Source organism: Trichosurus vulpecula, chromosome 2 (genome assembly GCF_011100635.1).
Source record: "Trichosurus vulpecula isolate mTriVul1 chromosome 2, mTriVul1.pri, whole genome shotgun sequence".
Lineage (NCBI taxonomy): Eukaryota > Metazoa > Chordata > Mammalia > Diprotodontia > Phalangeridae > Trichosurus > Trichosurus vulpecula.
In genome coordinates, this window is record NC_050574.1 from 277336748 (window position 1) to 277408836 (window position 72089).

General features: G+C 37.8%; 1 long non-coding RNA gene across 1 annotated transcript; it reads right to left on the reverse strand.

Annotated features, from left to right (window-relative positions):
• Positions 1 to 20611: 20611 nt before the first annotated feature.
• On the reverse strand, positions 20612 to 27009 carry LOC118839646. Its single transcript, XR_005009633.1, has 3 exons — positions 26961 to 27009; positions 26690 to 26723; positions 20612 to 20652 (listed from the first exon to the last, which is right to left on the reverse strand). It is a non-coding gene; the product is annotated as an uncharacterized LOC118839646 (long non-coding RNA).
• Between the last annotated feature and the right edge of the window lie 45080 nt (positions 27010 to 72089).

The window sequence follows — 72089 nt, forward strand, 5'->3', positions numbered from 1 at the left end:
TATTAAAGTAGACTTACAAATATTGCACAGGTTTTATTACTCTCGTTTTACTGAAGGGGCAAGCATTTCTTTCTTTTTTTTTTTGAAAGCATTTCTTTCATCCTTACTGTAAATAACCCCGAGGGGTTAAATGACTTGTCTTACTATTAATCAATGGCAGAGCCAGGACTATAATTTCGAAGCTGGTTCCCAGTCTAATAGTATATCTGCTTCACTGTATCTGGACCCAGAAAAGCTTTCTTCCAGTTCCTCAGCCTGCTGAAACACTTTCCCTCAACTATGAACAGGCCCAAATCTAAGTCATTTTCTTCTAAGTTCAGCATTATGTATGGAGACATCATTGGGTCAACTGAAGTGGGGAGGTGGGGAACTCAGGATATTATTTTGTTAATGTTTATACTAGTCAAGAATAACGAAATACTTATGAAACTTGTATATGACTGGGAAGCTGATCATAATGATCTAGTGCTATGGTTGACTTAGCTAATGGGAAACAAGTGGATTTAGGGTCAGCCTTGGTCAAAAAGACTTGGATTCAGTTTACTTTCCTGACACATCCTAGCAATGAGACCCTGGGTAAGACACTTAATCTCTCAGGGTCCCAGCCAATGCTTTAATACTTTAAAAGTTACAGATAGTTTGCTAATCTACATTATTGTTGAAGGGATTTTCCATAGTAGAGACTCTTCACATTGGTAAAATCAGAGATCTAGGTTTCTTTCCCCCCTGCCCCCTATTCTGAGAGATAAAATGAATAATCCAACCAAAGAAAAGAGTGGTCACATAATACTCAACATGAGAAAGTCTGATAAATTTTCAATCTATTTTCTATCTACTTTGTCCACTTCCTTCACCATAGACGACAACACCTGGGTTTTTCCCTTGTTAGAACGTAAACTTCTTCAGAGTAGGGCCTTTCTTTTCATAATTTGTATTAGTATTCTTGGTGCCCATTGCAAAGCAGGTGTTTAATAATGCCTGACTGATAATCTGACTTTCGTTTTCCGAAGTAATTTCTCCAAGTCAAATATCTCCAAGTTACCATCTAAGGTTGCTTCCAGACCTGGTTTATGGAAGTGAATGACCCAGGGCAGTAGCTTAATTTAGCAAAAAAATATATTTTTAAAAAGCACAATTTAGTTCTTCATATAGAATTATCAAAGGTGATTCCAGTAGGACATAAATGCTAACAGGTTTTACCAAGATGTAAAGGCTTCAAATACCAAACCTGAGATTAGATCAGCTGACTGTCTTTTATCCCTAAACTAGCCTAGCTAAGTTTGGAGACAATGACAACCAAGGGGTTGGGCAATAAATGATAGATTTTATTTATTTTTTTCCTAGAAAAATTCATTAACCATCTATTATCATAGAAGAGTTGTTGTCTGTTTAGAATGAACATGCTGCCATAGATCCTTGAAATATAGATAAAGTAATCCTTTGCCTCCCCCACCCTCAATACCCAATTCTGTTTCTTCCATTTCTCCTAGAGAAAAAAAAAAACCAGCCAGTTATTTGAAAAAGATGATTTTTTCCATAAAACAAACAATAAAAATGTTCAAATTGCAACTTCTGATAATTACCTATCTTCACCTAAACCCCTACACACACTCTTTCCTCCAAGCTTTTCCCGTATATATGGAATTTATGATATAACCCTCAGAGCAAAGATGATCATTTTCAGTTATGTACAGTGCCTAGCACATTTTTGACTCTTAATATATAAATTAAAATAATAGTATTAAACATTAGTTTCATTTGTGATGTGTTTTATAGAAGCTGACAATTTTTTGTAATATATTCATAAAGTATGACTAAAATATATCATGATTAAAAACCCTGTTTTAGAAGACTGACTCATACAATAATGACCAGATTAACAAGAAGAAATCTGAATTAAACCCAAGTTCATGGATTTCCTTTCCTCCTTCACAGTGGTGTCATCAGATCTTCCAAAAAGATGATCAAATGTTGCCCATTTGATATAGTATAAGCAAAAGTATACCACCACTGTTCTCCAAAGGGGAAAATGTAATTATCAAATCAGTAAAATTCTCAACAAAAAGGAAAACACTTGCACAGCATATATAGCCTCATTGACATTTAGTTCGTTTTTAACATTTGGCTTTCATTGGTCTCCTAATTGAATTTTTTAAAAAATCAAGATAGAGCAACCCAAATCAACTTCTTTGGCAGATTGGAATCCTGTTTACTTTCCAACGCTGAACTCAGCAGGTTAAGTAATTGGGCGACAGAAAAGTTCCTCCATTTCTATTTCCAGCTGGTGATACACAAAAGGCAGGAAGTTATCTCATTAATGGGGCACCAGCTTTATGCAAATTATAGTAACAAAAAGGCTTCCCTTCATACTTTTTTTCATAAATTACCTAATAAAGTGGGAATAAATGGCCATATTCAAGAGTCTTTGTTGTATTTTTAGCACAAGACTCTTTCTGTGACTGCAAATATGACTAAATGTGCCTTGTTCAAAAGGGGTGTTTATGAAATAAGGCCACTCAAAAGCTTTTATTCCTTAACAGCCTTCAGTTACTTTTATGGCACAAAATTAACATAATTAGTCACAGAGAATAGATGACATAAGCAGCGTGCCAGGCACAAAAGGGGAAACCAGTATCTAAGGAAGGTATTTGGAGAGATCAAAAATTTTCAAAGTGTTCAATACTAGAAGGTCCTTTTTATTTGTGCACAGCCTTAAGATACTTTTTTTTTAACTCCGTGAAATTCACATAATGAGATGCAGTAGACAGATGACATTAGCGATGTGCCATTAGAAAGAGGTCAGTTTCCTCTGAAAGATAGTCCCTGTTCCTGCTCGTCATTAATTTGCAGCTTCAAAGCAGCGAGCATATGATAGTCTGGCATGTTAAGTAACTTGCAGTTATCTTTAAATAACCATTTTTTCCAGTTATTAGAAGCTAAAGTTTTTAAACTTCTGACTGAAAGCAAAATTAAAGCACGCAGCAGTGTGAAAAGGGCTGTAGGAAGATTAGGGGAAGGAAATCAAATAGGTTTTATAAATGAAGTTGCTGTGGTTTTTCCCTGGGGGGAGGCAGCTTTCACTTCAGTGCTAGAATTGGGAGCTAGTAATAGGCCTCAAAGACTTGAGCATTAGCTGGTAAATGAAAGAAGAGGGACTTTTGGGTTTCTAGATCCTTGCTCTTGCATACATTAGGACGCTAGAGAGGAGAGCTGTGCCGTTATTTATAACCCCGCTGACCAGAAAACAAGGGCATTTCTGAAGCCTCAGAACCTTGTGAGGTAAGTGAGGAAAGAGGCTTTAACACACTAGGGCTTCCTGGGATTTAGGGTTCTGATAAATGAAAAGACCTGAGAAATCACCCAGATTGCCTTGTTTTCAGTGGAGGAGCAGGGATATTTTCCCAGCTAGTTCATAGGTCAATTCCAAGCGAGGATACAGAAATGCAGACAGAAAAGTCTCTATTTGTCTGAGATCAGAGCAATTATTAACAGGCTCTTCTGTTTTAGATACCCTTAGTCTCCATTGTTCACTTCCAATTAATGGAGAAATTATATGGTAAACAAGGAGCTCCAAGCACTCCAATTTAAATATTCAATTCTTGCCACTCAAAAGTAAGGAAATCTAATCATCAGAGAACAGGTGACCAGGCCCTTCAACAGCTGTTATGAAGACACTTTTTTTGGGGGCGGGGGGGAATACAGGATGCCCCTGCAGGAGAAGAGGCAGAAGGCATTTCTAAACACTCCTGGACACACGGTCATGAACTCGGGTTAGTATATAATATAAAATTTTATTTGCTGGCAAAGAAATAAATTGTTTTAAAGGCAAAGGAAGCATGGAAACACAATTGGTCTGACCAATGACAGTGGGCTAATATCAGCAGTGAAAACCATGTATTTGGTATCATACTTTAATACAATAATGAATACTGTGAACATGTTTCAAAACACACAAACTGAATGTAAGCACCTTAAAGTCAGAGATTCTATCTTTCTCTGACCCAAAGCCTGGCACATAGTTGGCACTTAATAAATGTTTGTTGAACTGAATCAATTTAAATGTGTTGCAATTATGTGGAGCTTTCAAAACTGAATGCAGCTGTAACTTTACTTAAGGATACATGTGAAACATAATATTAGAGTAAGGAGGGTAAACCCATAGAAAAAGAGTATAAAAGACAGGCACAAAGCACAGGAAAATTGCCTATAGACTGATTTTTGGGGATAAGACATTATTCTGTGCACATTACCCTATTTATTTGCCTTTAGCCCATTTATTTATTCTATCTACATGCCCTGTTGCATTGAAAGATCAAATAAAAGTGAGAATAAAATTTATTATGTCCTGGAGAGAATATCAATTTTCCCATCCTAGAAATTTGCAAAGGTAAAGCAGATTAAGTAAAGATAGTTAAGATCTTGAATGGAAGTCAAAATCAGGGGGAAAGATGAACTTCAAATTTTGATCACATCATAATTTCTGGAAAAGCATTTTACATCTCATTACCTTTCTTTGATGAGTGTCTAATTTCTATCTGTTGCTAATTAGTGTGCTTTAATTCCTCATGTAGTAGAGAATGTTTCCTGGATATCTTGCCCAATAGTCTATCCACTCCTTGAGAACAGGGGCCATATCTTATTTATTACCATCCCTACAAACCACCATGCAGTGCCTTGCCTGTGTTAGATCATCAATATTTATTAAATGTATAAATAAGCAAATAAATGTGATAATCCCCATTGATGAATTTATAATAAAAATTGGTAGTCATAAAATCAAGAGCCAAAGTCTAGTTCATTCTGATCCCACTGATATGCAATATCATATGCCAAGTGATGAACAGTATTTCTTTAAATATTACAATTTCATTTTGATCATAATTTACCAATATTAAGTATGATAATATTCTATAGGAGGGAATGTGGTAGAGAATTCACCTTATAATCAGAAAGACCAGATTTTGAAGTCTTGTTTTTGGCATATACTGACTGTGTGACCCTTAACAAGTCACTGAAACTTGCAATGTGTCCCAGACAAATTTCTGGTTTCAGAGTAGGTGTCAATTAACATGGGTATTTAGAGATTCTTATTGAGATCACATGTTCAATTTTAAAAAGCTGTCCTCATCTGAAATTTCAACAGTGCAGCCAACTCCACACATGGAAACAATCCCCTAATGTAGGTTATCAATATGTCTGTAACTTATCGTTGCCTGAGAACACTAACAAGTTAATTGTTTTGCTGATGGGCAAATGACTAGTTTGGGTCATGTGCAGAGATTGGACCCAGGTCTTCCTGTCTCCGAAACTAGTCCTCTGTTTCCTCTACCTCCTGCTGCCTCTCAACAATAACAATAATAGGAAAAGCAAGGTTTATAAAATGCTTTCTTCATACATGTTATAAGTCCAGGTAATTTTACACAATCATCAGACTGATTAGGTAAGACTTTCTATAGAATTCTATTAAAATTCTTGGAGTTGTAGAGATTGAAAAATAGAGTTCGGACTAAAGGAATCTCGATCTGATTTATTTGCTGTGTTCTACAATACTCTGAGTATATTTCCATGATATTCTTATTAGATTATGTTGTAAGATATTAAGGATGAATGGCATATGAATGTTCCTTAGATAGTATGATACTGACATTTATTGAGGAGCCATTTTTAGATTCAGTTTTTCACATATGACTTTTTATTGGTTTAAAATTTTCAATCTTTTGAAGATCTTAATTTAAGATTGAAATTAATTTAATGCAACATCTTCATTTTATGAATGAGGGAACTGAGGTTGAACTGAAGCCAAAGTTAAGTGATGTGCCCAAGGTTGTATAGTAAGAGAATCAGGATTTGAATCCAGGTCCTCTGATTCTAGAGGCAATTTTTTTGTCCATTGTACCATATTACTTTTCTAAACATATGTAGTATCAATGGAATTTTGTTGTTCAGCCATTTTGCAATTGTGTCTGACTCTTCATGAATCCATTTGGGATTTTCTTGACAAAGATACTGAAGCGGTTTGCCACTTCCTTCTTCAGTTCATTTTACAGGTGAGGGAACTGAGGCAAACAGAGTGACTTGCCTAAGGTCGGTCACACAGCTAATAAAGGTCTAAGGTTGGATTTGAACTTACAAAGGTGAGTCTTCCTGACTCCACATCCAGCACTATCCACTGTGCCACATAGCTGCCCACCATTGGGATTAGTGACACATTAATCTATCTTTAGTCATCCCAAAATCTAAAATTATAACATCTCATAATAACGAAATAAACATAAACACAACTCTACATGGATGGGAGATACTTTAATGGGGGAAAAATAGTGACAAAAATAGTCACAGCCCTTTTTTATAACAGGAAAAAATAGAAGATATATACATTGTATGTACACAGTATAGAATATTTCACCATATTTTGTTATACATTAAACATAAAATAAGGAAAGTGATGTATAATATTGTATTTTTCCTACAAAATAGATATTTATTTTTATTAAAGAAAATCTCTTTTAGTAGGATGAAATATTTATTAATCTAGCTGGTCTAGGTAAACTCTAGTTCAATTTAATAAAAAAAAAAGATGAAATTCTAAAGAATTCAGTGGTTGAACACACTCCAAAAAAGTCTTGTGCCTTATAACAAACCTTTTATTTGAATTGTGCAGCTTTATATATTGTGATTTTAAACACATGTTAATAATATGCAAGCTGATGCTTTGAAAATTCTGTGAGATGTGGTTAATGAAGAGAAACTGCAGCATAAATTGCATCCAAAATATGCAATCCACAGAGAAATAATTTTTCTTGAACTACAATATTTTGCAATAAACATCTTTTAGCTTGTTTAGATTTATTTTCTATTGTTTATAAAGAGCACCATCAGGCCCTCCTGCTTGAAACAACTACATGTAGTAACAGGCAATCTTCTTAGTTTAATAAGATCCTTTGGTTAAAAATAGATTTCCGATCTATCTTGCTCTAAGAGAATGTAAATTCTGATGAAACTGCACACCAGTGTTTCTCATATATTAAACTTTGTCACATACTATAATGCTTTTACTCCCTTTCCCTTAAGTTCTGCCAGAGGAAGCAGTAGCCATCGCCAGTTGATGATGTATTGAGACAAAATGTTCTACAAGGGATTCTGGGAACTGTAGTTAACTGAGAACATTTTTCTTTCAAATGCATTTGTTAAAACAATGCCCCAAAGAGACATGATATTCTGGGGACTGTCAGAGTTTCTGTGATAAACCAGGCACTTTTCTGGGGGTCAGAGCTAGCAGTTTGGCCCTTTCTAAATGGCCCTCTTGGTAGTGTAGCCTGCAGGTTTGAACACACTGAAATGCTCGTGTCCACGCCCATGTATCTCTTTAAATTTTCTTGTAAGTCTGAGGTTAGGAGGACACTAAGATAGGGTTTAAAATGATTTTCATTTAAAGCTGAATTGAGTCATAGAGAAAGGGTGCTGGAAGTCCTAGCAAGTAGGGGGAAATGGGGGATTTATTTTGACCAGTTTGTCCCAGAGAGGATCATTTTGCATTTCTGCCCTTTTTTCTCTTCTAAAAGAACAGGATTATTGGTGTAGTAAATATATTTCCTTTAGGAAAAGAAGGAAAAACCTTTTTTGAACTCTCCTTGATCCTTCCTGAATCACCTTATAAGATCGTAATACCACATCTTCATTTCCACCAAAAAAAAGTGAAATTTTTTTTTTAATTTCAAACACCAAGTCTTATATTAGATGCATTAAGTTAATAGTTAAACACACTGTCAGTTCTACTATTTTGAGGAGTTATTAACTGGATACTATGAAATGGGCCAACAGTCAAACTCCATAAAATGTCATTATTTTTCCAGTTGCATAGAATTTAGCTAAAATAACATTTTTCAATTATTCAAGAATTCAAGTCGCTGAGATCTTATTATGAACCAATTAAGATGATTTCAAGAAAAAGCCTTAGGAGTCATTTAATAGATGTATTAAAGTTTGTGAGAGGGTTATTATGAAGACAATCCCCCTCAGAACTGTACAAGAGGAAATCACAGAAAGACACATTTTGTCTAATGTAAAGAATTAAAACAAACATTCTAACTGGAGTCATTCAAGATTGGAATAGATTGCATCACTTCCCTGTCATAGGCAGTATTTGAGCAGAAAATGGGAAGACTATTTTCAGAGGTAGTATAAGAGAGATTCTTATATGGAGTAGAAGGGAGTAATTGATAACCTCTAGAATTCCTCCAACTCTAAGAATCTATGATTTTATGAACAGGTTTGAATTGTAACTAGAGGGACTTACATGTCAGATTTTAAGGGAAAGCTTCCTGACAGAGAGTATTTATATACTGGAGAAAATTGCCAAGGGAGCATGTGGAATCTAATTTCCTAGAGGCTGTTAGAAGTAGGATGTTCTTAGATGGTTTCGTTTTTTAAAAAAATAAATATACAAGACCTTGCTTAATAAAGAAAAAAAAAAACTTGCTTGAATTCTTTAACTAAAATCTTTATCTAGATACTAGTTCCTTAGTCAATGTCCTGTTTTAATGTTGATATAAGGATTGATAGTATCTTATGGGTATTTGAATTGTTCTCCCAAGCTCTCTGAGTGGTAGTGCTGTATTTGAAATAAATGTACCGTGTCAGCGTAACAAGTGAAAACTTGCTGATTAGGATCATACTTTACCTTAAAATGGTTGGCTATTTATTTTCACAAGCCATGCCCTGTATCTGGCCCCTTAATAAATGCCTGTTGCTTTAGTTTGTTTCTCTTAAAGTCTGGTTGCGGTGCAAGGGAAAAGCCGGCGTGCATGTACTGTTCACTGAGGCAGAAACAGTTCTAATCTCAGGGTTTCTGACCAAGAACAGGGTCACCTGCATTTAAATTTTCTATAAACAAATAGGTGCTGACAAAGCAGTTTGGCTTCCTTACTGCATTTTTCCCCTCAGTAAATTCAGTTTGAGATAAATTGTAAAATAAATAAATGTCAAATAACAATTCCCATGACTAGCATTCTTATTGGGCTTAATGATTAGAGCGGAGACAGGAATATGAGGCCTTGCTGTAGAGTGGTACTAGAATTACAGGGTTGGGAAAGATCTTAGAGACTATCTAGGCCTTGGGTGGAGAGTAGTACCAGAATCTGGGGGTTGGGAAGGATCTTAGAGGTGATCTAGGTCTCCTTGAAGAGTGACACTGAAATATTACTATTGGAAAGGATTTTAGAAGCTATCTAGACCTTGTTATAGAGTAGTATTAGAATTTTAGAGTTGAATGGGATCTTAGAGACCATGTAATCTATTCTGTACCTGGACAAGAATATCTTTTACAGCGTCATTGATAATTGGCCACCAGGCCTCCATGTAAAGGAATAGAATACTCATTACCTCGTGAGGCAGCCCAGTTAGCTTTAAGACTGGCCTGATTTTTAGGAAGTTTTCCTTATATTAAACCAAAATCTATCCCCTTTTAGCTTCCATTCACCCTTCCTTGTTCTTCCTTCTGGAGTGAAGGAGAATGCATTATCTATTCTACATTCAAACACTTGAAGTTCCTTGTTATGTCTCCTATAAGCCTTCTTTTCCCTTAGCTAAACAACCCCTGCCCTTCAACTGATCACCATATGGTACAACTTCAAGTTTTCTTAAGCATTCTAGATGCTGTTACTAAGGTTACTACCTAGAACTGAACACAATACTTACAATGTAAACCAATCCAGGAACAGTTTAGAGTAACTATTTGTTGTTGATGTTGTTTTAGACACTCTATTTCCATCAATGCCACCATCTATTTTGGTTGCTATGTCAAACTGTTGACTGATGTTGAACTTTCAAGCTAAAATCTTTAGAAATTTTTTAGATGTATTGTTCTCATGAGATCTTTCCCCTATCCTATACAGAATTGATTTCTTGATTCCGAATAAAAGATTTTATATCTATTTATCTTATTTGTTTTGGCTTATCATTCTAGTCTTGTGAAATAATTTTGGCTACTACTTAGGTGTTTAGCACTTCCTCTCAGCTCACTATCATTCATTTGTTGTCCTGATTAGCATGCCACATGGCGATGCCTTTATCCAAATTACTGGTAAAAATGTTGAACAGAACAGGGTCAAGGAAAGAGTTCTAAGGGTCTCCATAAGACACTTCTTTCCATGTTGCTATTGCTCCATTAATCACAGTTCTTTAGGTCTGGTCATTCAACTGGCTTGGACCTACCTAACTGTACTTCTAAATACCCCATATCTCAAAAATTATCCAAAAAAAATGTTGAGATTTTGCCAGATGTCTTGCTGAAATTTCGAATGATGTCCCCTGTTATAATTGACTTTACAAAGCTCAGTTTAACTCACAGTTGGTATCAATGATTAATTGCTCTCAAATAGAAATTTTTTTGCTATATATTTGAATCTTCTCATGTTCTACTGTGTTTGACATGCTTTTTTTTTCTTTTTTTTTACTTTTTATTTAAGTCTCAATATTTAAGTTTATGATAGGTTTCTTTTCCTTTTCTCCATTCTGTATTTGAGTTCTGGTGTTTGAGTCTAAAATAAAATTAAGAAAAAAATAGACACTTTTGCCACCTCTTTTTAGCAGTAGATCAGAAGACTAATTCGGGCAAGGGAAGGAGCTAATACAATCATTGTTAAAAGTCTGTTGTGATATGTGTTATTTTTCTTCAAACAAACACAAAATGTTTTCCCAGTATTATCTAGATCTCATCTCATCCAGGGAGTCAGGTAGAGAAGGCCATATGTACATTTTAAAAATCAGAAATATTTGCAATGTCTTTAGATCAAACTAGTTCAGCCTGAGGTCTGAGGTCCATGTATCCAAAAAAAAGAGAAAGAAAAAAAGAAATGATAATAATAATATAATTGTTAGAGTATAAGTCATTTGAGCCCAGGGTCTGTATAATTTTTTATTTATAAATTTCCCTCATAGTACTCTGCATTTCAATATTTTTTAAAATTAAAATGACCAAATTTTTAGGGAATTCATGCTTGAGTGTGTGTGTGTGTGTGTGTGTGTGTGTGTGTGTGTGCAGTGTGTGCACGTGTGTGTGTGCATGTGTGTGTGTGTGCACATGTATATTTTTGGGGGGGGAGTAATTTTGTGTATTAAATATGAAATAGTCAATATTTTTCTAAATATTTCCCTTATCTAGCACAGGCTAATTATTATGTAATTGTCTAAGTTAATATTATAGTCCCTGTTCTAGCTATGTAGAGCCTTTTAGAGAAGAGTTCAACAGGTTGAATAGAAATGAAAAAAAAATCAATTCCATAAAAATTTATTGAAAGTCTGTTTTGTGCAAGGCACTGCTAGAAACTGAGAACTCAAAGACAAAAATGAAATTCTCAACCCTTGAAGAGCTTATATCCCACTTAGAAAATACAGCATTTAAGGCAAGGTATATCCAAGTTCATCATGTGCTTTCAGGGATAGAGAAGCACAAACAACGTGGAGGACCCCACAAAGGGGCTAGATAGCAACTGGCAGTAGAGCTGAGCTCTACATACAGGGAAGTCCAGATTCCCAAGAGATCACTACAAGAAGGAAGACCATTTCAAGTATTGGGAAACATCTTCAACACAAGCATGAAATTGGGACATAAAATATTGTGCATAGAGAACATCATGTGTTTACATTCTGTGGGTGATGCCAGCTTGCATATTTTTCTATATAAAAATATCTAGTTAGCTCTTAGAAGTGGTTTAGAAGGAAAAAATGGGGGAAATCAGATAATGAATTATTAGTAGTTTCTGAATTTCAATAGCCTGTGGCCATACTCTTGCCCACCTTGTCAAATGCTTGCAAACCTTCAACGAAATCTTCACCTTTGTTCTTGGACATGACTTATGAGATGGGCAAGAAGTGTTCAAACTCTACTTCTGTTCAACATTTCATTGATGGCATTTCTCAAGGAAGAATTAAAAATTTAGATCTGGAAATGGCTCTAGGAGTCCCAGAGCCTTCTTAGCTTCAGCATTGGTAGGGTCATTAGCTAGAACATAAAGAACTCCAACTTGGCTCAACGTGAACTTGCTTTCACCAAGTTCTCTATTAAAGAGAAGGAAAATTGTCATTGAAGTCAGCAACATGGTCATAATGGTCACGAGGGAGTCACTGAAATGCTAAAGTAATGAGTCAAGAGCTGCTTGAATCCTTGAACAGTATCCTCCACAAAAGTCTTATTCCAATACTGCATCATTGCATGACAATGACCCTGTGTTCTCAGAGCCCACACCAGGAGAACACTGCTTAAGTAGGTACCAACAAACTAGAAATGCCTTAAGTATGGTCCTTGAGACAGACTATGTCTACTGCTTGAGAATCAGGGTAACTAAATACCAATAGGATCATCACCAGATGTTGTTATTTGTTCTTTACTTCTAAAGAGGAACAAAACCCTAATTTAATGGGATGCTTGTCTATTTTCCTCCTAAAAAACGTGTCAATATGCTTATATACTCCCCTATGGATCCACTTACTATCGTTATAACTTTCCAAAGTAAAATATCTCTCCCTAGTAAACACACACACACACACACACATGTTGTCTTCACTCATTAGAATATAAATTCCCTGAGGGCAGGGACTGTTTTCCCCAGCCCTAGCACAATAGTTAGCACATAGTAAATACTTAATAGTTTTTCTTCATTTCTTCATTTTGCATTGTAGATAATCTAGCAGAGCACCAAGAATATAATTGTGACCTATGTGTCAACATCTATTTCAAAAAAGAAGAGGAAAAAAACTACATGAAGAACTTGACAAAATCCTCCAAACTAAGACTTTTATCTTGGTATTTGGTGTCTTAAAGATGAGAAGGTGAATACAGGAGAAAAGTAAAAAATATGCTGGAAAAGCTGGGGTTTATGAAATGAAAGAAGCCAAAGATTTCTTAGTACTCAGAAGCATCATGCCTGTGTCTCATCAGTACTTTGTTTAAGAGATCTAGAAGACACTGGTTATGACACATGCCTCTTGACTATATATTGACAAGAAAGTAATGATTTTGTAAAAATACTAGAAGTATTTCAAAATCAGCTTTCTATGTAGTCAGATCCACAATTGGATATTTCATTAGCTGAAATTAAAAGAGGGGAAAAAAGACAGTTCGAAATTGCAATAACCCTAATCCAAACTATTTAGACAGTTAACTTTGAAAAAATAAAAGTAAAATGGATAAAAGTAAAGCTATTAATTCTGTTTAGCACTATTTCTTAAATAATGTTGACCTATCACAATGAAGAAACCTATTTAGCCATGAAATGCGTGATCTCTTTGCCAGGTAGAGAAATAACTATTAAGGGCAGTAATGATTTAGAGTAGATGTTTATTGTCAGAATGTTACAAGGTTGAATCATGGAAATTACAGTTAGCATTGCTTAAAAAGAGTAGAAAGCAACGTAGGAGGAAAAGATCAGAACACCAACAAAATTAAATTAGAAGTTAGAAATAAGTCTGAAAAGATAAGCTGGAGGCAGATTGTGAAGGGCTTTAAGATCCAAAATAAAGAATTCTCTTTTATCCAAAGGGATAAAAGCAAGAGGGAGGAGGAACAAAGGAAAGGAAGATACATTTACACAGGGGCTACTTTGTGCCAGGCTTTGTGCTAAGTGCTTTACAAATATTCATCATCTGATCCTTATACCAATCCTGCAAAGTAGATACTGTTATTATCTCCATTTTACAGTTGGGAAAGCTGAGGCAAAGAAAGGTTAAGTGACTTAACTAGGGTCACACAGCTAGTAAGTGTCTGATGTCAGCTTTGAACTCAGATATTCTTGACTTAAATGGGAGCATTGTTGTAGCTTTAATGAAAGCAGCAAGTTAAAAAGAAATTGTGTTAGAGAACGACTGCCATTTTTGGATGTGTAGGTGCTGAAGAGATGTTCACATTAAGGTGGGGAGAAGGAAGAAGCATTTATTAAGCACTTACTGATTATCAAGAAATGTGCTAAGTGCTTTACAAGTATTATCTCATTGATGTTAACATCAACCTGGGAGATAAGTACCATAAGAATTATTCCCATGGGGCAGACAGAGCTTGAGTGACATGCTAAGAGTCACACAGGTAATAAGTGTCTAAGTCTGGATTTAAATTCATTTTCCTAACTCTAAGCCCAGTGCTCAATCCACTGTACCACCTACCCATGGAGAAGATTAGCAGGCAGCTGATGATGTGGGACTGGAGTTCCAGAGAAAAATCAAGGCTGGTTTTTTATATATGTGTGTATATATATCCATATATATATATATATATATATATATATATATATATATATATATATATATATATATATATATATATATACATATATATATATATACATATATACACACACACACACATACATATACATGCATATATATGGATATATACACATATTTAATACATATAAATATGTATGTTTGTATATATACATATATATGGGCATTATTTGCTTATAGAGGAGAGTTAACCCTATATGAACAGGTGAAATCACTTGTGGATGATTCATAGAGTTCAGAAAGAGAAGACATAATCCAAGACTGAGCCTTAGAACATGCCTGTAGTCAGGGAACAGATTTAGCTGTGGATAGTGACATGAAGGGTTCAGAGAGGTGGGAGGATATCTAGATAGAATAATATGACAGGATTCAAAGGATGAGAGCATATTCGAGAGAAAGTTGAAAATGAAAAAAATGTGCAGAGGGGCAAAAGAAAATGAGAAAGGGACATGAGATTTGGAAGTTCCAAGGTCATTACCAACCTTTGAAAGAATAAGTTCAGTAGTGATTTTGGTCAGTAGTCATATTGCAAGGAGATGATAAGTGAAAAGGTAGTGAAGATGTGGAGCCAGTGAGAGAAAACTATAAAGAAAATGAGTGATATGGAAATGGATAAAATGGAACAAATCGGCCAACATTCCATAGCAAAGTATTGCTTTCATTGGTTATAATAGAATCATTATTACCTGATTTAGCTACCACAGTACCTGACATGCTATGTGAGGAAGTGGAAATGGCACTTAAATTTGGGCACGGGAAAAGTGGCTAAAGTATTTACGAAAGGAATCTGTGCAGAAGTAACAATTTTAAAGATATTCAAGGACTGAAATCCAAAATGCTTTAAACAATCGAAGGCCCTCAAAGATTTTAAAGACAACTAATATATTAGTAGTTATTAAGATAAAAACCTACTTTTTCTTCTAAATAAATCCTTTATAAGTTCATATAAGTATATATGTATGTACATATATGTTATAGGTATATAGCTAAATATAGATATAATGAAAACAAGAGAAGAAAGCAGGTAGGCTTTCATAAGCACTTGTTTATAGCAGCACATATCTTCACAATTACAATATTGGTTAAGAAGTATGAAGAATATGAAATTATGCCATGTTTATCCATCATTGAAATGATTTAGCATAATTGACAAAGTATAGCTTTGGGGGTGCTCTCTTTGAACAAAGCATTTCTAATGCATACAAGATCATACAAGAGTCCATAACAGATATAACTACAGAGATGTTCATTGATGATATATCAGAAACAGAAAAAGGTATAAACCTGGGAAACATGCTCACCAAAGGTCCTGGGTGATATCCGCCAAAGCAAGGGTCAAATGGAACAAACATTAAACAAATATGGTGAATTGTCCAGATACTCTTTTATAATGAATGATATTTTGTCAATTGCATTAAACCTTAAAATTCTATAGGGCCTTCTCAATGAGCTCTATAATCGTTATGTTTAAATTATCTAGCAATTTACAGAGGAAAAACCAAGTGGATGAGAAACACCTCTATGGCTAAGATTATGACATGGATATATATCTTGAGTAAGATGACAATGAGCTGCACATAGAGTTTAATGGGAGAAAGCATTAACTTTGAATAGTACTTGGAAAATTTACACAGTGCTTACAGTGATCCCAAGCCTGGAATATACAGCTATTGTTGGTTTGTATATGAGAAAAGGATAAAAAATACATTCCTGAGTGCAAAAAAAAAAGATGGGTTATACATGACACTGAATAAATAGTACCCAAGAACTATTGAAAGATGCTAGCGTAACATCTCCACTTTATCAGATGAATCCTCTGAGGAGGAATTATGCAAAGACAAAGAAAACTATTTCACTGAATGAGAAGGCGTGGAAGGATTGAAATCTTTTCTAGTGAAGTAGAAGTCAGTCATCTGATCTTGAACCCATTAAAGTACTTGTGATGGATATGTACAGTCCTCTCATCTAAGTATATATATATGTGTGTGTGTGTGTGTGTGTGTGTGTGTGTGTGTGTGTATACACACGCACAGATATGCATATATACTCACGCATATTATATATACACATATATCATATATATGCACATGCATGTATTATATATATAGATACTATATAGAGAGTGTATATGTAAGGTATACAAATGCATGTGTATATACATATACATATGTATACATATATATTTGTAAAAGACTATTTCTAGTGCTAATTTGATGCCTCATTGTCATATTTGAAGATGACCTTGGGTTTTTACAGCTAGGTAGCACAAAGGATCGAGTGCTGGGGTCAGAAAAAACTGAGTTCAAATCTAGCCTCAGATACTACCTTAATGACCCTGGGAAAGTTATTTAATCTGTCTGCCTCATGTTCTTCAACTGTCAAATGAAGATAATACTGTCAAGATTGTTGCAAGGATCAAAGGTAGTATTTATAAAGTGCTTAGTACGGTGCCTGGTACATAGAAGATGCCTAATAAATGATTCCTTCCTTTCTTCATTCTCTCCAATAGTACAATGAAAGTTCTGGCAGATCTTATGATACTGGAAAGGCTTTGAGTATGGGTCCAGAGGTGGAATATGTATGTATGTATGTGTATATACATATATGAATTACTTGAAATTAGCCTAGTTAATTTCAGAGAAGTGTATCCCAAGATTGAGTGCTGGATGATATTTTTTTTAAGACAGGTTATCGACTTTCAAGGGGTTTGTTATCTGTCATCAGGGGCAGGAGATACATTACCAATTACTGAAGAACTATAGTTAAGAATAAAGTATATATAGATATATGACATAGGTTAGTGAATGTGTAACATGCTTGGTGTAGGCAAAAGGATTCAGAGTTAAACAGTGTGGGTTCAAATTGAAAGTCTGCTATTTACCGTCTGGGTGACCCCGGACAAATCTCCCTCCCATCTGTGGGCACCAGTTTGCTGTGTAAATTCAGGGGACTAGGAGAGGGCACATAATGAAATATAGATACCTCCTCTCATTAGAAAAATAGAAGACTGTATTTGTGGCATGTTATATAGTCTGTCAGGTGTTAGTTTTACTCAATTCTTTCATTTGCATATAAGGGAAATTCTGTTGAGGGAAAGTAAACTGGACAATGGTTGCTATATTAAAAAAAAGACATTCATAAAATTGAAAGAAAAAAAATGTAGGTCATGTCTAAAAAATTAAGAGCTTTGAAATAGTTGATATTCAAAGACCATTCAAGATCTAAATACCATGTACCTCTGTAGTTTCCAATAGTGATAGAATTCATTGACCACTTGTAATTAAAGAATGCTGGTTGCCCCTCACAAACACAAATTTTTCTACTGTGTGCATTTGTTTATGTGACTGTGTGTATGTATGTTATAAGATTTTTAGGTTATCAGCTTATTATTAGGGCATTATATTTTCCCTTCTGCTCTCGTGTCGACAGACTAAACTGAAGACAGCTCTCATTCTTGGCTAATGGACTAGCATAAAATTCACCTCAAAATACACCTGGCCCCACACAAATAGACAAATAAGATGAGACCTGCAAAGAAACTTTCTCTTTTTTTCTCCTGGATAAATGATGGACTGGGCCTGGCACATAGTAGGGACTGAACAAATGCTTGCTGATTGATTAATTGCCGGGTCCATTTTCTATGGTTTATAACTGAAGGAGATGGCCCAGAAGAAAGAACAGATTTACAATGTGGAGAAAATGAAACATAACAATAAGACATTGCCAGGCATGGGTTCCACTGTAGAATAGATAAGACTACAAAATTCCCTAGAGCTCTCTCCCTCAGAGGCATGACTCTGTAATATTCTTCAGTTGTCAAGGGACAGAGATAGGTTATTTTTAACCAGCACTTCAGGGAATCTTGCTGGTTTTTATAGCTGCTGTTGGACTGCTGCTTTTAGAGTGGTAAGGTTTTTCCCTTGTGGCACGGTTGTAGGTGTGGGATAGAATCACCCACTCACTCTCTCCTATAATAATAAGTTTATTGCAGCATTATACTATAAAATACTGCGCAAAAACTATTCTTGCTTAAGCTCAGTTCTGATCTTGTCATTCCTCTGGTCAAATAAATACCTTTAGTTACTACTCATTGCTTCTAGAATAATGTCCACCTATTTAGTATGCCATTCAAAATTTCATCCTCTTCCCCCAAGCAGCTTAACTTCTCAGTAATTTTATATTTTAATATTTTAAAAATTATTCATTTAACAAATGCCAAATAAAATGAGCATTTCCATATACATATATAGTCTATATTCCAAACAAACTTGTCACTTCTCCACACTTTCTCAAAGTTTTGCATTTGCTCATTCTCTTCTCTATTCCTTCTAACTCCCCTCCTCCCATATTCATCTCTGTGGGTGGAAAGTACGCTAATCAATGAAGACCCAGCTCAGATGCCACCCCCTCCATGAAGGTTTTCCTGACTCCCTCAATCAGAACTGCTTTGTTTATTTGTGTTGTTCATTTGTATCTGACTCTTCACAACCCCATTTGTGGTTTTCTTAGCAAAGATACTGAGTGGTTTGCCACTTCCTCCTCCAGCTCACTTTACAAATGAGCAAACTGAGGCAAACAGGGTTAAGTGACTTGCCCAGGGTCACACTGCTAGGAAGCATCTGAGATTGGATTTGAACTCAAGAAGATTAATCTTCTTGACTGCAGGCCCAACGTTTTATCTACCACGCCACTTTGTTTACACCTGACCCAATATATCGATCACATTCTGCTTTATTTTCTGTAATAGTTTTATTTTTCTGATGCTTTATCTTCCCTACTACATTATAATTTAGTACCCAGGGCAGTCTCTTGCACAAAGAAGAAGCTAAGTAAATGTTTCTTCAATTGCATTGAATTTATTAGAGCCTTTCCAAGCATGACATACAGATAGGCACTTAATAAATGTACAATTTTGACATTACTATTATGTTTCAGAGACATGGGAATTTAACTTTTATAATCATAGTCTTCCAAAAGACAGGAGATAACAATCAACAAGCATTTTTTAAGCACCTACTATGTGCCATGTACTGTGCTAGGCCTTGGAGATACAAATACAGTTAAGCTGAATTTCCTTTTAACTGCAATTCCCAAACAACCAAATTACGTCACGCTAATGAAGAAAGAGATATCTGCGTAAATAAAATGCCAAGTCATCATAAAATCATTTGATGTGGAAAGGTGTCTTGGTATTTATATTGGGATATATATGTATGTATGTATGTATCTATACCTATATCTATATATATATATCTATATCTATATATAGATATAGATATAGATATATATATATATAGATATATATATAGATATATATAGATATATATAGATATATATATATATGTTGGGACCTTCAGCTAAAGAGAGAGAGAGAGAGGAGAGAGAAAGAGAGAGCACACTATTGTAAGAAACTGAGTCATGAAGTGCTGGAATATTATCTTTTTTGCCTTCATGGACACCCTGAAACTATGTAACCACTTCACAGTGTGACAAATTAACTCCTCACTTAGATTTTTAGAAGGCTCCAGAACTGCCTGCTGGAAAACCTCCCCTGGACTACTGATGGTGGTTGTAGCTGTGTTTCAAAGCGTTTCCCTGCTGGGATGTCAACTAAGGAGACTCATATGTCAACAAAGTAAGAAATCAGTCTCTTAGTGGAGGGAGATTTGAACAAAGAAGCTAATCAGAGGTTATAGGTCATAGATTTAGAACTGCAAAGGCTTTTAAAAGTCCAGCCTTCTCATTTGATAAAGAAAGCAAGGCCTAGAGAGTTTAAATTACTTGTGTAAAGCCAGGCTGTCCAAAGTGCAGCCCATAGGCCTCATGCAGCCCTTGATTTATGCGGCCCGCCTACAAGCATAGAAATTTACATAAATGCTTTAGTAGACAAAGCCAAGCTACAGCAGAGCTGTCACTAAAATGGAGAATCAAAATATGTTGTCTATTGTTTCAATAAAACCTAAGGTTGGACAGCCCTGGTGTAAGGTCTCACAAGCAATGACAGAGTCAGAATTTGAACCTGGAACCTCTGACTCCGCATTCATTCCCATATACTAAATTGCCCTGAACATCAATAAACTTGAAATCAACATTGCTTAGAGAAAGGAATCCAATAATGCAGTTGGTACCCATCCACAGATAATAGTGCAATTTACAGTCAATAGCAATCAAAGCGTTACTGTGGCTATTATCAAATATGTATGAAAAAACAAAGAATAAGCCCTATTTAGATTCAATGACTTCTTGTAGAATGAGGGATGTAAGAAGAGTTTTTGCCCCATGTCTCATACTTCTCTGTGTCTCCATGTGTTACACATGGTAGGCCTTCATAAAATTTGTTGGTATTGCTGCTGACAATGATAGATTGATTTTCTGTAACTAAAGAAATATTTTAAGTATCGTTAGAATTATTGGTTATGTCTCTTCTGTCGAATTTTAAAAGATTGGGATGTCACATTAAAATTTGAGAGAGGAAAAACCTCCACCATGAATCCTTTATCTCTTTGATGAATCTGGACCATTGATGCAAAATATTAAGCCATTGAACAAGAAAATGGATTCCATGCAAGAGGTAGTTTTCTTTTAGAGGTAGGAAATTTGCGGGACTAGACTGAGGTTAAAATACAAAGTAACCACAGAAGGAAAAACAGAAGGATTTTATTTTCTCCCAAGGGAAATTGTGAAGAATGAAAGATTTAGAGCTCATCTGAAAGCTAATGAGAGTTAACTATGAAGTAAAAATATCAGAAATTTTGTTGTATATGTAATTTGTTGGCTGGTTGCCTATAAATAGCTGCTAAAATTCTAGGCGATTTTGGATATATGCTCACACTTTGAAATAATTATCATGTTTGTTCTGTAAAGGATATAGGAATAATGACACATAAATTATGTTTCATTTTTTTCTTTTTGCAATTTTTAAAAAAAATCAATGATTAGCCTCCAAATTTTTCCTTATCTTTACATTATTATTACTATTATTAGAAAAAATGCTTACAGTAGCAGGTACATATCTATATCACTTCTGTCTACTCTCTGCCCCTCCCCCTCCAAATGAGGAATAATCAAAATATTCGATTGAATTCAGACTATACAGCCCATTTCCACTCACATTCTCCATGTTTCACCCCATATTTTTGCATCTTATGGTGATGAGCTATGAAGATAACACACTATTCCAAATAGTACCTAATTACAAGTCTAAATTTGAAATCCCATATTTATAACAATATTAACTTGAAATAATTAAAACAGGAGTATAATAACTACTAATTATTTTCTTCCATCGAATCTTTATTTAGATATTGTACAAATAATTCAGAAGCATTTTCAGTTTTATGTACAATAAACGCCAGTAGGTGGTGGTAGCATTTTCTAAAAGCACTACAATATGATTTTTATTATATCTTCCCACCCCTACTGCCCCCTCCAAAAAGTCAGGAGATGGGGGAGGAATCACTTTCAGGTCTTCAAAAATTCCCTAAACTAGTAAAAAAAAAAGTTCAGAAATGAGCTTTCCCAAGTTGTATCCTCTATTTCTACTTTAAAACCTAACCACAATATTTTAATCAGTGGTATCAGATCTTGGAGGGTGGAGGTGAAAGTCCCTTTAATGAATTTGGAAGACTTCAAATTGAATTCCAGGGGACTGACCACTACATTTTTCTTTGTTAACTGATGCTTATTGTTAAATCAGAAAACAATGAAGAGAAAATAAAAGGTGGGATATGCATATCTGGCTAGTGGTTGATTTTAACCAGATTTTCCCCTTCCTCATGGCTCATTTGCATTGTGAATACCCTGAAAGAGCCAGCCTTTTATGGGCTATCACTCTGTGTTTGTTGCTCCTACTTTGGTAATGCTATTCAAAGAGTCTGATTGTGTATTCAAATACAACATACATATTGCCATGTGTCTGAGATTTCCTGTTACTGTAAATGATAAAGATTCTTTCCCACTTAACTTACAATCCTACTATTATGTTTACATATTTGAAAGGGCACCTCTGTGGGACATATATAAGTGAAGGAAGAGACGGAAAAATGAGGGGTAGCTTTTTCCATGTATTGGCAAGGAGTCATAGACAAAAAGATTTAGAAACTGGGATAAGCATAATGGGTGGGTGGGGGGTGGGGTATAGGTAATGAATATAGAGACATTTCAGAAGATTTCCTGGAGTAGGTAGTTTCAGTTTTTATGAGTTAGATCTGGGTTTTAGGGCCTTCTGACAAAAGGATATTTGCTTTTCCTTAATTTAATAAGATTTTAGGGAATCTTCAAAAGTCACCAATAGTTTCAGTGTAGGTCCATAGTGAGCATATCAGTTGCTAAAGAACATTTCAGAAAGGTGCATCTTATCAGAATGCTTGGCCTTAAAATTAGGAGAAGAAATATTTTAGAATTATTTATGAATAATAATGAAATAAATTAACAATAATTATTTAGAATGATTACTTATTTGTATGCAAGGGGACAGAAGTTATTTCTCTCATTTCATTTTGAGGAAAAAACACTTGATCTAACTGAAAAGCTGGGTTCCAATATTACCTTGGATACTTAGTAGCTATGTGACATAGGCAAGTACTTCTCCCAGAGACTCAGTTTTCTCATCTGAAAAATCTCATCTACCTCACATAGTTGTTGTGAAGAAAATACTTAGCACCTGAAGTGATTGATAGCCATTCAAGGTGAAGAGGAATGCCATCATGAAGGAAGGAGAGAACACTCGAGGTGATTCCATATGGCAGGAGTGAGGAAGAAGTAACTTCCTGGAATGCAGAGCAGCCTGTTCAGAAGCATGGAGTTGGAGAATGAAATATCATGTATGAGAAATAGCAACTGAGTCAGTTTGGGCTGCAACTTAGAGCATTTAAAGGCAACCAGTGAAGAATAAGCCTGAAGAGGGAGGCTGGAGTCAGATTGTAAAGAGCTTTATAATGTCCAAGTATTTTATTCAAGAGACATTTAAGGAACTCCTGAAGTTTTTTGAACTATATAGAATGAAATGGTCAGACTGGTTCTTTAAAAATTGCAATGCTGCTGCCAGTTGAGGATAGACTGCTGAGGCTAAGGACTATGTAGGGGCCAGAAGACTAATTAGGAGAATATTGTACCAATCCAGAAGAGAAGTTGTGAGGGCCTGAACCAGGGCTGTTTCCGTGTGAGTGGAGTAAAGAGAATGGGTGTGATAGATTGTCAAGGCTTTGAAACTGACTGGCTGTTGAGATGAGGCAGGATCATAGATGATTCTGAGGTTCTAAAACAGGGAGAGGGGAAAAATGGTAGAGTCCTCAACAGAAACGGGGAAGTTAGGAAATGGATCGCATGAGATGGAGAGAGAGAGGATCACAGATTCTGTTTTTGACATGTTGAGTTTGAGGTGTCTGTTGGACAAGTAGTTGGAAATGCTTAGCAAGGAGATGGAAATGTAGTACTAAATCTCAGAAGAAAGATTAGGCTTGGATGTGTACAATTGGACCTGATGATAATTGAGCCTATCAGAGTTAATAAGAAAGAGGTCCAGGACAGAGTCTTGGGGTAGACTCACAGATAAGGGATAGGAAAAGAATGATGGTTTGACAGAACAAAAGAGACTGAGGATAGGTAGGTGGAGAACCCAGGGAAAAGAGTATCATGAAAACTAAGAGAAGAGTGAGTAGGCAATAATCCCAAATGCTATAGAGAGGGTAAAAAGGATGGAGACTGAGAAAAGTCTATTGGATTTAGAAATTAAAGAGATCACTGTTAACTTTGGCAATGACAGTTCCAGTTGAATGATGAGTTCTGAAGTCAAACTTCAAGGCACCGAAAAACAAGTAAGGAAGAACATGGTAGCAGTAAGAAGAGATAGTTGGGGGTTTTATTGTTGTTGTTTTTTTTCCCCAGGTTAGATGTGAAAGGGAGAAGTATTGGTTGATAGCTGGAGGGGATGGTAAAGGTCATGTCACTTTAAGAATTGGTCCTTGCATTATTGAGTGTTCCTTCTACTGCAGTATGCTGACATCTCCTCATGAGTGTCTCACATGGAGCATGAATTCAAGTTGTCTTTTTGCCTGTCTTCACTGTTATCTCAGAGTTCTGGTTGTGCTGGAACCTGGCATTAAAAGATAGGGGACAGATGGTCAAAAAGTACAAAAAAAAATCAGGAGGGTGCTGCAATTTTAGGGATGACTGAATCTTAAAGATCATTTAGTTTCTCTGTTCCCCTGTATGGGCAGCCAGTGGCAATGTCCTTATGTATAATGCTTCCATCAGGACTTGGTGACTCAAGTGTCCTGGAACACGACTGACACATAAAAACTGTTGGTGCGGTGCTTTGGAGGCTGAAAATGAACCATCCTGGATAAGATTAAGCACCAAAAGGTTTGGAACTGTAATTCCAGCAGCAAAAATATAAGCAACTCAAGCTTCTCAGCTTCATTCACTTTATAGAGGTTCTTCAGAGTTTCTAGTTAACAGTGAGTGAGTCTAGATGTGGGTTTGAAATCGAACACAAGATTTTATTACTACTGTTTTGTTTTTTAATTTTTTGTGGTGGGGGAAGGAAGGGAGAATAGAGAAGAGGAAGAAAAACAATTCTTGATAATTAAAAAAAAGTTAAAAATGGAAAGAAAAAAAAATCTAACAAAAACATTCACATTTTTAAAAATAAAGTATCAGCCTTTCCTTAAAAGTAGAGGGGACAAGGGAGTCCACAGTATTTTCTGCTTGGTATCCTCTCCCATTTTGTTTTAATGATGATCTTTAGAAAGTTAATAATACTTACTTTCAATATATAATTATTATATATAAAGATTTTCACATTTCCTACCAAATAGGCATTACCTCAATATTTCTGCCTCCTGCCTCACTTGCAGTCATTTGAGGTACACAAACTTATATTTAAACAAAAATGTTTTTAAGGATCAAAAAAGACTATCATTAACAATCACCGTATATACCTTGAGTGGCAGATAGGTGGCACAGGAGACTGAGTGACAGGCCTGAAGTCAGGAAGACTCATCTTTCCAAGTTCAAATCTTACCTCAGACACTTACTAACTGTGTGACTTTGGGCAAATCACTTAACCTTGTTTGCCTCAGTTCCTCATCTGTAGAGGGAAATGGCAAACCACTCTTATCTTTGCCAAGAAAACCTGAGGTCACAAAGAGTCGAACATGACTAAAAATATGGTGGCATTGCTTTTCCCCAGCACCATATATATGCTATGGTTCTTATCATAATGACCCTTCCTAAGCTCTTCTTCCTCTTCCACTAGGTCCCACATGCCACCTACTCTAGGGATTTGGTGATGGTGAAAGGGTATCATAAACTGTATAGTCAAGTGAAAGGGACTCTTTGCAAGCTGACCCATACCTTCTACAGCAGGACTGTAAGAAAGTAGGAAGGAAGACTATGTATGGGTTATGTTTTGGAGCTGGGTTCAACAGAAGCTACCGTAGAAGCCAACAACATGTTGGCATGTTGTCAGTCAGGGGAGGTCCCAAGGCTTTCCCAAACTTCAGGTGAACTGCTGTCTTACTACTCTGACCCCCTTTATTTTTATCTTTTTGGGGGGTGATGCATGGAGGAACTTCACTGTTATCACAGGACCTCCATCCCTTACCACCCTAAATAAATGGCAAGAAAATACAGAATCAGATAAGTGAGTGCAAACTTAGCATTCAGCTTAGAGGACTTCATATAGCCAGTGTCAGACAGTGATTCATGGATTCATAGAATCTAAAAACAAAGAGGGAGGGACCTCAGAAAGTAATATTTTTATCCCCATCTTATATGAGGAAACTAAGGCTGAGAGGGGTACAGCCACTTGCCTAGGGTCACAGAGCTAGTGTCTGAAGCAAGATTCCAATTCAGTGTTCCTGATTCCAAGTCCATTACTCTAGCCACCAGTCCACCCAGCTGCCTCATTAAGAGCTAGGGAGAAATAAGGAAAGGCTTCCAGTAGGAGGTGGCATGTGATCTGAGAATAAGGAGCCTGAGAGTCTGAGAAAAGACGGGAAGGAATTCCAGATATGTGGCACAGCCTGTACAAAGCTTATGGGGCCTCAGTTTCTTCATTTGTAATATGACTAGAAAGGACAGCTAGGCAAGATGATATTTAATGTCCTTCGAAGTTCTAAATGTATAATTTTCCTTATAGCTAATGCTGCCCCTCAGATGTCATATAGCACTTTATTTCAAATTGTAGGAGGTATTCCTTTGTAATATTTTATATCCCAGTTATCTGAATTTGATTTCTCTCTTGCACCTATCCCCTTCTTTTCCATTCATAAGGCCACTACTGTAGTACTGGCCCTCACCATCTCTTGCCTAGACTATTGTAACAACCTCCTAGTTGGCCTCCCTATTTCTAGTCTCTCCCCTTAGTGCTGAGATCATATTCCCACATTCAAGCTGTAACCATGTCACTCACCTCCTCAAGAACGTTCCGTGATTCCCTATTCCCCCTAGAACAAAATAAAAACTTCTCAGCTTGGTATTTAAAGCCTTTTTACAGTCTGGTTCTAGCTAATTTTTCAGTTTTATTTCACATTACTCCCCTTGACTTTATGTTCCATCCAAAATGGGCTTCCCTTTACCCAGCATCCCATCTTCCACATTTGTCCTTTACAAGGGCTATCACCCAACCACTCCTGTTTGGAATGTGCACCCCCCCTCCCCTCTTCAGCCTCTTAGTATCTCACCTGCTATGGGAAGCTTTCCTGATTCTATTAGTTGATAGTGTTCTCTCTCCTCAAATTATCCTCTGATTGGCAGCAGCATGATGAGGTATAGATGCCCTTGTATCCAAAGAGTAGGTTCAAGTCTCACCTCTGACATTGCCAGGCTGTGTGACCTTGGGCAAACCCTTTACCTCCGTATGCTCTAGGTCAGGGCTGTCCAAAATAGAGCCCGCAGTGCGATTTTATGTGGCCTACCTGTGGGTTTTAATTTTCACGAGCAAAAAAATTAAATAATAATTTCCATGGAATGTATATTAGATTCTTTAATTCCGTCACTAATAAATAATCTCGTTGATGTTAATTTTCTTTGGTGTTTTTAAGCAGTATTACAGACGGAACATGTCGCACGGAATTTTCAATCCATCTGTGGGATGTGTTCCGTCTGTACCATGCAGACTAGTCAGTATGCACCTACCTTTAGACAGGTGTGTTGTCACTTTGTTTTTTTGTATTTGCTTTCCTGCCTTCACCTGCCCTATTGATGATGCGTGTTTCCCCACTTTGTATTAGCATGCTGTATTTTTTATTCTGGGTGCAGCCCTTGAAAAATTATTTTATTTTAATGCGGCCCTAAGATAACCTAAGGTTGGACAGCCCTGCTCTAGGTAATTTTCTAAGACTATAACTTGCAGGTGCTGACCTGAAGTGGTAGAAGGAATTTGTTCCTACAAGATTTTCCTATGCTAATTCAGAGGTCCAGTTTTGTCCCTTTGTTTGTTCTATCTCCCAGTCTACTGTAAGTCAATGGAAGGCAAGATTTTTTTTTCATTTTTGCACACAGTTAGCTCTTAATAAGTGCTTGTGGAAATAAATTATCTCCCATCTAGGCTCTAGGAGGACTGGGGCTATTTCCTATCTAAGCTTTTTATCTCCCCCCCACCCCCTCCCCAGGTCCTGGAATAATGGTTGCTGTTATTTTAAGATGCAACCTCTGGGGAGATTTTTGAACCTTAACAGATACCATGTTAGTAGGAATTAGGTGAGAGCTAAGTGAAAGTAGTATTTGAGGAGTAGCCTGACTAGAATAGCCAGGAAGGATTAGAGAGAAGTAGATCTAAAGGAAAGAGAAATGTTATCTGTCGCAGAATCATAAAGTACTAGGGGGAACATGGAAAATATCTTAGAAGTCATTGAATCCAACTTTTATTTTACAAAGGAGGGAAATGAGGGCCCATGAGGTTCAGCCATTTAACCAAAGTCAAGCTGACATTTAGTGGCAATGAGACCATTGCTCAGGCTTCCTGACTCAGTCCTCTAACCCTTCAGCTTAATCATCCCTAAACACCCAAAGCCTTTATTTGTAAACCCTTTAAGAAGCTTTGTATTAAGAGTCTAACTGAAATATTTGGAGATTCCTGAACTTCTGGCTTGCCCTTCCCTCCTTCATTTGATTTCTAATGAAGTGGATTGGGTGCCTCAAAGCCAGTCCTAGGTGCCTCTGTCCTGGGTTAAATGACTCAGACCATGCCTCCCAAGTAATGCTCCAGCTCTTAGGAGCAGAAATTGGTGTTCCCAAAGGAAGTGGAGGAAGGCTGGGGGTGGAATCATGAGATTTTGAATAGTCCTTGTACAGGAAACAATAAAGTCATAGAATTGGGCGTATGCGCAGTGAATTGCGTGGGTGAAGGAGAAAAAGAGTTTCTTTCTCTTGCCGGTCAAGGACCAAATGTAAAGCTGCTGCTAACATACCAACTAAGTCATGGGGAGTTTGGAGCCTGGGGGTGTTTCAGCAGTTTTGCCTGCTTTTCATTTTCTGTGACTCTGATACCTCATTCCCTGCTGGCTTAGTTCGCACTCTGAACTGCCTCAGCTTCCTTGGCTGTGTGAGGAACTATTCTGAAGTTGTGGAAAATTGATTTGCTAATCCTCTGAATCCTCTTGAAGACTGCCTTCATCCCATATCAATTCCTTGTCTGTCTCTTCCATTTTTCCTTTCAAAGTTCTTTAACTGAGGGTTCCATGAACTGTTATTTAAAAAAAAAAAACTTCTTTGATAACTGTATTTAAACATAACTGGCTCCTATGTCCTTTGCAAAATTTTGTTTTAATCAGTTCAAGAGGGGATCTTTAAAGTAGAAGTTCTGTGTGTGTACACGTATGTGGAGGCGGGGGGGGGCGGGGCGGAGAGCAGGGGTGTGGAGAGAAACAGAGAGAGCCAGAGACATAGAGAGCCAGACAGAGAGCCAGAGACATAGAGAGCCAGACAGAGAGCCAGAGACATAGAGAGCCAGACAGAGAAACTGTGAGAGACAGAGAGAGAAACTGTGAGAGACAGAGAAACAGAGAGACAAGAGAGACTGAGAGGGAGAGAGACAAGAGGGACAGAGAGGGAGAGAGACAAGAGAGAGAGAGAGGGAGAGAGACAGAGAGGGAGAGAGGGAGAGAGAGACCAACCCCTGGCAGTCTGGTGAAGCCCATTGAACTGTTCACAGGATATTTTAAATGCATAAAATAGAATGCATAGGATTACAAAGGAAATCAGTTACAATGAAATACAATTCTCAGCACTGCCCTGGTCTGGATTGCCATTTCAAAAGAGGACCCAGCCTTACTCCCCATTCAACTCAGCCACTCTTCGGACTGCTCCCTCTCCTCACCAACAACCTTATTCACCTACTGAGGCTTCCATGCCCTGGACCCACATCTCTTGATTTGAGGAGTCCCTGGGCAGGATAAGCATTTCACGAGGTCCTCCAATTGTGCTCACTTCACTCCCAGCTGAACTCACTCTTAGACTCCTCTACCTCCTTACTAGCAACCTTGCCTCACAAGGGTAACCTCTTTCCCCCTCCTGCCTAATGCCCATTTTAGCTGCCCTTCATGTTTCATCTTTTCCCATTAGAAGTGAGCTGTTTGAGAGAAGGGACTGCCTAATTCTATTCTATGTGTATCCTCAGCACTTAGACATAGTAATTCCTTAATAAATATTCTATCAAATAAAAAAAAGTTCACAAACCCCAGGTTAAGAATTCATGCTGAAGACAACCATGAAATCAAGACAAAGAGGTACTGTAACCTATCTTAGAAAGAGAATATATTAAAGGATAATAATGCATATTTTGAAGGACACCCATTAATCTAAAAAGAGATATATGATGCTGAGAAAGCACGCTCACTCTCTTAAGCTGCCAAATTCTCCCTTGGGCGGCTGTTCATTTTTGTTTTTTTTTTTTTTTTTTTTAGTCATGTCTGATTCTTCATGACCCCTTTTGGGGTTTTCCCAGAAAAGATTTTAGAATGGTTTGCCATTTCCTTCTCTAGCTCATTTTACAGATGAGGAAACTGAAACAAACAAGGTTAAGTGACTGGCCCAGGGTCACACAGCTAGTAAGTGTCTGAGGTCAGATTTGAATTCAGGAAGATGAGGCTTCCCTGATTTCAAGCTCAGTGCTCTATCCACTGCACCAGCTAGTTGCCTTCCAAAAGCTTCCTACCTATTGCCTAATCATGGAACTTCCTCAGTCTAATGTGTGACATGATACCAGAACTATGGATCACTTCAAAGAGGCAAAGCATTCTGACATGCCAATTCCTTGGCAATGCACCTAATTTGACCGATTTTTCATACTTGAAGTAGGTGCTTTGACAACATCAAAAACAAAGTTCTTTATTGGGAATCCCATGAACTTTTTATTAAAATACTTTTATAATTGTTTTAACATATTTGGCTTCCTTTGTAATCCTATGTCTTATTCAAATTTTTATTTGTTTAAATCAGCCAAGATTTGCCTTCTTAATTTTCTACTCCTTTCCCTATTCCAGTTAAAAACACAAGAAAAACAAGACATATGACAAACATATATAGTCAATCAAAACAGATTTCCACATTGGCCATGTACAAAAAAAAAAAAAAAAGTCTTATTCTGCATTAGTCCTGCTTGACATACCAAGCTGTTGATTCTCTTTCCAATTCTTACGTCTATTGACCTCATTTCTCTTCCATTTTTTCCCCTCAAATACTCATTCCATTTATTAAAATCATTTTAACTCTTTTGTTTAATTCTTGCTTCATTTATTCTAGAAATCCTAGGTGAGTTTGTAGCCAAGCTGTGTTTTCCCCCAAGGGATTACTCATAGATGTTTTAGACTTAATCAACAATCAATAAACATTTATTAAGTGCCTCTTGTGTGCCAGGCACTGTGCTAAGTGGTAGGGCTACAAAAAGAAGCATAGAACAATCCATGCCCACAAGGAGCTTACAATCTAATGAGGGAGACAACATGCAAACCTATGTAAAAAGCACTCTATATACAGGGTAAATAGGAAATATTTAATAGAGAAAAGGCGTTAGAATTGAGAAGGACGGGGAAAGTTTTTAAGTTCGGTTCTGATTTGTTGAGTTTGAGATATCTACTGGATATCCAGTTTGAGATGTCTGAAAGGCATTTGGAGATGTGAAATTGCAGGTCAGCCAAAAAGTGGAGGCAGAGTAGGTAGATTTGAGAATCAGGTAATTAAATCCATGACAGCTTATGAGATTACCAGGTGATATAGTATGGAGGTAAAAGAAAAGAGGGCCCAGGACAGAATCCTGAGGAACACGTATAGTTAGACAGCATGATCTGGAAGAGGATCCAGCAAAAGAAACAGATAAGAAGTAATCATGTAGGTAGAAGGAAAACCAGGAGAGAATGGTGTCTTGAAAAACTCAGAGGAAAGAGAATTTCATAGAGGACAGAGTGATCAACAGTGTCAAAGGCTGCAGAGGTCAAGGAGAATGAAAGTTAATAAAAGGCCATTGATGTAATAACAGAGGTTATTAATAACTTTGGAGAGAGCAGTTTCAGCAGAATGATAAAGTTGAAATCTGGGTTGCAAGGGGTTAAAAAGAGAAAAAGTGGAGGCACCTATTGTAGACAGCATTTTCAAGGAATTTGATTACAAAAGGCAAAAGAGATATAGGACAATAGTTAGTGGGGATGGAAAGATCAAGTCAGACCTTCTTTCAGCATGGGGAGGAAATAGACATCTTTGAAGGCAGGTGGGGATGAATCAGTAAAGAGAGAGAGATTGAAAAGAAATAAAAGAGTGGGCATGACAGAGGAGGCAATCTGCTGAAAGAGATGGGATGGAATGAGATCAGCTGAACCAGTAGAGGGGTTAGCATTGGTAATAAGGCCACTTTGTTAGGTGAAATAGAAGTGGAGGAAATTGTAACATAAGGCACCTGAGTTAGAGGAGAAGAGGAAGAGAGGAATTTATGAGCATAGAACAGTGCTACAATGTGTGTTCATTCATTGAAAAGCATAGGCATGATTAGATACAAACTATGATTTTTTCCCCAATTACATAGCATCATAGACTTAGATATGGCAGGGATATTAAAAGTAGTCTGTTCTGATCCTCATATTTTACATATTATTATACTGAGGCCTAGAGGCCTAAATTAACCACCTAGGGTTATACAGAGAATAATAAGAAGCAGGATTCAAACCCAGATCCTCCAATTTCAAATTGAGTGCTCAACACAGCCTTTAGAACTAGTTTAAAAATAAAAAGAACCATGTTTAGATCAATGGATCTTAACCTTGTTGTATGTCAATCCCATGGATACTGGTGAAATTTGTGGACCCCTTCTCAGAGTCATCCTTTAAAATGTATTAAAACATAGGATTTGGTGGAGCCAAAATGGCAGAGTTGAAGCACTGAGCTGGGCTCCTCTCCACATGCTTCTCCAACGCAGATCTAGATGAATATGCACCAGACTGAATTCTGATGGGAAAATCTAGAAAAAGGCACAGTATTTCTTTAAGTACACATCAACATAGTGAGACAGATGGAGATCTGCGGACAGTAGGCACAGGGCTCCAGGTAGAAGTATCCTTTGCAGAACACCTAGCATCCAGAGAGAGGCTGCTACCATGGTAATTGGAGGCCTCAGACTATCCCCAGGCTCCATCAGGTCCATACTGAGGCACCACAATTTCAACACATGCCAACTGGCAATTTTGTTGCCCATTATCCAGTTCTAGGTCACAGATCCAGGGCTGAATAAGAAGAAAACCTGTGCATAGGGGCAGAGGTCCCTGGATTGAGTGGTCCTTAGCTGTGTCCTGATAAAGGAGGAAGGTGAGAATCCAGCAGCAGCCACAGGTGGTGTGCTGCAGACCACAGAATCAAGCAGGGTCTCACTTTCAGCATTTAGCTCAGTCTACAAACAAAAAACTGAGGAAGGAATTCTAGACCCAAGGGGGGCCTACAGTTCTGTCACCTTGAGTTAACAGAGCTATCAAGTTGATTGATAGTGGCAGAATCTAGTAGCCATCTACTTTATTATAGACCCAAACAAAAGTCCAGAACTTGAAGAGCTCAGAAGAGGAGCAGGAATCAGACCTTACCCTAGATCAGACCACTTAGAGAGCACTGAAATCTTGCAGGTTTATAGTATATCCCTAAAATCTTGGAATTACAAAATATTAAATACCCTCAAAAAAAAAAAAAAAGCAACAACAGGACTAACTCAGACCTCCCCTCCCGAAATATGCCAGAGCCCAGCCCTAACATCAAATCTGAAGTCAGGAAATAGGCTGGAAAAATGGGAAACAAACAACAAGAACCCCAAACTATGTTAAGCTCTGGGGATATTCACATATCAGTAAACTGAGGTAGAATGTATGATTTGCTCATATTCTTTCAGTAAAGTCAGTAAGTAATAATATCTGGGATTGGAACTCAGAAGCTCTAGATTTCCAGACTGCTGCCCACCCTACCAAAACTTACAGCCTTATGGTTTATAGTCAGTGAGGGCCTGCTGTGAGGCCCACAGACACACACAGAGGTTTTTTGTTTTTTTTTTTTTTCCTGAACAATGTGGAGGGTCTCCATATTGGTCTACAACATAGCCTTGAAGTCTCTGTTGCAGAGAGGCCAGAAGTTCAGGGTAAAGGATAATATTCTTCCTCCAGCTTCCCATCTCTGTTGGCTAGAAAACAACCCAGTTCAATATGACTATAGCAAGAGCTGTTAGGGAAATAGGCAGGCTATGAGATGGGGGTAGGGTAAGGCCAAGGGGAACTGGAACATTATGGGGGCCTAATGATATGTCTGTGATATAAAACAGTCCCTGAAATTTTCCAAATGGGGCATTGTTCATGTTTAAATGATTACAGCAGTGGTTTAGGCCAACTTAAATATTCTCTTCCTTCAGTTTTCATGAATTCATTCAGAGTCTCTCTTGGTCTGGGTAAACTTGCCCAGTTTTGATTCTCAGTGTTATGTAGGTGTCTGGTGGGTCACATGGGAAAATTTAGTGCTTAGAAACCAGTGAAACTAGTAGAATAAAGGGGGCGGGAGGGGGTCCAAGGGAGGAAGAAAGGATTTATCACAAGTGGCCCAAGAGGGCAATGACAAAAGAGCAATTGAGTGAATTTGGGCAAAGACAAATCAGCATAGGAGCTTGGGAATCATTTCCTGACAATGAAATCTATGAAGCTGCAGAATCATCTTTAAGAAGAAGTGATTGAAACCCCTTGCTTGAGCCACTTTGCAATGGCACCTAATAAAGCTTCTGAGAAAGCTGTACAGTTAGTGGGGGATGATGACCTAATAAGTCCAGTCCATTGATTCTGTGATAGTCTTGGCAAGGCCTACTTGTAGAATAACTTCATAATCAAATCTGAGACACCCGGCAAGCACCATATAAATTTATGTCTCTCAATTTTTGTATGACTAGTGAAATAAGTTTCAGTGTAACTCTCTTCCAAGTCAAAAGACTCCTCCTAACTAGCCCCACCGAAGAAAAAAAAAATCAAAATGTATTCACTGAAGGAGCCATTTTAAAAAAATAGAATACAAAAAGAAAAAAAAAAAACGATAGCAGTTTATCAAAGTAGATCCTGTAATAGCTTTGACACATGTTTTGCTAGCTGTTTCATGACCAAAGACAGTGTTAGAAACCCAACTATTATTTTTATCAAAATGGAAGTGAAAGAGAGGGAGAAGGAAAGCCATTTCCAAGCTGACAATTTGCATACCAAGTTTCAATTTATGTGATTTAAAACAGCTGATGTATTAAAAAGCCTCCAAATTAGCCTTTACAAGAGAATAGCCAGTTCTACCTTGGCCATAGCCTTGCTTCTGGCGCCACTTTAATAGCAAATATGTGAACAAAAGTGCTTCAGCCTCCCTGATTTGTGTCCCCTGAAGTTAACTCCTTGATGCTCTGGATTAAGGTTTCCCAACGTGAAATGTAGCTGCAAAATGCTGAAATATCAGTCCCATAGACTGAGTCTTGTATAGCTTCTACAATAGAGTTAAAGTGACAATGCCATCTTTCAAAACACCTATCTCCTTTCTTGTGTCCTTTCATTCAAGTAATCTACTTGGGGAGCTCCCCTTAACTACTTTCCTTAGTATCAGAACAGACACATTGAGTCTCTCTTGTTAACCTCTCACCTGGGACATAATTTTGTTTCTGAAATCATAAGCCCAATGCACTGTAGTGAGATTCTGAGGGGTGAAGGGAAAGGAAATTGGAAGAAGGAACTGAAGATATTTTACTCCTATGAATTAGTACAAATACAGATTTATAGCCTACATATGTGTTTTGTTTTTACTGATGGCTGTAACTAGGGACACCTGTAAGTCAGGGCCAAAGGGGAAGAATTAAAAATAAATGGAAGAAAAACGCAATAATAAGCTGTATTTCAGAGTCAATTTGAAGCCTCTTATATAAGATTTTAAAACTGTCTTTTCCTGGATTTAAAAAAAATCATTTTTGCTTAGGTTATTTAGCATACAATATTACTTACTAAGTTTTAAATATAACATTATTTTGAAAACTATTCTTTCAGGATTTCCAACGGAAATGTTGAGCCAAGTGTAGAATTTGTGGGATCAGTTAGCTTATAAATAATGATCCCTTATGCTGGCATTGGGAAATCCCTGCTCCCACAGCTAGTTCAATAAAGCAATTAATATCAATAAATGCTGAAGAAAGCAAATCTCTATTCACTTTTGTCTGGATTAGTTAACATGAGAAAAATCCCATCCCTCTCCTGGAGTATTTAACCTTCTCATAGGAAGACACTCTAATGAAAGGTAAATAAAGTATACTTTTGACATATGTTTGCCATTACTTCCTGTTACTCATATCACACACTTCCCTTGTTTGAGGACAATTACTTCCCCCCACCTCCTCCTTCTAGACATCTTCAGTGTGGTTATTTTGTTTCTCTCCCAGGCTCCTGTTGCAGACATATTTTGTCATTAGATCTCAGCATTCCAGTGTTGATTCCTACAATTTCATTACAGGGAATTGTGCCTCAAAATTTCACATGTAATGTATCTTTCTGCTGTATGGTGCTTACCAGTGTGGTGTACATTTACTCTGTTTCTTCAGTTTGAGTGCAAAGTATTTTTTGTCTGACAGTGCATATTTCTGTAGCCCTCCTCAGTGATTTACTAAATGAAAAGGATAGCCCATCAGGGGAATGGGTGTGGTGTAATTGACCTCATCTGATAACAATGGATTTGTGCTTTCAGGCTTTTGTAGATCAAAATTTTCGATAAACCAATGTCATAAAACAGTCCTGAACTTTCACTGCATTTGGCTACATTATCTGAGATTTCACACACAAGCAGTAAAAGGCTTAAAAGATTTTTATCCTGTAGCAGCCAAGAAATGTGGTAATAAGGTAAGGGTTGAAATGCGTTGTTGGCATAAGAAATCCACTGCTCATGCTGGATTTATAACACGCCCAGTTTAGTCAGAGTTGGCATCTGCAAGTTCTTTCTGACAGTGTGGTGATAATATACTGCAAAAGTGAGAGCTGCCAATTCTCACACCTGAAGAGTCAAACACACTTCATTTTGCTTACGAAGAATTCTAAATCAAAATTTCAATGTTGTTCGAATACAATGCCCCTTTCCTAGGTCTTTGAAAACTCAGAAGCTCATTCTCTCACTAGAGGAATCTTGGAAGAAGGGGCTATTTAACTCTTAACAAGTCCAACAAAACAGACATTTTTAAAGCCATATACAATGTTAGCTTTCAGATTTAGCATAATTATCTAGGTGCAGATAAAAAGTGTTGTGAATTACCTAAGTAAACATCCGTAGACATGTTATGCTGTGCTAGTTGGGAGTAAAACACATTTCCATATAGGTGACTCCAAAACTTTTTTTTCGAAGATACACTGGGCAATATTGATCCCTGCATATTAGGTTGGCCAATGTTATCACTGAAACGAAAGCAACAAAATGTCACTAACTTTTGAGTGTCATAAGTTTTTCTAGTGATTAATTTTTTAAAGGCATATTACACACACACACACACACACACACACACACACACGTCAGAAGAACCTTTGAGAAATTTGGCCTTCCTAAATATTTACAGGACAGTTGGAGAAAAGGAACTTTTAAGAGTTAGCCTATGTGGAGGAAAGAGAATAGTAAGGAAATCTCTGTGACAAAAATGGGAAAAGTCTCTCCAGCTTGCTCAAAGGTGATCCCTTTAAAATATTTGTGTATTTACGTTAAACAAAGGGTGAATTTTTGCTTCAGGATAAAAATGAATTTCTGAAGTAGAAGAATCACAAACATTTCAACTAAATATCACTACTATATATTTATGAATTTAGCTAATTTTAACCCCTTGAACCAATTAACTTTTAAATCTACCCTTCCTGAAAGTTTATGAAGACTACTTTTTGCACATAGGAAAGAGGGAAATAAAGTTGTAGGGAAAGGGCTAGTTAATATATTATATCTGAAATACAAAATGTTTTTTTAAATTCAAAACAAACTTTTTAACTTTATAAGCAATTGTCTACTGAAAATAGAAAACAGCAGACACATATGCATAAAAATCAGAGACAGATTCTTTTAACAAATGTGAAGACATCAGTAATATACTGTTTGTGCTAATTCCAATGGACTACTTCACTAAATTATCCAAAATCTGGGAAAAATCTACTAAGAGCTTATGGCTTACTGTAAGGAATACAACTTCCAGCCTCTTAAATTACTACTAATTTTCAGGATTTTACAGCTAAGAAATTCAGAAAATAATTTGGAGCAAATGGACAGTAGACAAAAGAAAATAATCATCATAATAATAGCAGATATTTGTATTTTCCTTTGAGTATGAACTACTTAAAATACATTATCTCATACTAAAAGAACTGTGAGGGAGGGACTGTAAGTATTATTGCATTTTACAGCTGATGAAACTAAGGTTGAAATAAATTATTGAAATTAAGTCCAGGCAGGGTCCTACAGTAAGTGTTAGAGGCAAATTTGAACCTAGGTCCCCCAACCCCAAAGGTAGCACACTTTCTACATACCACACTGACTTGCCTTTTCCAAAGGGTCACAAACTTGTCAGTGAGTTAGGGAGATGTATGCCCGAGCATGTGAAGACATCCCCCTGTGGAATGGGTGAATGAGAACTGTTTGTTCCAATGGCCACGAAGATGAGCTGAAGCAGGTCAGAGCTTAGTCAGACATCAAAAACACCAAGGTCATCCACTTCACCCTGGGCCATCAGCCAGTGGTCCTGACTTTTGTCTTGTCATTGGACTCAGCCTCACTTAATCCAATTCACCCAGGAATCGAGACATCACCCTGTTATTGGTCTACTTCAAAAAAGGACAATCAACAATATGTTTTTGGAAGTCTCAGCTGCACTTAAATTATTTTCTTTGATTGGACTTTTTGCACACTATGGAAATGCTCATGCCTTCTAGTGTACAGAAAGTGAAAGCTGCTCCACAGTGTAGGTGGTTATTCTACCTATAAAAATGCCCAAACACTCTCTAGGGAAATCTGACACTATTTGGGGGTGGGGGTGGGGGAAGTATGTTTTTTGTGTTACTGATATGGTTACTAAATAAAAATACAGACTTCCTGGAATAGGATCTTTAGGCTTTGATACCAAAGGAGTAGCATACAATTCATGACAAATTCTGAGAGTTTTGGAGGAAAGAAATAAAGGTTGTGCAAAAGTACAATTACAGAATGTGATTTGGAAGGGACATCAGAAGCTGTCTACTGTAATTTGTATTGAACAGTAATCCCTTGACAAGTGCCCATCTAGCTTCCACTTAAAGTGATATAGAACTTAGAACTACCCAAGGAAGTCCATTCCACCTTTGGACACTTCAATTGTTAAGATTTTTTTTCTTAACATCCCTTGGCAACCTCAATTATTGGTCCTATTTCTGGCCTCTGGATCCAAGCACAACAAATGTATGCCCATGATAGGCCTTTAAATAATTGAAGGCAGCAACTACAACCTATCAGATACAGGTTAGGAAAGTATTTGGAGTGTGGGGTGTAAAATTGAGGGACAAAGTTCTGGGTGATAAAAATAAATTTATAAGCCAGGTCAATCAATAATCCATAAATCAATGGTCAATTATTTTTCTCAGTAACCAAAGACAAAAAAGAAGGGTCTTGGATAATCCTAAATGCCCTCCCCCATCTTCTGACCAGAAAAAGGTAATCCTAATTGATGGGAGCTTAATGAGGAGATGGGCCAGGAGCTTTCAGCCCCTCCCAATTAAGTCAGTTTAGTAATGTGGCTTGAGGCCCAAAAATCTAATGAAAGGACCAAGGACACAAGCTCATCACTCCTCCCCACCTCTCCCTCCTGATCTAACTCAAACTGGGTCCTGTTTAGAATAAACACAGAACTCAGGTTTCCAGTTGAGTGTGTCCCAACCCAACCTAGTTAATAAGCAGATGTCTAGAGAAGACACTTAATATGATGACTTTCTGGGGAGGAGCTTCTTTTTAAGCTAATGTAAGAGATGGCCTTTTGATAGAGAAGGGAATATTACAAATTAATATTCATAATCAAATGTTACAGCATTAAAAATTAATTTTCCTCAGGACACAGTAGGGAAACATTGTATGGAATTACATCATGCATATAGAATCACTTGCCAGCCCAGGAACTCCAAGCACCATTTTGACATCCCAATTCCAAACCTCCATCCTGTCGTTCTGTACACTCAACTCTGGTAGTGAAGAGGTCAGGGAACTATATGCTTTTAGGGGTGCTCAAGACCCCAGAATACCAACACACTGGGTCCTGCTCGAAAGAATTCAACTCAAGCCATCTTGCACCCAAAGAGAAACCAAGTTTATTACAGATTCGCCATATAGGGTAGTCTTAAGAAATTTCACCCTGTGTGATGCTCATTTTCACAAGCGGGCCAGAGCACCTTTATGGAGGCAAGATGAAACTTATATACACAAAGATTGTAGGAGGGATCTAGGGTGGTCCTGGGGTGATGGGAGGAGGAGTTTAGGGAGGGTCTTGAGGAGCAGTCTGATGGGACTGGGATGAGGTCAGACTCCAGGAACCAAGAGAATGGGATTAAGGGTGGGAAGTAACTGAAGGCTACCTGGAGATAACAGACAATGTAGGGCTGGGCTAGTTTAAGGGCAACAGATTTGGGCATAGACACTTTGATAGGATCAAGGGTGGAAACCAGCCAGACAATGGAGTGCTAGGCTAGGTCAAAAAACTCTTAGGTACCACATCTGTCCTGTCAGATTGGCTAAAATGACAAAACAGGACAATGATAAACACTGGAGAGGATGTGGGAAAATTGGAACACTTACATTGCTGGTGGAGTTGTGAACTGATCCAGCTATTCTGGAAAGCAGTTTGGAACTATGCCCAAAGGGCTATAAAAGTGTTCATACCCTTTGACCCATCAATACTACTTCTAGAGTTGTATCCCAAAGAGATCACACAAGAGGGAAAAGGACCCATATGTACAAAAATATTTATAGCGGCTCTTTTTGTAGTAGCAAAGAATTGGAAATCAAGGGGATGCCCATCAACTGGGGAATGGCTGAACAAGTTGTGGTATATAAATGTAATGGAATACTATTGTGCTATAAGAAATGGGGATGATACAGACTTCATCACAACCTGGAAAAACCTACACGATATAATGCTGAGTGAGCGGAGCAGAACTAGGACAATGTTATACACAACCACAGATATATGGATTCTGTGATGACTAACCTTGATAGACTTTGCTCTTCTCAGCAATACAAGGTTCAAAGACAACTCCAAAGGACTCATGAGAAAGAGAGCTATCTACATCCAGAGAAAGAACTATGGAGACTGAATGCAGATTGAGGCAAACTGTTTGCTCTCCCTTTTTTTTTGCTTTTGGTTGTTTTTCTTTTCTTTTTTTTTTTTTTGTTGTTTGTTTCTTCTTTCTCATGTTTCATTCCATTGGTCATAATTCTTTTTTTCAACTTGACTAATGCGTAAATAAGTTCAATGAGAAGTTATATGTAGAAGATATATCAGCTTCCATGTCATCTTGGGGAGGGTGGAGAAGAAAATCTGGAAATCAAAATCATGTGGAACTGAGTGTTGTAAACTAAAAATAAAAAAATTTTAATTTAAAAAAATTCTGTATATCAAAGTGCCATAAAACAGGAAAGCACAATTATGCAATAAATATAATTAAAGGGAAAAAAAAAAACAACAAAAAAAGAGTAACCTAGCCTAGAGATTTGGGCCTAGCAATAATGAAAGGCTTATGGACTCAGGCAAATGCCTCATCCAGTAGGAAGATTCAAGGGGGCTTCCACAATCTAAACCTCATCAGTAGGAGAGTTGACAGATGCTAACCCAAAGTCTGCTCCAACATTCCTGCATCCTTAGTAACTTCCAGCTCTGTTAGCCTTGGAACTTCCTAGCCTCACAGGTATTTCTTGACTAACCATCCAATGTCCTAATGCTATTCAAGGACTTGTGGCTTTATTCTGAGGCAGACGAAGGAAGTTGGTACTTTTTATAAGTTCAATATCTAGAGTTAATTGATAATGCTAAGCAGAGCTTGTTAGATTTTCTTTGGAATCTGCCCTCATTCATGTGTCAGACAGTAGCTTTCTCTATATGTATACAGTGCTGCTTAATTGAGGGGCCAGACTTTGACTGCTCCTTATCATCATATTTCAATGAGGATTGAGATTTCTTCTATTAAAATTCAACTTAAAAAATTCTTATTTAAAAAAAATTCTCATATGCACATTCTCATTCTAAAATGTGTTGGTTTGGAGTATTTCACTACTTATTTCAATTTTCCTGTCATCATTGCTATTTGCTTCCTGGGATCTGCACTATTTTAAAAAAAAAAATTCAATTCAGCAAGCACTTTTTAAGCATCGGACTTATGCAAATAATGCACTGTGCTAGGTTGAAGTATCAAGAAAAATATGAAAAAAGAGAACATGCCTTAAAGGTGCTAAAATTCTACCAGAATGAAAACTTTGGTGATGGTATCAGTGAGTTTTCTTTTCTGTAATATCCAAGATGATCCTTGCCAAAGTGAAGGAGTACATTGCCAGGCTGTTTATAGAATTGCCTAGAAGGAGCCCCTAGTTTAAGTTCGAACTTTTCAAACTATAGATCCAACTATATTCAAAATTATTATTCATGACTTGTTGGGTCAGTCATCACTTTCCTACTAGTTAGCTGGATATAAAGCCAGTCACAAGGCTAAGAAATATAATACAATAAGAATCATTTGGAGAGATAACATGGTGTAATGGATAGAGAGCTAGGCTTAGAGTTGGGGAGACCTAGGGTCAAGTCTTACCTTTAGTGTGACCTTGAGAAAGGATCTTAGAGCGATCTAGACAACTGTCTAAGTCTACACATCGCAGAATAGTTACTGAGCTTCATTAGTAGAGGGCTTTTCCTTACTTAGAGTTTCCTACACCAAAGAAATTACATATTACAGATATAGGGGGTAGGTGAGAGAAGCAAAATCAATCAACAGAAATCTTACTTTTATCTTACCCATATAATTGGGGGTGGGGGGAATGACAAATATGCTGATATCTGAGTTGTTTTGTTTTGTATTTGGGGGAAAAAATCCTTTTCTGAGTATGTATCAGGTTTAGGGAAGATTTATTTCAATTTCTTACTTCTTTGTTTATAGTTTACCACAAAGTTTTAATTCATGTTCAGAATAATCACTCTGATATACAACAAGGTTTTTAATCAAAGAAACTGTTGGTTATAGTTAGCAATTTGGGCTTAGTAAGTCAGAAAATAGACTTACAGGTTTTAAGTGATTGCCAAAAGCAAAGGTTGGAACAATAAATGTTTTCTGGTTAACAGCAAATTCACCAGGAAATTCAATTAGCTAGAATGCTCCACTCTCCAAGCATTTTGTTTCATTGAATCTTACTATAAGGAATAGCAGCTTGAAGGGACTTTTGGAGAGAAAAACATGGAGAGTAATGGAAAGGAATTTCTTTAAAATCTTCATCCAAGAACACAAGAGTAATAAACTCTGAATGACCAGAACAATGTCAATTTTGAGGAGTACTATCATGGGATATACCTTTATGCATAGCAATTCTTAATTTCCAGGAGTATCTGTTAGGAGACTTCCTTATTGTATTTGCTAGCATGGCTGAGGAAGTGTTTAAGATCAGCATTCTAGGCCTCTCACAATCCCTAGTGTCATGGATTATAGTACTATCATAAAAGAGAATCTTTCATGGGATTGAATCAAATCTATATGGATCTTGCTTAACATAGAAACATGCCCAATGTTAATAGAACACCTCCAAAGGATTTCCCAGAGAATAAACTATCATATTATGCATGGGAGTACAAAGTACTGATAGATATTTCCCATCTATATATCACATATGTGAATGATTGTTCATTCATAAAAAAAGTGCTACTCCAATGGGCTAAAGACTAGAGGAACATTATATACAGGGATCCAGATATGAAAGCATTAAAATTAGACCTCGGGAGACCTTTGGTCCTTCTGACAGCCTGAAGACAGAGGGTTATTGACCACACTGTCTTCCACTGTTCTGTCTAGTTAGGCAGACTCTGAAAAACTCATAAAGTAAGCTGCTCATGACTTCCCTCAGGAGGTGATCCTGGAGACCTGGATACCATCAAGATATCTTGATAGAAATCCCTTTAGTCATACATTTAATTGATCAGAAATTTTAGACATTCATTTTCAGGACAATGTCTTAGATATTTCCTTAAATTTATTTTTACAGAGTCCTAGGAAAGATATTTCCTCTTCCCCTTTCCCAAATGGTTAGTGCTGTATCCCAGGATCCCCCTCACACACTCTACTGAAGTGACTTTGTAAGTAGTTTGTATTTACTTAACTATGTGTTGTTTTTTTCTAATAGTTTGTAAACTCATTGTAGGTGAGGAATTTTTCTTTTCTTCCTTTGTTTTTCTATCTTCTAGAATACTTGGCACCTAATTAATAGTTATTGAACTGTTAAGGATTTTACAAAATGTCATTTTATCACTCCTGCAGGTACTGGACTAAAGAAATTCAAGTCTATATATGTATGTATATATATATATATATATATGCATATATATGTATGTATGTGTCTATAGCTATAGAAAAACATATCTAAACTTTATTGTAGCCTTCTGGGGCCTGGGGGAGAGGAAAAAAAGAGCAAAGTGAAAAAGTGCACAGCAGAGAACAAAAGAAAACTTACAAGGAAGCAAAGAAAAGATGAACAGCTCTCAAGACAATGTATATTATTTATCATACAGGCTTTCTTGAAATGAAAATTTATTGTTACATATCCTTTCTTTTCTCTGTTCTGTATTTGTGTTCTGGCCCTTGAATCTAAAATAAAATTTAAGAAAAAGAAATTCAAATTTGAAGTAAGCATTATTAAGTATCTACTTTTTGTTTAGGAAACATGCTTGTGCTGAGAATATAAATACAAAAGGAAAAAAATAGTGTGCGTGTGTGTGTGTGTGCGCACACGTGTACGTACACATCTAAAAGTATGTACAAGATAAAGGTAAACTTAGAACGGAAGCAACTAGCAACTGGGAAAATGAGGGACCAGGAAAGGCCTCATGAGAAAGTGGATATTGGGTTGACACTTGAAAGAAGTGAGGGAACTCCAGGATCTGGAAGTGAAAAGGGGAAGAGTTCCAGGAATGGTAGAATCACAGAAAGGCACAGAAAAGGGAGATGGTGTGCTGGGCATAAGAATATGGCTGTGATAGAGTGTATGAAGAGAAAAACAAATATCTTCCATGGAAAGTTTGAATTGGGACAGATTGTACAGACCTTTAAGGACAGAGGGGTTGATAATTGATCATGGCATCAACTGGGAGCTCAGTAAAGTTTATTAAGTAGGGGGCATCATGGTGTCAGACCCCTCTTAGGAAAATCATGGGGGTGACTGGCCAGAGGATAAAATGGAATGGGGTAGACCTGAGGTACTGAGATTAACTAGGAAGCTGTTGCAATGCTCCAGATACTATGAAGGCCTGAAAAGGGGGAGTGGCTTTGTGAGTGGAAGAAAGGAATGCATTTGAGATGTGTTACGGAAGCATAAATGAGTAGATTTAACAATGGATTAAATATGTAGAATGTGTAAGAGTAAGGAATTGAGGCTGACACCAAGGTTGCACACCTGAAAGACTGGAAAGATGGCTATGCCTCTACAGTAAAACAGCAGTAGGGAAGCTTTAAAACTAGATGAGTTAGGAGGGAAAGCTGATGAGTTCTTTTTTTAGACATGTTGAATTTGAGATGCCAATAAATAACCACTTTTGAAATTCCAATAAGCAATTGGTGATGTGTGACTTGGAGCTCAGGAAAGAAATTAGGGCTGTATGTACATATCTATGAGTTATCTGCATGGAAATGATAATGAAACCTATGGGATTTGATGAAGTCAATAGGTAAGAGTACAAATATAGCCATAATTAGTGGGCTTGACATGGACAGTGACCTAGCAAAGGAGACTGAGAAGCAAATGAGCCATTAAGTCTACCAAATCGAAGGCTTTTTTCAACAAATGATAAACACAGTATGATCTTATAGTCTCTACATCTTCCAGTCAATGATGAAACGGCAAAGATGTGGGCTTTCATTGAACAGTGCTTTCAAAGATCTCCTTATTCCCTACTGATACCCTCTCTTTGAGGGTGTTTTTGATTGATATATGGATAACTCATATAAAAGTTTTGTATAGGTGGGAGAGTAGACATATAGTTTGGTTAATTGTTAACTTTTCCCCCCTATTGATAAATTTGGCCTTCTGCTATGCCTTTGGCCTCTTCAAGGAATACCTGTGGAACATCCTTTCATTTAACTGCAACTTTCTTCTTTCTTGTGTTTTCATTTACAGCAGGAATATCCACATTAATACAATTTGTTTCCTCCAATAGTATTTTCAACTCATTGGTCATTAGCCAAGGTTCCCACATTTAGAAGACCAATAGATTAAAGTTTATAGCTGGTACAAATACTCTCATTCTTATCATCTTACTTCCCTTTTCTTGACACTCAAGAGAAGAAGCTGGAGGGGCTAAACAGGATTGTAAGCCATTTTCTATTTTGCTTTCTTTCATAGCTTGCCATTAATAATAATAGCAACAAAATACTAATAATATCTAAGTAGTAATAAGCCTCTTTGTACTTAGCAAGGCTGCTTCTCTGAGGGTGGTCTATAGCTGGAGACATACTTAAAGACTGTCCAGAATGATAGTCTTCAAGAACACATGCTCACCTCCATCACAAGATAAGATGTCAGAGAAGATTATCAATAAGCTATCCTGATATAGCTTTCACCCAAATTCTGCCATAAAATTGCATTATTATTCATTTGGCGGGGAGGGAGTCAAATATCTCTGATAAGGGCCTAACACCCAAGATGTATAATTAACTAACAAAAATATAAGGCCAAAAGCCATTTTGAAGTGGATACATGGTGAAAAGATATAAGCAAATAGTTTCTCAAAAGAAAAATTAACCATTTGAAAGATTTTTCCAAGTTACAAATAAGAAAAGAATTGCAAATCCCTACAATTCAGGTGTCACCTTATTCACAACAAGTTGTAAAAGATGACAGAGAAATTGTAAAACTTGGGGTTGCTGGGGAAAGATAGGCACACTAATCTACTGTTCACAAAATTTTGAATTGGTCCAAGTATTCTGGATAGCAATTTGGAACTATGATAATAAAATATTTATACCTTTCCACTCAGATCTCCCATTACTAGGCATACACTCAAAGGTGATCAAAAACAGAAAGAAAGGTCTCATATGTAACAAAAGCATACAAGTTATAGCAGCACCTTTTTATAGCAAAAGTGGATAGAAAGTAGGTGTACATCCATTGTAGTATAAGATTATGCTGGACGATGACTTCATTGTAAGAGAGGATAAATATGAAAAGCATGCAAACGTATATGAGCTGATTCAAAGTGAACTAGGCGGAACCAAGATAACAATGCATACAATAATTACAACAATATAAATAGTAAGAATAAAAACAAAATATTAGAAATATTACTATGAAATTATAGCTATCAAACTTGGCCCCACAGGAAATATAAAAGGGCACACCCCCCTCCTTTCATTGGAAAGGTAGAGAACTATGACTATTACACACTATATTTCTGCATTTAATGTTGGACTTGGTTCATGTATCAGCTAATTTTTAATGAATTGCCCTACCACCATCCCGAGGATGTTATAGTAAATGTCTAACAACCTGCTCTCTGGGAAAAAAAAAAGTGTGATGACACACTTTTAAGTTAATTTGTATTGTAAACATATTCTTCATCACTGTCTTAAGTCTAGACAATCAACAAGATAAATTAAACTCTGATTTGTAATGTTTGCCAATTTTTGAAGTGTAAGTGCTCACACTGAGAACTTAACTTGGATCTTCCAAGTTCAAAGGAGCTGGCTTCTGCTGACCACAAACCCACTCCCTTTCTTTTTTATTCTTTATTTTGAAGGCATGGCTCCCTAGAGGGGTATGGGAAAGGATTTAGCAGGAAATAAAGATGATATAAAAACAAAAGATTTCAATATAATAATTTTTAAATAACAGCAAAAAAGGAGGGGGGATCTTTTGAGTAAAGTTTCCTCCTTCATGAAATGAAGACAAACTCAGAGACTCATGTGTATTTGGCCTATTTGAGCTGGACAGGACATTGAAAATAACATTAGCCTTGCCTTTCCAGAATAGTAAATTGAAACCCAAAAAGGTAAAGATAACTTGTTCAATTTTACACAGCTAGCCCAGTGGGAGGCCTGGGACTAGAGCCCATATCTTTTAAAACCAAACATTAACTCCTCCTAGGATCATTGGCTTGTTTGGGGCATATATTTTATTTGGTACTGTATATAATTATTCATATTGAACCAAATCTTGAGCTTCCTGGAAAATTAATTTAATTACCCTCAAAGTATCATTGTAAAGACCCATATAAACCTTAAAGTGCTAAAACGTGAATTATTTTCATCTCACTAAATATCCCAAAGCATAAACTATCAAGCAGATAGCTGTAGATTGGAGGGGGATTATTTTCCAGTTGTTATCTACCCTGAGGTCCCCCCGCCCCCAAAAAATGAACACTGGTATGATGCAATTTTATGGCAGAATTCGGATGAAAGATATATATCAGGATGGGTTGGGATAGGTTATTGATAATCAGAGCCAAGCATAGAATAGGATTGCATGGACAGATGAAAGTTCATTTAGGGATACAGTTGTATGTAGCCTCCCCCACAGTCCCATGACACAACATGCTAGAGTGGTGACCATGATAAGCTGTGAGCAATGTACTCTAGTCCAAGGCTCAGCACCTCTGGCAGTCTGGATTTACTTAAGATTTTTAGGCAAAGAGCCTGCTTGTCAGCTGATACATCATCAGTGAGGTAAAGTAGTATGGGAACATGGACAAGTAGAAAAAGTGTGGAGGTCTATAAAAAATGAACTAGGAAGGCTTACTCAGGATAAGGGCAGTAGAAATATAACTGGTGCATCAGCAAATGTGCAGGAGAGTTTCCAGAGCCAGGGCTAAAGAGATAGAACTGAGTGCAGTTTAATTCTTAAGTGTTCCAGAGTTGCATAAGAAGAGACAGGCCTAGGAGAGTGGGGGTATAGACTCCTCTGGTGACTCAATTGGAAGATATGAACAAGATCAACCCTGACTTCACATCATTTTCAAAATCTGTTACTGTGATTGATGCCCTGACTTTCTGTGTTGGGTTTGCTTTGGGGCAGAGCTAGGACTGCGCTTTCTTTCTCATAGGTACTTTGTTAGTAGTTGAGATACACTATCATTGGGTGAATAGTAGTGCCTTATTTATGATTTTATGATCTAAACAGCCAGACTTTCCATAGGTGTAGTCAAACAAGATATTTAAAAGAAATATGCTTCCTCACATAATGTTGTTGTTGTTTCCTTCTTTAATAATAAGATTCTGCATTCAAAGAACCAAACATTGTGGTCTATAGTTTAATATAGGATTTGGAGAAAGGATTAAAATAATGAATACATTTATATAGTTGTTCTTTTTATAAATTTGTATCATAGATTATTGAATTTAAAACAGAATTTAAAAACAGGAATGTATAACACCAAGCTCCCCCCTGAATTCAGTGCCATTAAAAGCTTCACAGAGTATTTCATTTGCTCTCTGGGCTTCAACGCAGCTTGGTTTATAAAGCCCTTACGAGTAGATTTTCTGATCTGCCAATGCCTCTTATCTATCACAGACAAAATAATTGCTTTTTAAAAAATCTTTGCTTTATTATGAATTTCCCCTAGCAAAGAATTGATGCCCTTGCCATTTACTGTGGTTTCTATGATCTCATCAACTTGCTTTGGCATTGAATTCTATTCTTTTTCACTGTTAGATAAGTTTTTTCATTTGGAATAATTAAAAAGAATTGCACCCCATATCTTCCTTCGCAACAATGGCATGAGTCTTCTTTTATAAGTGATAATTCCAGGTAAAGGCCGACATTGACCTTGTCTCTCTCCTCCCTCAAACCCTCCAGCAAACTTTATGGACTCTGAGCTTTAGACATTCCAATATCTTTTTTTTGGGGGGGGGGGCAGAGCAGAACCCATCTCAATGTGTAAAGTCTACAAAGAATAATCCCGAACCAAAGGCTAAGCAGCCTAAGGTAATTAAGGAGGAAGAGAAAATTAAATAAAGTATAAAATGTATCTGAAACAAGCCCCAAAATCAAAGCGGGAGTCTTCAAGCAATAAGGGAGTGTCTATAGATGCAGAGAAGGTCCTGTCCATAGTTAATACCACCAACGAGATGAAAGATCTTGCCCTGCGGCCTTGACAAGAGTTACAAGCTTGCAGACTTCAAGACTCACTCCAGCTCTTTAAATCTATCTCCATGCTCTTTAGCACTATTAAACTTTTCCGGGCCTCTGGAACAGGTACTGAAACAAAAAAGATTATTGTGGTCCCATATGTCCTATATTTATCAGCTTGAAAGACCCAGCAGGTATTTTTCGTAATCAGAAAATTTTATACCCGTTTCAGCCTTATTTTTTGAATAATAATAACTCTCATCTATATAGTGTTTTAAAGTTAGCCAAGAGCTTTACATATTTTATCCTCACAACAAACCTGTAAAGTATAGGCACTATTATTCTCCTCATTTTACTGAGAAGGAAGCCGAGACAGAGATTAAAAGACTTTGAACTCGTTGTTCCTGACAGTAGGTCTAGTACACTCTCCATTTGTACACCCTCACAATTATAATTTTCATAATAAAAACCTCTTTGTCCCCTTGACCATCACAACTACATTTAATTTACCTGATACACTGATTGAGTTATCAAAGAATAGAGAGCTAAAGATGAAAGGTAGAAAACTAAAAAATTAAATTGAATGTAGCATAGGCAGCCAACAAGGACGACAACATACACAGTCACTGTGACAGTTACATGGAAAGAGCAACAACAAAGGGTGCAGGGCTATAAAGCTATAATGATCAAGTTTGGCCTCAAAGAAGAAATGAAAGAATGTACCTTCCCTGTGGCTTCTCCACAGCAACTTTGCTATTCCACCCGATGATGGATGACGTGTGCTGACGGAAAGACCTTCCCAGGGAATCAGGTGTTTTAGTCTTGGCTCTGATGGTAACTAGCTGTGTGACTTTGGACAATTTACTTTATTTCTCTGGGCTGTAGGGTCTGCATCTATAAAAATGAGAGGGTTGGTGATAAATGGTCTCCAAGATCACTTTCAGGTGATATTCCATTTCACATCATTCCTATTATTGCCTTCTAATTGTTGGAAATTCTAATCTAGTCAGATAGGAAGAGTAAGAAAAGACAATACAATTTATAGCAATGGAGGGATACGTAGAAGCAAAGATCGTTCCAAACTCAATTTTGAAATTATCATGTACTAGAGGTTTTTCATTCTTGTCTAATGGGTAGGATAACAATTTTAGAACTTGGTGGAACTTTAGAGATTATCTACTTCGACCCTTTCATTTTACACACTTTCTCAAGCATGGCCTTTGTCTAAGGCCAGATATGGAACTGAAATTTGTCATGTGTGTACTTCCCTATCTCCAGGCACTTCTTGCCACCTTCAGGGCTTCATCTCTCTTCTCACACCTTTATCAGATGTACTCAGTACCTAGAACTTGTCCTCCTTGGTCTCATGCTTTCATTACGGCTTCTCAATTTCTCAGAGACGATAAATAACACTGAGAAATCCAATATGAATTTCCTCTTCCTGATTGCTGCCTATACCAGGCCTAACTATATAGACTGAGTGAGCTTTGGCATTCAAAGTCCTGGACACAGAGATTCTTAACCTGGACTTCCACAAGGTCTGTGGATAGTTTTCACTGGGCCTGTGAACCTGGATGGATGAAAAAAATTACATCTCTATTTTTATTAACCTTTAACTGAAAGTTGGCATCTCCTTTAATTATGAATGTTGTCAAGAAAACAGTATTCTTAGAAGGGGTCTGTAAGCTTTACCAGACTGTCAAAGAGGTCTGTGGCACAAAAAAAGTTAGGAGCCCTAACTCTACAATATGATGGCATTGATTGGCTCCACTTATTTCATAGTACTGCCTTTCATATAGAACTATTCCAGTCAAACTGGATGTTTACCTGTTTACTCATCTCAGCTTGCCCTTTCCTGCTTCTGTATATTTGTTCATGGTTTACATGACTCTATCAGGGTCCCATGAACTCTGACTACCAGGGTCCTAACACCTTTTGAAGATAGTGACTCTAATGTGGTCTTTGTAGGCCCAGTGCCTGGCAAAGTGACTGGCACATAATAAGAGTTTGAGAAATGGTTGTTAAATTTAATGCCCTTGAAACCAAGGTTAGAGAACAGAAATGGTTGTTAAATTTAGTTGTACCCTTGACCCTAAGGTTGGAAAAGGCTCAGAAGATATTGTCATGAATGCAGATTGTTCTTTTGACCCATTTTCAACATCGCTGTAACCTTTTGGTGTTTCCCATTTAACTCACGGCACAGTCCACCACACAAAATTAACCCAGGGAAAAGAGACATAAAGCAAACCATACAGAAATTTCAGATCCCTGCAACCACACAGTTCTACCATGAAGAAGTCTCATTTGCTCTGTCTTTTTTTCTTCTGAGGCAATTAGCTTTGCAGCTACAATAATACAAATGAGCCTCTAACACCAACCTAAAGATACTGCCTCTTAGTGCTTTAAATGCTGCTAGTATGGAATGCTCAGAACGCTTGCCTACAGAGGTCTTTTCACCACTCAGCACAACTCAGCTGCCCTGACTTCCTTAATGGGGTGACAACATCCCCTCTCTAAGACCTGTCTACCCTTTTCCCCTCCCATAAAGGAGAGGGAAATGATCCTTCTTCTTTCTCTCTCAGGGGTGGAGAGGAATGTAGAAAAAGGTGGTTAGTACCTCCACAGACTTCTCCTTGCTTGGCAAACAGGGCCACTGTTGATGAGCTCCAATCTCCTGAGTATGTACATCCAAAATATCCTCTGAATGCAGTCACTGACTCCTTCTATGTGATTATGCTCCCAGTTCCCAAGCTTTTGTCTCAATGTACCAATTGACATACACCAGCCCTGAGGCTACTTCCTGATACTCCTAAATATCCCCATGGAACTACAAACACCTGCTTTCCACTGAATCCTCCCCTTCAATCGTGGAAGATGGGAAGGAAACTCTTTATGACAGGGCACACCTGTATCTCCCTATCTCCTCCCAGGTCCACTGTGTCCAACACTCTCTTCCCAGCCTCAGATGTCTCTCAGCTGGAGAAATCCACTTTTGTCTGTGAGTAATCATCTATTTTTTTCCTGCCTGACATCAATACATCAGTGTCCCATTTTCTGTGTGTCCAATAATTGTTACGAACTCAGCTTAAAAATTCTTGTTAGTGCAAAGTAACAAAATTCTTCCTCTATCAGTAGAATTAATAGATTTTTGGTTCTCCTTCCTTCCCTCTCCCTGCACCCCTCCCCACCCCAACCCATTAATTCTTACATCAGATTAACTAATCTGAGTCAGTCACACAGATGTGTAGTTGGGGTTTTAGAAACCAGATTAGATTGGCTCGAGAATAAAGTCCCTGTCACTCTTGCCCCTAGACTTTAGGAATGGGGCGTGGGGAGAAGAACAATAGGATCTGAAGTTGTAATATTATCTCAAGTGGCAGTTCTGGGAGAGCCACCTCTATCCTTTGACTAGAACTACTCCTGCCTTACCACGGCTCGGGCAGTTGTCCCCAGCCTGTGCTCCACTTCCTCCATGAAGCAGCTAAACAATACAGATTAGGTTGCTTTCCCCCTATGGATCTTAAGTTTCCAGCATTGTTCCCTAAATAGGATGAGGCTTAATAAATGTTTGTTAAATAGAACTAAATTGGATTGAGTGGATGGGTAATGGGCATTCACCATTTTGTCAATTGTTTCAAGCTCACCCTCGTAATATTTCATTTTTTTTTCCTGGATCTTTATCAATAAACTAGCCATATCTCCCTATGAAGCAATCCCTTTGTGAGGGTATGTTTTACAACAACTCTATATAATAGCTCTCCTCTGTTGTTTCTATTTCAGGTTATGCCATATTTGGTGATGTGACAGTTAAAAAGGTTTGAGAGACATAGTTTCTGGCTAATTTAATCATTTTATTAATAAGGCCAGCAGGTTATTAATAAAAAGATAGTCATTTTGATGAGGGCACAGTCTCTGGGAACCCCTTGAACCCTTGAATTCTCCTTGAATCTTCCCACTTGATCTAGCCTTGGCCTGAGGCTATAACCATTAAGCCCAAATGCCTACCTTGCCCAGTCCTCTATTGTCCAGCTGTTTCCCACCCTTAATCCTGTTTCCCATCCTTAATCCTGATCAAAATATCTATACCCTAGCTCTGTTACCCTAGCCCTTTATGGTCTGTCATTTCCATATAGCCTTCAGCTATTTCCCCCACCCTGGAGTCTGACCTCATCCTTAAGTCCCTCCCTAGACCCCTCTTCTGGTCACCCCAGACCACCCCTCAATCCCTCCCACAACCTTTTGTGTATATAATCTCCATCTTGCCTCCATGAAGTTTGGTCAGATCCAATCTAGCTCAGACTGATCTGGCCCTTTTTTCCTTACAGGCGCCGCAAGGGGTGGGATCTCTCCGGGCAGGCTTATTTGGCTAACTCTTAATAAACTTTATCTTTTCCCTTGGCTGAGAAAGCTTGAGTTGAATTCTTTTGGCAGGACCCGGCGTGTAGGTACTTTGGGGTATCGAGCACCTCTCACCCCAAACCCTCATCAATTTGGCTGTCTCTCTTAGACCAAAGACAATGGTGGCGATGGGCTCAGAGTTTATATAATATTCTAATGAAGAGCTGAGGTCATCCATCATCATATCACCCTTGGACAGAGAAAATTGGTTGGCTATTGCCTTTCATTCTCAAAGAGGACCAAAATGACATCACTGTGCTAGAGTCAAGTTACAACGTGTCCAACTGTGACTGATCAGACCAAAAGGAGCCAGAATGCTCTACCACAGGTTGGTTACAAATAGTCCACGTGAATTTTGGGGTGGATTCTCTAAATTTGCACATCTCCTGCTTCTTTTGAGCTACTTCAATTCTGTTTTGCTCATAGAGCACAGCACCTTCTCTGATGAGGGCATGTCATGCTGGGCAGTCCTGTGCCAGTGTCTCCCATGTCACCCAATCAATTCCAAAGTTCTCAAGAGAGCACTTGAGAGTGTCCTTGTATTGCTTTTGTCTGACCACCATGTGAGCACTAGCCCTGTGGAGTTCTCCATAAATTAGTCTTTCTGGCAAACATACATTTGGCATTCGAACAACATGGCCAGCTCATCTGAGTTGCATTCTCTGCAGTACAGCTGGAATGGTTGAAAGTTAACTTTGAGAAACGACCTTAGTGTCTGGTATCTTATCCTGCCAGGTGACCTTCAGAATCTTCCTAAAACAATTCAAATGGAAATGATTCAGTTTCTAGCCTTGGAGCCAGTATACTGTCCTGTCACAGCCATGAGGTCAGTACAAGGATTCTATAGACCTTCAGTTTAGTAGTCAAAGAAAATATCTCTGTACCAGACCACTCCCAGCCTAGGACAATCTAGGCAAAAGGATCAGTTTCCGTCCAAGCTTGAGTGGAGCATAATGGGCTTTCCCCACTTTAGATTAAAATCCTTGTAAGGCTGGGTGGAGTCTGACCAAGATAGAGGAAAGTCGAAGCAGTTCATTATCAGTAATGTCCTTCTGAAGAAAAACTGAACTTTTACAATGTGGAATTTAGAAGAAGGGGAGAGCCTCTGAATCTCCGCAAGGTATTGGTTATTAATAATAATTTCCTACAATGACTTCCTGTTGCTGTTGCAAAGAGGGAAAAAGAGGGATAGTGGGAAAGAAATTAGATATGGTTCTGTTTAGATTCATATTAGCTGGTCGATCTTGGTTGTTCATTGGACCCTTCTAAGCCTGCATCTATCTCCTCACTAAAATAGCTACAAAATGAAGAAAGCACTTTGTAAACCTTAAATTGTTACAGAAATTCAAGCTCTCTTAAATGCCTCTATCCTGATTCAATTTTAATGAAATCTAAGTATAAGCTGCTCTTTGAAGGGTTTTCCTATGATGAATGGGCAAGTTGCAAGAAATTCAGAGCATATAGATTCTGGAACCCCCCTTGAACTCTCCTTGAATTTTCCTACTTGATCAAGTCTTTGGTGGGCACTGAGGCTATAATGCTCTGGACTGGTCTTTCATGGTCAGAAACCTAAGGGCCCTGACTCAGCCCAGCCCTTCATTGTATATTACCTCTGGATTGCCTCTGGCTACTTCCCACCCTTGATTCTATCTAAACCCCATTCTCTTTGTCCAGGCCTTCCACTTCCAGTCACCCCAGACTACTGGCCATTCCCACCAAGATCCTCCCTAGACCCCTGCTCCAGTCACCCCAGACTACTTGGCCACTACTAGATCCCTCCCACAGTCTTTCTGTATAAAGATCCATCTTGCCTCCATGAAAGTGCTCAGATTCCTTGTGTTTATCTTTCTGTTGTCGAAAAGGACCATGATATCAGGGAAATGATGACTTGACTTTCAGTTGACTTTGATTTGAATGAGGGAGGGCTGTGCAAGGTCACCTTTGCTTAGATTCCTTAAGAGTCTGGCCAATGTGGTAGATTTTTAGATTCACACCCACCACCCTGATCAGTGTTCTAATAAATCTTGTTTTTTGGCTGAAAGAAGGCTTGGGTCAAATTCATTTGGGCAGGACCCATGTGTTCCTATTTTGGGGTCTCAGCATCCCTAAACTTCAACTAAACCATCCACACTTTCTCACCAGATGTCCTTTGTCAACTATAATACACATTACCAAGATATCTTGCTGGACTTGGGGGTCAAAGTGGACTTAGAAAAGATTTTTCCCACTTTATGTTACTGGCAGGAATAGAGTTGATGTTCCACCATGGTCTCATTTCTACTGGGCTTATCCAAATGAGCCAACTAGCACTGTGCATCTAGCTAGGAACAATGATTTGATGTGATTTATTTTTGTCGTTGTTACTATTATCATTGTAACTGGTTTGTTGGTTTTTTTGAGACCAGGTCTCACTATCTCACCTAATCTGGAAGGGTATGGCCATCCCATTACTGGAACTCTGTATCTGAAACAGCTTAGTAAAAACAAAACAAAACAAAACAAAACAAAACAAAACTTACTTGGATATTCCCCTGTTGTAGTTGGAGGTGGTGGTAATGATGATCCCAAGATGGATGCTGAAACAAACAACATCAAAAACCACTTATTAGAAATTGGATGAGTGGAAAATGAATACTGACTTTAGGGTATATATGAATTACCAATTTAATCTCCTTTGCTTACTTGGCTCCAAAGAGAGCTGACAATCTCACCATTTGCCAAGAGCTGAGTTCAGGGCTCTTTGCTTCTTCTCTTTCAGTAAATGATGTCACTAACACCTCAGCAGTGAAGGGGGCTGCATGTCTTCATTGCTTCTGATGTTAATGATTTCATCACCTCTCCAAGGGAAGGCAGAATACTGATCTCAGATGCTGGCAAGAGAATACAGGAGGATTGATCGAGTGATTTTTTTTAAGTATTGCTGTATTTGTTGTGAAGGAAAGTCTCACATTTCACATCGATCCACACTTATTTAAAGAAGCCTTTTGGTCATGCTAATTGTCAAGAGGTATTTTTTTGTTTTCTGGCTATGGTTTGTATTTTTCACAGGGGCTATCAAGAGTACTGTGTATTAGGACAGAGCCAGTCTTATGTAAAAGCAGGTAGGCAGCTACCTCTGTGCCATGCTTTTCAGAAAACCCTACTATGCTCCTTCACCTGTTAACCTGTTATTTGAGGAAACTGGGCATCTAGGGAAGATGAACCACAAGAAAGAAATAAGCTATTAAATATCAAGTTTTAGTTGTGGTCTCTCTTGCATTGGGTCATGAGAGCTGGAGAACATTGGGGAGAACATGATCTATTTTTTTTTCCAAGCTAAAGACTATAAAGATAGGAATTCTTCATATTTATTAATGATTTTTCTTTGAAACACCACCCCCTCCCCTGTATGTTTTGCTGAGTGTATAGTTAGGGGGCTAGAAGTAAATTTAGAGATCTCCTGGGCCAAGTCTGTCATTTTACAGGCAGCCTAAGCCCCAGCCACAATAAGGTCATGGAGGATGAAGGTAGCAGTACCAGAGCTTGAACCCAAATCTTTCAACTACCAGAACTCTCTAGCACCATCACACTGCTCTTGTTATACACTGTGGCCTCTTTTGCCTGCATTATGACTTTTTCTGAACATCTCTAACTGCCCCACTGCAGTTCTTTTTCCTCTAAATTAAATTGCAGAAAAACATCTATTGGCTCTTCAGCTCTAACAAGATAAGGGGAGATTAAGTTTGGAATGAATGGGTTGAAGAGAAGTAGGAAGGTGGAAATAATACTTTATTTCTGCTCTCCTGTATTCTTCTTCCCCTCATCTACTTATTCTGTATTGTTATTTTGGGTACTTTCATATTCCCTTACTTGCTAGTCAATTCTCCCATATTCCCTGCTTGCTCTAAGGTCAGTTCACAAAATGTCAAGGGCTACTTCCCTTACAATTAATATGCTAAAATGTGATGTCAAACTTTGGTTTCTATAGGTGGCATGACAGGAACTCAACTTCTTTATATTTAATGGAAAGATTTAGCCATATTTTTTATTAGATCAATAATTTCTAAGCAAATGCTGAGTAATGAATTTGGTCATGAACATTTGATCCACAGTAGCTTTAGTAGTATTTATATCTAGTAATGGATATTAAGAATAAAATACATTTTTGAAAACTAATTGTGTTAAGTGTTGCATAGAGAGAACTTTGTCACTGTCACCAATAAGCTTGCAATCTTAGAAATGCACCTGAGATACAGAAATGCAATTAATTTCTTTTCTTCTGACATCATGTTAAATTATATAAATTGTAGACTTAAATTTCAAACTATGTTAATGACTATTCTAGCCTGCTCACTTTACGGTCAAAGAAACTGAGGCACAAAGCAATTGAGTCAGGGCAATATAATGGGGCAAGAAAAATGTATATACTTGATTGCTATAATTAAACTCCTACATTGAAGATATTCTAAGGTTACAAAAAAAAGTTGTTTTTAGCAACTTTTGAAAATTCTTTTCAAATAACTTGATAACCACTGGCAATGAATATAGATAGGCAAGACAGCACAGAAATTAGAGCCAAAAGAAAGCTTAGAGTGGAACTAGTGCAACCACTCATTTTACAGATGAGGAAACTGAAGCCCAAAAAGGCTGAAGACTTGCTTAAGAACACAAGGAAACCTAACAAGACAGTAGACCTAGAATAGCTCTCTTTCCTTTATGCCTCATTGCTTCCCTACTTTTCCTGAATGGTCGTTTCTGTAGTAGGTGTTAATGATATTGATTACTGATAATCACCTCCTAACTCACTTCTTGCTTTTTCATTTGACTCTGTGCTAAATTGCTTTTTGGCTCTAATTTAAATGCTATAACTCATCTTCCAAAATCTCTTCCAGGATGCCTCAGACTTACTTGGCTCTCAAGGTTTGCTTGGTGATGCAATGACAGGATTTTCCTTTTTTTCATTCCCCAAAAGGGAGTGAAACGTTACAGTGATCTTTACCTTCCATGGCTTAATAGGTGAATGACACTAAGAAAGAGCCCGTCATGACACTGTAAGGGCTGGTACATTTTCGGAAGCCTGGACCTGAGATTGACTTCAGTCCTTAAAGGCAAAGACTCTTGGGCACTTCCCTGCCAGGGAGAGATCCTGTCAAGGAAAATGAAAACTTTGCTCTCATCCCAAAGTGCCAAGAATTTCTCTGTTATGAAATTTTCACAAAATTCCATGCAAAGTCACTCCTGTAAAATGAAACTCTATACTTCTGCACAGCTGCAATACCTGGCAACCTCATTAGCCCTGGGAAGCTAATAAACCAAACAACAACGATGCTGGCTGTCAAAGCTGTGAGCAAGTTCTGGGAATGGCAGTATACTGCTGCTTTCACCACAGAGAACAGAAAACATGCCGGTTTTATTACCTGTGGAGTCTTAACTAGCAGGATGGCACTAAATGGACAACCAGAATGGAGTTTTATTACAGGAACCCAACTTACCTTGGTTTGTACCTTTAGGGCTCTCTCCCCATCCCAGCTCATTTTGATGCACTCATGCCTGAGCCAGTAGGGATTATTACTAATCAAGGCATTCTCTAATTTGCGCTTTAACATCCAAGTGGTCCAGCCAGCAAAGCTGCCATATGAGTCATATCCAAAAACCATCACTCATTTCACCTTCTTCAAACAGCAATATGCCATATTTAAACAAAAATTACCCTCAACTAAAACCAAAAATTCAAAATGAATATTCCACCTATCAATTATCAAATGAATCATTTTGTTATCCTCTTGAGTTTATATAGAAAATAACTCTTGTTTCACTTGCTACAAAGCAATGTATCTTTCTGGCATCTCCCACAGTTCTATGCTCTTCTGGACTCTGTCCAGTGTAAACAGCTGAGCAGGGCAACACAGCTTATGATTCAAAGGCACTGGCCAAGAGAGGGATAATTCCCCAGTGCCACTTGTTATTATCTTGCTTTTTACGTAAATAAATCAACATGGTCTGATATACTTGAACATGTAGATAGTAAATTAGAGAAGTTTCCTTCATTTGAACCTGACACAAGTGACATTGCATGCTTTAAAAAGCATGTCACAGCTGAGAGAAAAACCATACATGTCAGAGATGACTTTTTAAAGGCTAGTTTTTTTTTTTCAGAAATCATACTATTATTAAAATGTCAGATTCTTCCAAATGGACCTTTCTCCCAAAGTATCCAATTATTTGAACTCCTCCTTTCAAAAATCTATTTTGCCTTTCATGAAGATATGAGAAATTAGATTTTGCTAAATTTTGTTCATTTTTTCATAAGGTTTGGAAAAGAGAGGTTGTAAGCCTTTTTCAATGTAAATGTGTGAACACTATCCTGTATGATGAAAACCATTATTTGAATTGAATTTGGCTAGCAGAACAGGTGGCGGCAAGTAACATATCTTACCTTAGAGTCAGTGTGATATAATCTATAGTGAACTGGTTCTGAGGCCTCCTTTGACACATACAAACTATTTGACTCTGGGCAAGTTACCCAATCTCTTAGGGCTCTGGGCAAGTAAGTTTAAGTTGCAGAGAAATTGCCAACTAGCACCTCTAGAGTGGATAACCTCACCAGAGTTTCCTATTCTAGTGAAATGACAGCTCAGCTCTAGTTCCAATTTTAGCCCTTAGAGGCAGCTATGGAGTACACTGGATAAAGCAATGGGGCTGGAGTCAGGAAGACCTGAGTTGAAATGCTATCTCAGGCACTTATTGGCTGTATGATACTGGTCAAGTCTGTTAACCCTTCTTTGCCTCAGTTTCCTCATCTGGAAAAAGTAAGATAATAAAAGCACCTACCTCCCAGGGTTGTTGTGAACATAACAGGAGAAAATATTTATGAAGTGCTTAGCACAATGCCTAGCACATAGTAGGTGTTAAATAAATGCTTGTTCACTGCCTTTCCCTTCTTTTCCTTTCCTCTATTCCTATATCACAGGGAATGGTTACTATAAAAAATTAGTATATCATTTAAATGACTTTCACAAGATTCTTCTATCCTGGTTTACTACACATTGCTTCTATATTATGTGTCTCATGGGAGGGCAAAACACATTCCTTTCTCAGTTTTATTGCTTTCTGGGTAGGGGTCCTGTTAATTTTTCTCTTGTTAATTACTAATAATCACTAAACTCTCTCTTCCTTCACTGTTGGCATTACAAGTATTTAAATGACATTTGATAGTATTCTGAATGTTAGTCTTGGATTAAGGAAGTTTATGATTGTATCCCAGCTAACTTAGTAGATATATGATGCTGGGCCAGTAAATTCATTTCTCCGAACATGTAAAGTGGGGATAAAAATATTTATACTACCTATCATCCGAGAAATAGAGAAAGCACCTTTTACAGCTTAGAATGAGGTAACAGAGTAAATAGTGTTGGATTTTTAGTCAGGCAGACCAAGGTTCAAATTAGCCTCAGTTTCCTCACTTGAACAATGTAGATAATGATCCCCTGAGCATCCACCTTGCAGGGTTTTTGTAAGGTTCAATGAGGTTGTTAGTGCATATGTGTAGAAAGAGCATATATGTATGAATACATATATACCTACATATTATATATAATTATATACATTATATATTATATACATAAATATATAATCAACTTTGCAAACTTTAAAGTGCTATGTGCTATAAATAAAACTGCTTTCTCCAATGTTACCAATGATTTCTTGACCAAATCCAATCGTCATTTCTCAGTCCTCATTCTTCTCGACTTCTCTGCAGCTTTTTACACTGTTGACCACTTTCTCCTCCTTGATACTCTAGGTTTTTGAGACACGAGTGTCTCCTGGTTCACCTACCTATCTGACTTCTCCTCAGTTTCTTTCACTGGATTCTTCTCTAGATCACACCCTCTAACTGCATTTGTCTGTCCTGGGCCATCTTCTCCCTATGTATTACTTGGCAATCTCATCAGCTTCCATAGATTTCATTGCCATCTCTATGCTGATGATTCTCAAATCTACCTTTCCTGCCCCAGTATCTGTGCTGACCTCCAACCCCATACCTCCAAATGTGTTTCAGGTGTCTCAAACTGGATGACCATCTTAAACTCGACATTCCAAAGCTAAACTTCTTATCTTTCCCTTTAAACAGTTACTTTAGAAGGAAACACCATCCTCCCAGTCCCCCAATCTCATGACCTAGAAGTCATTCTGCACTCCTTCCTCTCTATCTCTCGACCTCCCTATCCAAATCATTTCCAAAGTATATCAATTTCCCATTTGTAACATCTCTCTAATGTGTTCCTTCTTTTTGTTTTTGACAACAACTTCTCTGGTTTCAGAAGTAATAAACAGTCCCATCTCACTGGGTGAAAGAGGTTCAATTCAGCCCACTTTCACAAGCATTTGAAGCATCTGCTATTAAGTTTTTGAAGCCCTGTGCTAGGCACTGGTGACATAAGGCCAAAAATTAAATTAGTCCTGGCTCTCAAAGGGCTTACATCTTATCCTATGGAGATGGGACATTGCGTACCCAAGGGAGCTTATACAAAGTCTTTGGGAGGGGCAAGAGACAACAAGCAAAGCTGGAGTGAGTATGAGAGAGGTAGGATCAGAAAAAGCCTAACTTTGGCATGACACACAAGCTGAGCCTTGAAGGGAGCTAGGAATTCCAAAATGTGAGGGTGGGCTCTGACCTTTTACCTTGGTCAAATTACTTAGCCTACTTGGGCCTCAGTTTCTTCATATATAAAGTGAGGCGGTTGGATTAGATGGTCTCTAAATTCCTTCCAGCTCTAAATTATCATGATATGGTGCATGAAACAAGATTAACTTTAAACATGAGGGAGTAGCTGAAATTGTATATGAAAATTCAGGAAGGCATGGCAGCAGAACGGTTACCTTTCATTGGAGCAGTATAATATGGAACAAATCAAAGGGCTAGATGAGACCTTGGAGTCTAGTTGGAACAATTCCTTATCTCCCCCCATTGTACAGATGAGAAAACTGAGGCCCAGGGAGGTTGACTGGCTTGCCCATAATCCTCCAGAGATTACTAGGAGTTGTACCCAAATTCACTTACTCCAAACCTGAATTTCATTTCCTGTATCATGCTTATTCATGTATGTTATGGAGAAGATCCATTCAGCTTCCTGGAACAAATTAAAGAAATATAAGATCATTCTGGAAATTCAGAACAACAATAAATAGTTTTATTTGATAACCTTTGCTCCCAGTGATAGGCTTTCTATGCAAATATGGAAATTTAGTATTTGACTTGACAGCTGGTTTTCCTAAAGCATTATCTTCAACTGCTGGTTTTTGGCATCATGGTTAGAATCAGAAAAAAAAAAAGTTGTTCATTTAAAGGTCCTCCAAGAGATTCTTCTGTCCTAGTTTGCTAGAAACCACCTTTGTATTATGTGTGTTAGGGGAGAGAAAACCACAATCTTTTCTTAGTTTTATTACTTGTGGGGCAGGGGTCCTGTTAATTTTCCTCCTGTTAATTCCTAATAATTACTGAACTCTCTCCTACTTCGCTGTTAAGAGTTACCAGAATTCAACTGATACTTGCTAGAATCCATAATGTTTTTTATTACATTATTATTGAAAAAATATTTTAAAAGTAGCTATCTGCAAATAAGTATCAATCATGAATTTAATATTTAATTTTATAATTAATTTCTTAATGGACTTGTGGGGACTATGGTGCCTGTTCTGTAGCCCTTGTGAATAGAAACTTGCAGAGACTCAAAAGGTCTTTCTTTTTTATTTTGTCTTCTGGCATGTAAATATATTGTAACTGTGAGAGAAAAAAATTCATGAAACTATTATTTTCAATAAAGGAAAATGCACAAAATTATTTAGTAGCAATGCCTGATGTGCCCCAGGAAAATAAAATTAAGTGTTGATGTTGAAACTTCCAACTTATGAAATGGGAAGACAACTGAGGCATAGGTTACAACAACATGCCACATTTTGCTCAGGAAGGTTTTCCAAAAGTTGTGTGTAAATTGATTTTAAAAAAATAAAGTGATATTTTAAAGTAATTAAGGTTACTTTCAAGGGATCCCAGCAGTGCATCCTTTTACAATAATGAGGAAAATTGCCAGGTTCTGGGAATACAAAGACAAAAGGGAAGCAAACATTCCCTGCCCGAAGAGCTACCATTCTAATGAGGGCAGACATATATACAGGTACAGCAAAAGCAAACTAGACACAAGATAAAGGGGGAAGATAAAAGGGGCTGGTAACTGATCAGAAGAGGTGTCATGTAAAAGGTGGTAACTGAGTTTAGCATTGGAGGAAACTAGGGATTATAAGAGGAGACAATGAGGACTTAGTGTATTCCAGGGATGGGACAGAGCCAGTGCAAAGGAATATAATATGGGATGGAGTGATGGATGTGAGGAATAGAAAGAAGGCAGATTTGGACTCATTCAAGCCTCACAACAACTCCCTGAAGTAAGCACTACAGATATGGTCACCATCCCCATTTTACAGAAGACAAAACAAGTCTTAAAGCAGTAAAATGACCTGCTCATCTGTAATCACATAGCTAGTATTAAGAGCAGTATTTGAACTTGGGATCTTCCTGACTCCAGATCCAGCACTTCACTCACTAGTTCTTGGTGCCTCCCATGTCATGTGAAAATATTTCTCCTTGATTTTTTCTATTTTTGTCAATGTGCTTTTTTGTCTTCTGTCCTATCTGGGCAAGTCACTTCGCCTCTTTTTGCCTCAGTTTCCTCTTCTATAAAATATGGATAAGGATAGCACCAACTCCCAAAGTTTTTGTGAAGATCAAATGAGATAATTGGAAAGTGCTTAGCACAGGGCCTGGCATATGGTAAGCAATATATACATGTTAGTTATCATTATCATTATTATCTAATTTTATTTTAAAAATATTCATTCCTGAACCAACCACTAATCAACCAAAATTTTCAAATGAGATAATATTTGTGAAGCACTTTGTACAGTGAGTGGCATTTACTATTAGATTAATAAATGCTTAAAAATATGTTAAGTCCCTACTATGTGACAGGCAATGTATTGTGAGTAAATTAATTTATATTTGACACTCTCTAGGGGAGCTAATTATTTAATGAATCTTTTTTTGAAAGGGGAAAACAACCCCAGATTATTTGTTTAGGTAACGGAGGAGGGGTCTCAGCCTCAGTGGACCCGCACATGCAGTTACCCATAATGCATACAGAAAAACCCATTTAGGGGGGTATGTATGATAATGATATTGTAATAAGTCTCTCTACATGATATGTTCACTCTAGGTCAGTTCTTTAATATTACTGTGCAGGTACTGTTGCAGGGTGGGCCCCTTCTACAGTTTGGTGGTCAAGCATCCTGTTCTACATCCTAATGGTGCTGTCTTCTGATTGGCTAGCTATTGTGGTCTTGTCTGGTCAAGACGAATAATGTGGTTAAGGTTGAGTGCATGGACACACCTGTTTCTGTGGGAAATACAAGCAATGGGTCTGAGGGCAGTAGCTAGCTAGAGGCAGCGTCTGGAGTCCCATCCCATGCACATGCTTGCTGTTTCTGTGAGAAATGAGTTCATGGACACACCTGTTGTTCTAGTGAGCAGTGAGGCATATATGAAGAAATTAGCATATTGTGGGGGGTGGGGAGCTAGGTAGGTACAGTGGGCCTGGGGATCAGTGGGGCCTATAATGAAGTTACAATATTGGGGCTGGGGGCTGCTCTATTAGGATTCCATCACAAATGTTCAAATATTGGTTTTGCTTCAAGTTATACATAACTGCTACGTTTTCCACAAATAAGGCATACCGATACTCATTTCTTAATTATTTTGCCCTTGTTTTTAAACATGGAGATGGGACAGAATCCAGGATTTGGACACTATGATTCTGCCTGAGGGATTCCTTGCTGATCCAGCTGATTCTTGTGGGCTCCGGCTGACCTACATCCATTCATTGTAGCTGCGGCTAGATCCACTGCCACTTGACTCTACCTCCAGGGGAGTGCTGTTGAAAAAGGAAACAAAGTGCAAAACGTGTACTGGGTTGGGTACTCAGTAAGCCCACTCTTTCATTTAAATGGGGCTAACAGAGCCAAAAAGGATGGCATTTTCCCTTTGTTTACATTGAGTGCGGTGGTTCGTTACAAGCATCATGTGATCATCACCCTGTAACTTAACACAAGTGTTAAAGACAGACAATCTCACATGGATAGAGGTGGAGTGGGCTCTATAATTCCAGAGCCAGACCCTTTCCTTGTCTACATTTCCCTACATTAGAAATTAGGCTAGGGAGCAAATCAGATAATGGCCTCTCACTTAGTCTCACTCCCTGAATTGCCCTTCCTTCCCAGCAGGTAGGAAATACTGTAAATGGAGTTTCCTTTAGGGTATTCTTGCATTTCTGTGCTATAAATAATGAATAACATCTTCTGTGCTTTGTCACAAGTAGCACAAGTAGAAAGGGTCAGAAATAGAAGCATTAGTAAGAAAGGTAGTAAAAATGCTTAAAATTTCAAGCAGAGTTTCAGGTCCAACCTCAGATGAAGGCTTCAGTAATCCCTGCTTTCATTTTAACCTGAGTAACTATCCCTTAAAGCAATATTTACATTACAAAAGCAAGGATGCTCTTCCCTGACCAGCTGTTATGGAATAAAAGAAGATTTTTGTATACATATATGACTACTTAGTTCTATAAATTCATTATCACATATATACTATGTATGTATGTGCATGCATCTGTACACATGTATCACCTTGTCTATTTGCTCAAAACATTTCCTTTTTAAACACTGCAGATTTGCTGAAGGCACACATTCAAAGTTGTACGTGAGGTTTCATGCAAATCCTCAGAAAAGAAGCCTGGGAGTTGTGCGAGTTGCTTTGAAAATTAAACCCTTTATCTTCAGAATGCGGTATTATTGCTTCTGAATGGGAGAATTAAAGGCTGAGACCTGCTGCTAAACGACAGTGCTCAATATGTTTGTAGGTGTAACTCAAAGGGTATTCGCAACAATTGCTACCTGTTTCAGTGCAAGGAGGTGATGCCTCACAGTTAATATGGTAGAGTGTGACAGATTCAAAGGGAGAAGGCAAAGTAGAGCATTAGCTAGAGTACAGTTGGGGAGGGGAAAGTGTAATTAGAGAGGGAAGTCCAGAGAATTGAGGAACTGAGAAATTAAGAAAAGGAAGAAGGCTAGATATCAGTGACAGACAAAAGACCTCTTGGTTAAGTTGGAGGATATGAGAGACAAATCCAGGTCATATGTACATGTTTTATGGTCCCAGAGGGTTATATCTGAGATAATATCCCCCATTTTACAGCTGAGTAAACTCAATTACAAAGTGCTTAAATAACCTGCCCAGGTTCCTATGCAATCCATTTATCCATTCCATAAGCCAGAATTAGAACCAAGGGCCCTCTGGGGAATGTGAGAGCCCAGGAATCCACATTTAAAGTCAAGAGGCCATATATGGCATTACCAAAATAAAGTTTGGGAGTGATTTCTTGACATAGGACAATACAGATAGCAAGCTTGATTTAAGGGCAGCAGAGTGGTGCAGTGTTTAGTGTTCAACTTGAAGTCAGAAAGACTCCATCCTCCCAAATTCAAATCTGGCTTTAGACACTTATTAGCTATGTGACCCTCGGCAAGTCACTTAACCCTGCTTGCCTCAGTTTCCTCACCTGTGAAATGAGCTGGAGAAGGAAATGGCAAAACACTCCAGTATCTCTGCCAAGAAAAGCTCAAATGGGGTCACAAAGAGTCAGACATGATTGAAATAATTGGACAGTAATGACACTCTGGTTTAAGTCACTGCAAAATTTTTGCCATGTACAAACCTACACATGCGTTCTTGGGATGATGAGCGAGGGTACCAAAAGTTTAGTTTCTTTTGGCTGATTCAATTTCTTTCTATGGATTCGGAATTAATTAAAACGAGTTATTATTGCTGCCCCCCCCCCCCCAGTTCCCCATAGTGTGCTTTCATCTTCTTCTTCCTCTCTGTCAACACTTATCTTCAGATTCATGTCCCACGGTCTAAGAAGGTTGATGAGGTGATAGGTGTGGTTGTTTTTGGAGTGGAGTAGATAAACAATGAGAAATGAGACTGGAGGGTAGCGGTGACTCATTTTAACTCCTTCAAATCTTCACCACCAGTTCTGGTTTACAGAGATTAAAACCTGCCATTCCAAAACCTCAAACTATTATCTATATTAATAAAAGACACTACTATTTGATATTGAATAGTCTTGTTCTCTGCACGTCTACAGGGGATTGACATTTCTGGTCTCACAGTCATCAGCAACCTCTATTACATCACCAATATCCTTCTCCTTCACTCTACTCACATAGGCATCACCTTAGGTAAGAACCTCAGCACTTTTGCTTGGACTATCAGAATTGACTCCCAATCTGTCTTCTTGGTTCTAATCTCTCTCCTCTTTCCTCTAGCCCCCACATAGATACAAAATTGATATTCCTGAACACAGGCCTCATCACGTCTGTCTTCTCCTCAAGAAGCTGATGATGATGATGATGAAATATAAATTCCTATGGCATTTAAAGCCCTTTACATCCCGGCTCCAATCTACTGTTCTAGGCTGATTTCATAATATTCTGTCACATAACCTATGTTCTGACTAAATTTTTTAACACACATCACTCTATCTCAGGATTTGTTGTGTTTATATGTACTGGCAGTAGGATTCCCCTAAAATGCTCCTTCTCCTTACATGAACTGCTTGGAAGTCCTAGTTTCTTTCAAAATTTAGATCAAGTACCACCTCTTAACCATCTTCCCAATCTCAAATATATATCTATATCTATATGTCTATTTAGAGCTATAGACATACACACATATACATATATACATATACATGGTCACCTTCACTCTCTCCTCCAGAATGATCACAGTCCAGTGGCAGGACAGCATCAAGACAACTGGTGATGGCTCAAGATGCAGTGCATGATCTTGGCATCTCTGAGGTCTCAACAAGCTCTAAGCACTCCACAGCACCTGCTTTAGCTACCTTCATGGCAATTGGAACAAATTGTTCTCATCTGCTCATTCCACCAGGGAAAGTCTTCACATGTTTGGGGTAGACACCCCCCAACTCACCAACAGGTTTGAGACCCCTCGATTACCCTCAACCTGGTTTAGCCTGTGTGCTGAAAATGGTTACTGGAGTGTGCCACTGCACATACTACAGCTTCTTGGAGCCACAGGTGAGAGTTAGGTGGAACAGGCAAACACCAAAGGTGGAAAGCAGCCCTGAAAAGGACTCAGAAGCCTTCATACCAGAGGTACTAGTCTTCCCTGAACACACCCTACCCTATGTCTCTCTCTCTCTCTCTCTCTCTCTCTCTCTCTCTCTCTCTCTTTCTCTCTCTCTATGTATACACGTATATATACATATATGCACATATACACACATATAGACACATACTGACATATATACACATACAAATATATACACATATATGTTGGTACATATGTATATGTTTGTATATGTATATGTGTGTATGTATATATGTGTGTGTATATGCATGTATGTGTGTGTGTGTGTTAGTGTGTGTGTATATAGGCCTTTAATACTGTCAGTCATAAGGGCTTATGGAAAATTACATCAAAATTTGGTTGCCTGGAAAAGATCATCAGTATTGTATAGCAATTTCATGAAGACATGCTTGCCCAGGTTCTGGAAATGGACAATGCTCTCATGCTTTCCAGTGGAGTGAAACAAGGCTGCATGCTTGCTCCCATGCTTTTTAGCATGATGTTTTCAGACATGTTGTCAAATACCTTCAATGAGGATGAAAATGGCATAAGGTCAGCTGCTGTGCTGATGGTAAATTCTTCAACTTGAAAAGGTTACAAGCCAAGACCAAAGTGGAGGGAGTATTGGTGCATGATTTTCTGTTTGCAGATGACTGTACACTCAATGCAGCCTCTAAAGCTGAGATGTAACAAAGCATGGATCGATTCTCTGATGCTTGTGCTAATTTTGGCCTAATAATTAACACAAAGAAAACACAGCTGCTACATCAGCTTCCACCACACCATCTATACATGGAACCACCAGTTACAACAAATGGAGAAATTTTGAATGCTGTGGACAAATTCACTTACCTTGGTAGTGTACTTTCCAGGGATGTACACATTGATAATAAGTTTGATGCAGGCATTGCCAGAGCTAGCTCAGTGTTTGAGAAGCTCTGAAGGAAAGTATGAGAGAGAAGAGGTATTAGATGGATCACCAAACTGAAGGTCTACAGAGCTATGGTGCTGACCTCATTGTTGTATGCCTGTGAAATCTGGACAGTATATCAGTGCCATGACAGGAAACTGAATTACTTCCATTTGAATTGTCTTAGGAAGATTCCAAAGATCACCCAGCAGGATAAGATACCAGACATTGAAGTCCTTTCTTGAACTAATCTGACAAGTATTCAAACTCTACTGCAGAGAGTGCAGCTCTGATGGGCTGGCCACATTGTTCGAATGCCAAATGTACGCTTGCAAAAAAAGACTATTTTATGGAGAACTCACACAGGGCAAGTTCATACTTGGTCAGACAAAAGCAATACAAGGACACTCTCAAGATCTCTCTTAAGAAGTTTGGAATTGATTGTATGACATGGGAGACTGGCACAGGACTGCCAAGCATGGCATGCCCTCATCAGAGATGGTGTGATTCTCTATGACCAAAGCAGAATTGAAGTAGCTCAAAAGAAACAGGAGGTGCACAAATTTAGAGAATTCACCCCAAATGTACACACAGACTATTTGTGCCCAACCTGTGACAGAGCATTGTGAGCTCACATTGGTCCGATCAGTCACATTTGGACACACCGAAACTTGACCCTAGCATAGAGATGCCATTTTGATCACCTTTGAGAATGAAGGACGACTACCTCATATATATGTATATGTATTTATATGTGTGTGTATTTTAATTTACTTATCTACATACACATTTCCCCTCATTAGAATCTAAGTACCCATGAGGGCAGGTACTCTTTCTGTCCAGTGAATAGCACAATGGCTGCTACATAGTGGTTATTAAATAAGTGTATTTTGAGTTGAATTACCATGTCACAGGATGACACTAGAACATAGGAAATCACAAATTCTTTCCTTCCTCTGAATGTTATTTAGGTCTAGGTACAAAGTAGAAGTCCGTTCCAAATGTTAGCAAGACCAAGGACAGGCTGGGCTTATTGTTTTCTCTGCCATACCATCTCAGGATCATCAAGAGAAGGCCACTTAGAGGTTAGCTAGTGCATAATTCTCTTTTTACAGATGACCCACCTGAGGCTCAGTTATACAACATCATACAGGTAGTAAGGAGAAGAACAAAGATTTGAATCCAGTTCCTCAGATATCAAATAATCATTCTTTCCCTTGAACTGAGTTGGATCTCTCAACCAATTTTATTATTTCCATATATTGTTTCATGCATTTCTTTTCTAAATATTAACAAAAAAGTTGTTTTTACTTATGGAAAAAGCAAAATTTAAAGGAAATTTGGATGAATTTTTTATTGTGATATTTACCTAACATATATTTTTGATACAATAGCTTTTTTTTGCTTAGATGCTCTAAAGCAAATTAAAATAGGTGCCATATCACATTTTAAGTAAAA